Source organism: Pseudophryne corroboree, chromosome 3 (assembly GCF_028390025.1).
Source record: "Pseudophryne corroboree isolate aPseCor3 chromosome 3, aPseCor3.hap2, whole genome shotgun sequence".
Taxonomy (NCBI): Eukaryota; Metazoa; Chordata; class Amphibia; order Anura; family Myobatrachidae; genus Pseudophryne; species Pseudophryne corroboree.
In genome coordinates, this window is record NC_086446.1 from 141869535 (window position 1) to 141938852 (window position 69318).

A 69318-nucleotide genomic window follows, 5' to 3' on the forward strand; every position below is an offset into this window, starting at 1 on the left:
CTCTTCTACTTCTAACTACTGGTACATGGGCCCTCATTCCGAGTTGATCGCTCGGTAATTTTCATCGCATCGCAGTGAAATTCCGCTTAGTACGCATGCGCAATATTCGCACTGCGACTGCGCCAAGTAATTTAACAATGAAGATAGTATTTTTACTCACGGCTTTTTCTTCGCTCCGGCGATCGTAGTGTGATTGACAGGAAATGGGTGTTACTGGGCGGAAACACAGCGTTTTATGGGCGTGTGGATCAAAACGCTACCATTTCCGGAAAAAACGCAGGAGTGGCCGGAGAAACGGGGGAGTGTCTGGGCGAACGCTGGGTGTGTTTGTGACGTCAAACCAGGAACGACAAGCACTGAACTGATCGCAGATGCCGAGTAAGTCTGAAGCTACTCTGAAACTGCTAAGTAGTTTGTAATCGCAATATTGCGAATACATCGTTCGCAATTTTAAGAAGCTAAGATTCACTCCCAGTAGGCGGCGGCTTAGCGTGTGTAACTCTGCTAAAATCGCCTTGCGAGCGATCAACTCGGAATGAGGGCCATTAATGAATATGTATAAGGTTGTAGTTTATCCAATATGCCTTTACTACCTTACCTTACCTCCCCCCCCCTCCCCTCCCCTCCTTATTACTTCCTTTGTTCTCTCCTCCTCGTGTGTGCGTTATTTGTTTTCTCATACGTCCTAGAGGATGCTGGGATCACATTAAGAACCATGGGGTATAGACGGGATCCGCAGGAGACATGGGCACTTTAAGACTTTCAAAGGGTGTGAACTGTCTCCTCCCTCTATGCCCCTCCTCCAGACTCCAGTTTTAGAATTGTGCCCAGTGAGACTGGATGCACTACAGGGGAGCTCTACTGAGTTTCTCTGAAAAGACTTATGTTAGTTTTTCTTATTTTCAGGGAGGCTGCTGGCAACAGTCTCCCTGCTTCGTGGGACTTAGGGGAGAGAAGTATGACCAACTTCTAGTGAGTTCAATGGCTCTACTTCTGGCTGACAGGACACCATTAGCTCCTGAGGGTGCTGATCGCTGGGTACGCCTAGATGCCCACTCCCGTAGCCTGCCGTCACCCCCTTACAGAGCCAGAAGTCAGAAGACAGGCGAGTAGCAGAAGAACAGATGGCATTCTGAGGTACCACGCAGCGAGCGGAATGCTGTGCGCCATGCTCCCACACAAACACAGGCACTGCAGGGTGCAGGGCGTGGGGGGGGGCACCCTGGGCAGCATAAATTCCTCACAAAAGGCTGGCAAAAGTGGACATTAGTACCTGAGCACTGTCCTTACCCCACCAGCGTAATTAATTATTTGTTTCTGAGCGGGACAGAAGCGTGCCATTACAGCGGCGGGGCTTCTTCCTCACCTCACCAGCACATCTATAGAGCGTTACAAGTCTATCACTATAGAGTTTATTATTTCCCAGACTGTGTACTTTTGACGCTGGGTTGTGAGCTGAAAAATCCCATTTGTCCCTCTGACAGATTTACTGTAGGTCTATCCCCCATAAGCCTATGTGTCTGTGGGTACTTGGTACATGTGTGTCAACATGTCGGTGGCTGAATGTTTTTCCCAAGAGGAAACTATATTAGGAATGCAGACATATGATGGTGGCCCTGTTGGCACCACCAATAACTGACTGGGTGAAAGTTTCAGTAATATCAGAGTGAGGTTGGATAAATCTGTGTCCCAGACACAGACGTAGAGAAAAGATGTGATGTTCATGGCTATGCTTCTTTTCCCTCAGGCCCAGCAAAAATGTTATTTTGCCCAGTTACTACACACTGATACTGACTCGGATACTGATTCCTATGTCGACCATAATATTTCCTGATTAGATCCAATATTGGCAAGGAGCATTCAGTACATGATTGTGGATATTAAGGACATATTAACATCACCGAGGACCCTGCTGTTCCTGACAAAGGGGTCTATATGTATGTATATATAGATATATAATGAAAGCTGATGTAACGTTCCTCCATCTCTGTTTGAGAAAGTCTGGGCCAGCTCGACAAGATGGTTTCAAATCCCCAAAAGGTTTCCGGTTGTTTATTCATTTCCTGCCGCGGACAGAATAAAGTGGGAGTCACCCCCTGTTCTGCACGGGGCCCTGTCACAAATCCAGCGGATCGTATGCAGGAAGCTACATTATTTCTAGTTATGTAACCACGGGTACATTACTTAGACCTGCCATTACATGCGCATGGGTGAGTAGTAGTATTCAAGAATTGGTCGAATACCTTGTCATCCGATATAGATATCCTGGAGACATGGGATGCTCCTTACGTTGGATCATATCAAGGACACTGCAGCATACTTACGACTGCAAGGGATATAGGACTCTTGAGTTCACGGGCCAATTTCATGGCAGTCTCGGATAGGAGGGCATTGTGGATTCACCAAGGGAATGCTGATGCTGACTCCAAGAAGAAAGGGAGTCTCTTCCCTATGAAGGTGAAGCCTTGTTTGGCGACGGCCTAGTTAATTTGATCTCGGCAGCTCCCGCAGGTAAGTCAACCTTCTTGCCCTATGTTCCCTCTCAACGGATGAAGACGCATCATTATCTAACGCAGTCATTTTGGCCCAATAGATATGCAAGAAGTTAAGATTCTCCTTTCTTTGCAGGTAGAGGAAGGAGAAGAGGGAAGAGGTCTGTAGCCTCTTCAAGATCGCAGGAGCAGAGATCGTCCTCTGCTTCTGCCAAATCCACTGCATGACGCTGGGGCTCTCTTGCAGGAGCCCGCACCAGTGGGGGCACGTCTAAAACACTTCAGTCAGTTCTGGATTAATTTGGACCTGGACTCGTGGGTTTTACAAATAGTGTCCCAAGGGTACAAACTGGGGTTTCAAGACGTTCCCCCTCACCGATTGTTCAAATCGGCCTTAGTCAGCAGGGAGAAGGCTTTTATTCAAGCCTCTTCGCGGTCCCGAAGCCGGACGGCTCAGTCAGACCAATCTTAAATCTGAAATCCCTCAATTTCTACCTAAAGAAATTCAATTTCAAGATGGAATCTCTCAGGGTAGGGATCTCCAGTCCGGAGGAAGGAGATTTCATGGTTTTGGTAAACATAAGGATGCCTACTTACATGTTCCCGTTTAGCCACTGCATCAAGCTACCTGAGGATTGCAATTCAGGATTGTCATTACCAATTTCAGACGTTGCCGTTTGGTCTGTCCACGGCTCCGAGGATTTTCACCAGGGTGATGGCGGAAATGATGGTTCTCCTTCGCAAGCAAGGAGTCACATTTATCCCGTACTTGGATGATCTCTTGATAAAGGCGAGATCCAGGGACCAGTTGTTGCAAAACATTGCACTCTCCCTGACAGTTCTTCAACAACATGGTTGGCTCCTAAACTTGCCAAAATCGCAGTTGGTCCCAATGACGCGGTTGTTGTTTTTGGGAGTGATACTGGACACAGAAGAGGTTTTCTTCCAGTGGAAAGGCTATGGAGATCCAGAGTCTGGTCAAACAAATTCTGAAACCAGCAAGAGTGTTAATCCATCAATGCATTCGGTTGCTGGGGAAGATGGTTGCGGCCTACGAGGCCATTCAGTTTGGCAGGTTCCATGCTAGAGTGTTCCAGTGGGACCTGTTGGACAAGTGGTCCGGATCCCACCTACACATGCACCGGAGGATAATCCTGTCTTCCAAGACCAGAATATCACTCCATTGGCGGCTGCACAGTTCTCACCTCCTAGAGGGGCGATGGTTCGGGATCCAGGACTGGATCCTAGGGACCACGGATGCAACCCTCCGAGGCTGGGGAGCAGTCACAAAGGGGGAAAACATCCAAGGAAGAATGTCAAGTCGGGAAAGTTGTCTTCACATAAATGTTCTGGAGTTAAGGGCCATTTAACAACTGCAGACACAGTACGCACTGGGACGGGTGCCCAGCATCTTCTACGGACTAAGAGAAAAGGATTTACCGGTAGGTATTAAAATCCTATTTTCTCTAACGTCCTAGAGGATGCTGGGGACTCCGTAAGGACCATGGGGATAGACGGGCTCCGCAGGAGACATGGGCACTTTAAGAAAGACTTTAGTTCTGGGTGTGCAGTGGCTCCTCCCTCTATGCCCCTTCTCCATACCTCAGTTTGATACTGTGCCCAGTGGAAACTGGGTGCTTTTCAGGAGCTCTCCTGAGCTTTCTGACAGAAAGTATTTTGTTAGGTTTTTAATTTACAGGGAGCACTGCTGGCAACAGACACCCTGCATCAAGGGACTGAGGGGAGAGAAGCAGCCCTACTCTCTGAGTTGCAAGGTCCTGCTTCTTAGGCTACTGGACACCATTAGCTCCAGAGGGATTGGTACGCAGGATCTCACCCTCGCCGTCCGTCCCAGAGCCGCGCCGCCGTCCCCCTCGCAGAGCCGGAAGATAGAAGCCGGGTGAGTATGAGAAGAAAAGAAAGACTTCAGCGGCGGCAGAAGATTTCATGATCTTCACTGAAGTAACGCACAGCACTGCAGCTGTGCGCCATTGCTCCCATACACCTCATATACTCTGGTCACTGTAAGGGTGCAGGGCGCAGGGGGGGCGCCCTGGGCAGCAATATAAACCTCTTTTTGCCAAAAATATAACAAATATACAGCTGGGCACTGTATATATGTATGAGCCCCCGCCAATTTTACAGTTTAAGCGGGACAGAAGCCCGCCGCCGAGGGGGCGGGGCTTCTCCCTCAGTACTCACCAGCGCCATTTTTTCTCCACAGTACCGCTGAGGAAGCTCCCCAGACTCTCCCCTGCTGAAACCACGGTAGACAAGAGGGTTGAAAAGAGGGGGGGGGGGCACATAATTCGGCGCAAATTACATACAGCAGCACCACTGAGCAAACATTAAGTTACTGTGTTATTCCTGGGTTATATAGCGCTGGGGTGTGTGCTCATGTGCTGGCATACTCTCTCTCTCTGTCTCTCCAAAGGGCCTTGTGGGGAAACTGTCTTCAGAAAAAGCATTCCCTGTGTGTGTGGTGTGTCGGTACACGTGTGTCGACATGTCTGAGGAAGAAGGCTATATTAGATAGGAGCGGGAGCAAATTAATGTGGTGTCTCCGCCGACAGCTGATTGGATGGATATGTGGAATGTTTTAAATGCTAGTGTAAACTAGTGATGAGCGGGTTCGGTTTCTCGGAATCCGAACCCGCCGAACTTCAGCTTTTTTTACACGGGGCCGAGCAGGCTCGGATCCTCCCGCCTTGCTCGGTTAACCCGAGCGCGCCCGAACGTCATCATCCCGCTGTCGGATTCTCGCGAGCCTCGGATTCTATCGCGAGACTCGGATTCTATATAAGGAGCCGCACGTCGCCGCCATTTTCACACGTGCATTGAGATTGATAGGGAGAGGACGTGGCTGGCGTCCTCTCCGTTTATAGAGAAGAGAGTAGAGAGTTAGAGACACTATTTAGTATTTACTAATTTTGGGGAGCATATTAGGACTGGAGTACTACTACTTGCTGATAGTGTGACCAGTGACCATTGACCACCAGTTTAATTAATCCGTTCTCTGCCTGAAAAAAAACGATACACAGTGTGACACAGTCACATACCATATCTGTGCTCAGCCTCAGTGTGCTGCATCATCATATGTAATACAGGTTGAGTATCCCTTATCCAAAATGCTTGGGACCAGAGGTATTTTGGATATCGGATTTTTCCGTATTTTGGAATAATTAGATACCATAATGAGATATCATGGTGATGGGACCTAAATCTAAGCACAGAATGCATTTATGTATCATATACACCTTATACAAACAGCCTGAAGGTAATTTTAGCCAATATTTTTTATAACTTTGTGCATTAAACAAAGTGTGTGTACATACACACAATTCATTTATGTTTCATATACACCTTATATACACAGCCTGAAGGTCATTTAATACAATATTATTAATAACTTTGTGTATTAAACAAAGTTTGTGTACATTGAGCCATCAAAAAACAAAGATTTCACTATCTCAGTCTCACTCAAAAAAGTCCGTATTTCGGAATATTCCGTATTTCGGAATATATGGATATGGGATACTCAACCTGTACTGTATATCTGACTGTGCTGAGTGCTCACTGCTCACACAGCTTAATTGTGGGGGAGACTGGGGAGCAGTTAGAGCAGGAGTACATAAATAATATATTTTAAGTACAGTGCACACTTTTGCTGCCAGAGTGCCACACTGCCAGTGTGACTGACCAGTGACCACACTGACCACCAGTATATTGTGATTGCCTGCTTAGGACGGAGTACTACTTGCTGATAGTGTGACCAGTGACCAGTGACCACCACCAGTTTAATTAATCCGTTCTCTGCCTGAAAAAAAACGATACACAGTGTGACACAGTCACATACCATATCTGTGCTCAGCCCAGTGTGCTGCATCATATGTAATACTGTATATCATTATCTGACTGTGCTGAGTGCTCACTGCTCACACAGCTTAATTGTGGGGGAGACTGGCGAGAAGTTATAGCAGGAGTACATATTTTAAGTACAGTGCACACTTTTGCTGCCAGAGTGCCACTGCCAGTCTGACTGACCAGTGACCACTGACCACCAGTATATTGTGATTGTCTGCTGACCACCAGTATATTGTGATTGTCTGCCTGAAAAAGTTAAACACTCGTCGTGTGGTGTTTTTATAAACGCATTCTGCAGACAGTGTCCAGCAGGTCCGTCATTACATAATATATACCTGTCCGGCTGCAGTACTAGTGTGATATATATATATATATATATTAATTTTATCTCATTATCATCCAGTCTATATTAGCAGCAGACACAGTACGGTAGTCCACGGCTGTAGCTACCTCTGTGTCGGCAGTCGCTCGTCCATCCATAATTGTATACCACCTACCCGTGGGTTTTTTTTTTTCTATCTTCTTGATACTAGTAGCTTACTTTAGGAGTCTGCAGTGCTGACAGACAGTGTCCAGCAGGTCCGTCATTACATAATATATACCTGTCCGGCTGCAGTACTAGTGTGATATATATATATATATATTTTAATTTTATCTCATTATCATCCAGTCTATATTAGCAGCAGACACAGTACGGTAGTCCACGGCTGTAGCTACCTCTGTGTCGGCAGTCGCTCATCCATCCATAATTGTATACCACCTACCCGTGGTTTTTTTTTTTCCTATCTTCTTGATACTAGTAGCTTACTTTAGGAGTCTGCAGTGCTGACAGACAGTGTCCAGCAGGTCCGTCATTACATAATATATACCTGTCCGGCTGCAGTACTAGTCTGATATATATATATATATTTTAATTTTATCTCATTTTCATCCAGTCTATATTAGCAGCAGACACAGTACGGTAGTCCACGGCTGTAGCTACCTCTGTGTCGGCAGTCGCTCGTCATCCATAAGTATACTAGTATCCATCCATCTCCATTGTTTACCTGAGGTGCCTTTTAGTTGTGCCTATTAAAATATGGAGAACAAAAATGTTGAGGTTCCAAAAATAGGGAAAGATCAAGATCGACTTCCACCTCGTGCTGAAGCTGCTGCCACTAGTCATGGCCGAGACGATGAAATTCCATCGACGTCGTCTGCCAAGGCCGATGCCCAATGTCATAGTACAGAGCATGTAAAATCCAAAACACCAAATATCAGTAAAAAAAGGACTCAAAAATCTAAAATAAAATTGTCGGAGGAGAAGCGTAAACTTGCCAATATGCCATTTACCACATGGAGTGGCAAGGAACGGCTGAGGCCCTGGCCTATGTTCATGGCTAGTGGTTCAGCTTCACATGAGGATGGAAGCACTCAGCCTCTCGCTAGAAAAATTAAAAGACTCAAGCTGGCAAAAGCACAGCAAAGAACTGTGCGTTCTTCGAAATCCCAAATCCACAAGGAGAGTCCAATTGTGTCGGTTGCGATGCCTGACCTTCCCAACACTGGACGTGAAGAGCATGTGCCTTCCACCATTTGCACGCCCCCTGCAAGTGCTGGAAGGAGCACCCGCAGTCCAGTTCCTGATAGTCAGATTGAAGATGTCAGTGTTGAAGTACACCAGGATGAGGAGGATATGGGTGTTGCTGGCGCTGGGGAGGAAATTGACAAGGAGGATTCTGATGGTGAGGTGGTTTGTTTAAGTCAGGCACCAGGGGAGACACCTGTTGTCCGTGGGAGGAATATGGCCATTGACATGCCTGGTGAAAATACCCAAAAAATCAGCTCTTCGGTGTGGAAGTATTTCAACAGAAATGCGGACAACATTTGTCAAGCCGTGTGTTGCCTTTGTCAAGCTGTAATAAGTAGGGGTAAGGACGTTAACCACCTCGGAACATCCTCCCTTATACGTCACCTGCAGCGCATTCATAATAAGTCAGTGACAAGTTCAAAAACTTTGGGCGACAGCGGAAGCAGTCCACTGACCAGTAAATCCCTTCCTCTTGTAACCAAGCTCACGCAAACCACCCCACCAACTCCCTCAGTGTCAATTTCCTCCTTCCCCAGGAATGCCAATAGTCCTGCAGGCCATGTCACTGGCAATTCTGACGAGTCCTCTCCTGCCTGGGATTCCTCCGATGCATCCTTGCGTGTAACGCCTACTGCTGCTGGCGCTGCTGTTGTTGCTGATGGGAGTCGATGGTCATCCCAGAGGGGAAGTCGTAAGACCACTTTTACTACTTCCACCAAGCAATTGACTGTCCAACAGTCCTTTGCGAGGAAGATGAAATATCACAGCAGTCATCCTGCTGCAAAGCGGATAACTGAGGCCTTGGCATCCTGGGTGGTGAGAAACGTGGTTCCGGTATCCATCATTACTGCAGAGCCAACTAGAGACTTGTTGGAGGTACTGTGTCCCCGGTACCAAATACCATCTAGGTTCCATTTCTCTAGGCAGGCGATACCGAAAATGTACACAGACCTCAGAAAAAGAGTCACCAGTGTCCTAAAAAATGCAGCTGTACCCAATGTCCACTTAACCACGGACATGTGGACAAGTGGAGCAGGGCAGGGTCAGGACTATATGACTGTGACAGCCCACTGGGTAGATGTATGGACTCCCGCCGCAAGAACAGCAGCGGCGGCACCAGTAGCAGCATCTCGCAAACGCCAACTCTTTCCTAGGCAGGCTACGCTTTGTATCACCGGTTTCCAGAATACGCACACAGCTGAAAACCTCTTAAGGCAACTGAGGAAGATCATCGCGGAATGGCTTACCCCAATTGGACTCTCCTGTGGATTTTTGGCATCGGACAACGCCAGCAATATTGCGTGTGCATTAAATCTGGGCAAATTCCAGCACGTCCCATGTTTTGCACATACCTTGAATTTGGTGGTGCAGAATTATTTAAAAAACGACAGGGGCGTGCAAGAGATGCTGTCGGTGGCCAGAAGAATTGCGGGACACTTTCGGCGTACAGGCACCACGTACAGAAGACTGGAGCACCACCAAAAACGCCTGAACCTGCCCTGCCATCATCTGAAGCAAGAAGTGGTAACGAGGTGGAATTCAACCCTCTATATGCTTCAGAGGTTGGAGGAGCAGCAAAAGGCCATTCAAGCCTATACAATTGAGCACGATATAGGAGGTGGAATGCACCTGTCTCAAGCGCAGTGGAGAATGATTTCAACGTTGTGCAAGGTTCTGCTGCCCTTTGAACTTGCCACACGTGAAGTCAGTTCAGACACTGCCAGCCTGAGTCAGGTCATTCCCCTCATCAGGCTTTTGCAGAAGAAGCTGGAGACATTGAAGGAGGAGCTAAGACAGAGCGATTCCACTAGGCATGTGGGACTTGTGGATGGAGCCCTTAATTCGCTTAACAAGGATTCACGGGTGGTCAATCTGTTGAAATCAGAGCACTACATTTTGGCCACCATGCTCGATCCTAGATTTAAAACCTACCTTGGATCTCTCTTTCCGGCAGACACAAGTCTGCTGGGGTTCAAAGACCTGCTGGTGAGAAAATTGTCAAGTCAAGCGGAACGCGACCTGTCAACATCTCCTCCTTCACATTCTCCCGCAACTGGGGGTGCGAGGAAAAGGCTCAGAATTCCGAGCCCACCTGCTGGCGGTGATGCAGGGCAGTCTGGAGCGACTGCTGATGCTGACATCTGGTCCGGACTGAAGGACCTGCCAACGATTACGGACATGTCGTCTACTGGCACTGCATATGATTCTCTCCCCATTGAAAGAATGGTGGAGGATTATATGAGTGACCGCATCCAAGTAGGCACGTCAGACGGTCCGTACTTATACTGGCAGGAAAAAGAGGCAATTTGGAGGCCCTTGCACAAACTGGCTTTATTCTACCTAAGTTGCCCTCCCACAAGTGTGTACTCCGAAAGAGTGTTTAGTGCCGCCGCTCACCTTGTCAGCAATCGGCGTACGAGGTTACATCCAGAAAATGTGGAGAAGATGATGTTCATTAAAATGAATTATAATCAATTCCTCCGTGGAGACATTGACCAGCAGCAATTGCCTCCACAAAGTACACAGGGAGCTGAGATGGTGGATTCCAGTGGGGACGAATTGATAATCTGTGAGGAGGGGGATGTACACGGTGATATATCGGAGGATGATGATGAGGTGGACATCTTGCCTCTGTAGAGCCAGTTTGTGCAAGGAGAGATTAATTGCTTCTTTTTTGGTGGGGGTCCAAACCAACCCGTCATTTCAGTCACAGTCGTGTGGCAGACCCTGTCACTGAAATGATGGGTTGGTTAAAGTGTGCATGTCCTGTTTATACAACATAAGGGTGGGTGGGAGGGCCCCAAGGACAATTCCATCTTGCACCTCTTTTTTCTTTAATTTTTCTTTGCGTCATGTGCTGTTTGGGGAGTATTGTTTTGAAGGGCCATCCTGCGTGACACTGCAGTGCCACTCCTAGATGGGCCAGGTTTTTGTGTCGGCCACTAGGGTCGCTTAGCTTACTCACACAGCTACCTCATTGCGCCTCTTTTTTTTCTTCTTTGCGTCATGTGCTGTTTGGGGAGTGTTTTTTGAAGGGCCATCCTGCGTGACACTGCAGTGCCACTCCTAGATGGGCCAGGTGTTTTTGTCGGCCACTAGGGTCGCTTAGCTTACTCACGCAGCTACCTCATTGCGCCTCTTTTTTTCTTTGCGTCATGTGCTGTTTGGGGAGTAGTTTTTTGAAGGGCCAGCCTGCGTGACACTGCAGTGCCACTCCTAGATGGGCCAGGTGTTTGTGTCGGCCACTAGGGTCGCTTAGCTTACTCACACAGCTACCTCATTGCGCCTCCTTTTTTCTTTGCGTCATGTGATGTTTGGGGGGTGTTTTTTGGAAGGGCCATCCTGCGTGACACTGCAGTGCCACTCCTAGATGGGCCAGGTGTTTGTGTCGGCCACTTGGGTCATTGAGCTTAGTCACACAGCTACCTCATTGCGCCTCTTTTTTTCTTTGCGTCATGTGCTGTTTGGGGAGTGTTTTTTGGAAGGGCCATCCTGCGTGACACTGCAGTGCCACTCCTAGATGGGCCAGGTGTTTGTGTCGGCCACTTGGGTCGCTTAGCTTTGTCATCCAGCGACCTCGGTGCAAATTTTAGGACTAAAAATAATATTGTGAGGTGTGAGGTGTTCAGAATAGACTGAAAATGAGTGGAAATTATGGTTTTTGAGGTTAATAATACTTTGGGATCAAAATGACCCCCAAATTCTATGATTTAAGCTGTTTTTTAGGGTTTTTTGAAAAAAACACCCGAATCCAAAACACACCCGAATCCGACAAAAAAAATTCGGTGAGGTTTTGCCAAAACGTGTTCGAACCCAAAACACGGCCGCGGAACCGAACCCAAAACCAAAACACAAAATCTGAAAAATTTCAAGTGCACATCCCTAGTGTAAACTCATTGCACAAAAGATTAGACAAGGCTGAAGCTTCGGGACAGTCAGGGTCTCAACCCATGCCTGATCCTATGTCGCAGGGACTGTCAGGGTCTCATAAGCGCCCACTATCCCAGATTGTTGACACAGATACTGACACGGATTCTGACTCCAGTGTCGATTACGATGATGCAAAGTTACAGCCAAAATTGGCAAAATCCATTCGATATATGATTATGGCAATAAAAGATGTTTTGCACATCACAGAGGAACCCCCTGTCCCTGACAAGAGGGTACATATGTACAAGGGAAAGAAGCCTGAGGTAACCATTCCCCCCTCACACGAGCTGAACGAGTTATGTGAAAAAGCTTGGGAATCTCCAGATAAAAGACTGCAGATTTCCAAAAGGATTCTTATGGCGTATCCTTTCCCATCAATGGATAGGTTAAGATGGGAATCCTCCCCTAGGGTGGACAAAGCATTAACACGCTTATCCAAGAAGGTAGCCCTCCCGTCCCAGGATACGGCTACCCTCAAAGAGTCTGCTGACCGCAAACAGGAGATAACCCTGAAGTCCATTTATACACATTCGGGTACCTTACTCAGACCGGCAATTGCGTCGGCCTGGGTGTGTAGTGTTGTAGCAGCATGGACGGATACCTTATCTGAGGGGATTGATACCCTAGATAAGGATACTATTTTATTGACCCTGGGGCATATAAGAGATGCTGTCCTATATATGTGTGTATGCAAAGTACAGGTGGTGCTGCAGGGCTCACACCCTTTTACTTGTCTTGTAGAGCAACTCTGGAGCTGTTACTGGATCCATCTGCTGCAGGCCTTCCCCCAGGAATGCTTGCACTAGTTGTTGCATTTGGTTTGTTGTTTGGGGGTGCTTCAGTATTAGGCAGCCTTCTGCCCTCCCACATTCATCTGAAAATGTGTTCTCCCTGCAGTTGTTGTCCCCAGATGAGAGTTCCCTTGTGCTTCCTCAGTTGAATCTCCTTAACTTGACGGGGGTGTGCCCGAGCAGCCGCCCTCCACAGCCCTATCCCAACACATACTTATCTTGCATATGAGATCTCTTGATCATGAAGATAGTTCTCACAGGGTGAGGTTCATCCATTACATTTTAAAGTAGGAAGGTACAAATTACATATTCGAATTACATATATGTGCTGGATTCAAATGTTTTCTCCCCTTCCTTTCTCAATTGTGCCCATCAGCAGCTATTCTAATGTTGCTGCCAATGGTTGTGACACATTTTTTTCTTCTGTGGGGTACACTGGACTCCACAAGGATTCACATTGGGGTGTAGAGTAGGATCTTGATCTGAGGCACCAACAAGCTCAAAGCTTTTGACTGTTCCCAAGATACTCAGCGCCCCCTCCTCTATAACCTCGCTTCCATGAACAGGGAGCTCAGTTTGTAGTTGGTGCCTTCAGTAGCAGGCCACTTAACAGGGGGCTGCCTCAGGCATCCTATTCTTAGCTATTAGTTTTGACAAGAAAATAAGAACTTTTTTAATAAGAATCTACAAGGGCTGCAGCAGGCTAGGTCTAATAGATATATTTACAGCAGCTCCATCACTCCCAGCGGCACAGTATACTCCCGTGCCCCGGTTGCTGGGTCACTGCAGCGGAGGCTCCGGTTTCTTCCTAAGGTCAGTCACACACACACCGCCCTCCGGGATCACGAGGCCGCTGATGAAAGGGTGGTAAGGGGCTTCTGTGCCCACACTATACCGTGATCCAGCGTGGCTGTAGGGGGCGGGCCGTGTGCGCACTGGCGTGGACACTGATTACTGGGCAGCTGCTCCACTAGCCACCAGGGACAGTTAAGGAGCACGGCTCTGGGGGTTTTTCTCCTATATTAACCCCATTTTGTACTACCCGCAGTGCGTTGTGATAGGTAATAGGGCATGATTCAGGTTGGATTGCAATCGCAATAAGCAATCCAACTGCAAAATTTGCTAAGAGCATACGCATCCGCCTGCAGATAATGCGATCGCCTCTGCCTGTCAATCGGTGCAGGGGGGGGGGGGGGCGAGGGGGGTCAACAACACTCCATTTCCAAGTCGGAGATGGAGAGGTGCGGGGGCAGGGTTTCAATATTGGGTCGGCAACGGAGAAACAGGAGGCGTGGTCAGAGCGGCTGCATGACATCACATGGGCCGGACTCCGCCAGTGGAGCCCCAGCAACATGCAGTAGATTTTGTAGAGGCCGGGGAGGACTTCTGTTCCTGGGAACTAGCTGTGTTGTGCAGCTTTTTTCCTCTGCCCCTACCTCTGGCAAGAAAGGACGCACCTCGCACTTTCTTGTTTCTTTGTGACCGAAAGGACTGCATTTGATAATGCGGAGCTTTCTTATGCTGTGAGGGAACATAAGGTAAAAAAATTGATTTTCCAGCTGTAGCTGTGCGTGTTAATGCTTTGTCCATCCTAGGGGAGGATTCCCATCGTAACCTATCCGTTGATGGGAAAGGATACGCCATAAGAATCTTTTTGGAAATCTGCAGTCTTTTATCTGGAGATTCCCAAGCTTTTTCACATAACTCGTTCAGCTCGTGTGAGGGGGGAAAGGTTACCTCAGGCTTCTTTCCCTTGTACATATGTACCCTCTTGTCAGGGACAGGGGGTTCCTCTGTGATGTGCAAAACATCTTTTATTGCCATAATCCTATATCGAATGGATTTTGCCAATTTTGGCTGTAACTTTGCATCAACGTAATCGACACTGGAGTCAGAATCCGTGTCGGTATCTGTGTCAACAATCTGGGATAGTGGGCGCTTATGAGACCCTGACAGTCCCTGCGACATAGGATCAGGCATGGGTTGAGACCCTGACTGTCCCAAAGCTTCAGCCTTGTCTAATCTTTTGTGCAATGAGTTTACACTAGCATTTAAAACATTCCACATATCCATCCAATCAGGTGTCGGCGGAGACACCACATTCATTTGCTCCTGCTCCTCTCTAATATAGCCTTCTTCCTCAGACATGTCGACACACGTGTACCGACACACCACACACACAGGGAATGCTTTTTCTGAAGACAGTTTCCCCACAAGGCCCATTGGAGAGACAGAGAGAGAGAGTATGCCAGCACACACCCCAGCGCTATATAACCCAGGAATAACACAGTAACTTAATGTTTGTCCAGTAGCGCTGCTGTATGTAATTTGCGCCTAATTATGTGCCCCCCCTCTCTTTTCAACCCTCTTGTCTACCGTGGTATAAGCAGGGGAGAGTCCGGGCAGCTTCCTCTCAGCGGTGCTGTGGAGAAAAAATGGCGCTGGTGAGTGCTGAGGGAGAAGCCCCGCCCCCTCGGTTGCGGGCTTCTGTCCCGCTTAAACTGTAAAATTGGCAGGGGCTCATACATATACAGTGCCCAGCTGTATATATGTTATATTTTTGCCAAAAAGAGGTTTATATTGCTGCCCAGGGTGCCCCCCCTGCGCCCTGCACCCTTACAGTGACCGGAGTATGTGAGGTGTATGGGATCAATGGTGCACAGCTGCAGTGCTGTGCATTACCTCAGTGAAGATCATGAACTCTTCTGCCGCCTCTGAAGTCTTCTTTTCTTCTCATACTCACCCGGCTTCTATCTTCTGAATCTGCGAGGGGGACGGCGGCGCGGCTCTGGGATGGACGGCGAGGGTGAGATCCTGCGTACCAATCCCTCTGGAGCTAATGGTGTCCAGTAGCCTAAGAAGCAGGACCTTGCAACTCAGAGAGTAGGGCTGCTTCTCTCCCCTCAGTCCCTCGATGCAGGGAGTCTGTTGCCAGCAGTGCTCCCTGAAAATTAAAAACTTAACAAAATACTTTCTGTCAGAAAGCTCAGGAGAGCTCCTGAAAAGCACCCAGTCTCCACTGGGCACAGTATCAAACTGAGGTATGGAGGAGGGGCATAGAGGGAGGAGCCAGTGTACACCCAGAACTTGAGTCTTTCTTAAAGTGCCCATGTCTCCTGCTATCCCCATGGTCCTTACGGAGTCCCCAGCATACTCTAGGACATTAGAGAAACTAGAATTTTAATACCTACCGGTAAATCCTTTTCTCTTAGTCCGTAGAGGATGCTGGGCACCCGTCCCAGTGTGTACTGTGTCTGCTGTTATTAAATGGCCCTTAACTCCAGAATATTTATGTGGAGACAACTTTCCTGACTTGACCATCTTCCTTGGACGTTTTCCCCCTGTGTGACTGCTCCCCACCTCGAAAGGGTTGCATCCGTGGTCCCTAGGATCCAGTCCTGGATCCCGAACCATCGCCCCTCTAGGAGGTGAGAACTGTGCAGCCACCAATGGAGTGAGATTCTGGTCTTGGAAGACAGGATTATCCTCCGGTGCATGTGTAGGTGGGATCCGGACCACTTGTCCAACAGGTCCCACTGGAACACTCTGGCATGGAACCTGCCAAACTGAATGGCCTCGTAGGCCGCAACCATCTTCCCCAGCAACCGAATGCATTGATGGATTAACACTCTTGCTGGTTTCAGAATTAGTTTGACCAGACTCTGGATCTCCATAGCCTTTCCACTGGAGGAAAACCTCTTCTGTGTCCAGTATCACTCCCAAAAACAACAACCGCGTCATTGGGACCAACTGCGATTTTGGCAAGTTTAGGAGCCAACCATGTTGTTGAAGAACTGTCAGGGAGAGTGCAATGTTTTGCACCAACTGGTCCCTGGATCTCGCCTTTATCAGGAGAACATCCAAGTACGGGATAATTGTGACTCCTTGTTTGCGAAGGAGAACCATCATTTCCGCCATCACCCTGGTGAAAATCCTCGGAGCCGTGGACAGACCAAATGGCAACGTCTGAAATTAGTAATGACAATCCTGAATTGCAAACCTCAGGTAGCTTGATGCAGTGGCTAAATGGGAACATGTAAGTAGGCATCCTTTAAGTTTACCAAAACCATGAAATCTCCTTCCTCCGGACTGGAGATCACTACCGTGAGAGATTCCATCTTGAAATTGAATTTCTTTAGGTAGAAATTGAGGGATTTCAGATTTCAGATTGGTCTGATTGAGCCGTCCGGCTTCGGGACCACGAAGAGGCTTGAATAAAAACCTTCTCCCTGCTGACTAAGGCTGATTTGAACAATCGGTGAGGGGGAACGTCTTGAAACCCCAGTTTGTACCCTTGGGACACTATTTGTAAAACCCATGAGTCCAGGTCCGAATGAATCCAGAACTGACTGAAGAGCTTTAGACGTGCCCCCACTGGTGCGGGCACCTGCAAGAAAGCCCTAGCGTCATGCAGTGGATTTGGCAGAAGCAGAGGACAATCTCTGCTCCTGCAATCTTGAAGAGGCTACAGACCTCTTCCCTCTTCTCCTTCCTCTACCTGCAAAGAAAGGGGAATCTTAACTTCTTGCATATCTATTGGGCCGAAATGACTGCATCAGATAATGATGCGTCTTTATCCGTTGAGAGGGAACATAGTGCAAGAAGGTTAACTTACCTGCGGGAGCTGCCGAGATCAAATTAACTAGGCCGGCGCCAAACAAGGCTTCACCTTCATAGGGAAGAGACTCCCTTTCTTCTTGGAGTCAGCATCAGCATTTCCTTGGTGAATCCAGATATACAGGTAATGGGGGGAAGGGGATGTGTTCTGCACCAGCTATTAAATTCTAAATATTTGTATGAAGAGGCCCCAATAAATGTCCATCAGTTATATTAAATATTAATTGTAGGACGTTCGGGGGTGCTACCAGAGACAAGTAATGTTATGCAGGAAAGGAGAAGAGAAAAGAATGTCTCTTTTGCTGGCGCACAAATGATGATTTAAAAATTAACTTTTAATAAATTTGTTAAAATTGTCTAAACACGAAATAAAGTACAATAAGTTTGTATAATGTAATTATCATATATAATAAATGGAAATACATTTATTAATATCAAGGTTCGCTACCTGTGTTGTGTCTTTATTATTGATCCAAATTGACTATATCAATTAGTCTGATACTGAATTACTGGACACTATGTAATATTAGTTGAATGTATATTAGTAATTCACTTGACAAATGTCAGAACTTGGCAATAGTTCTACATATCATACACTTACAGCACTCTTTCCACAATATTTTCCCTTTATTCCAGATCAAATGGTATAATCCCCCACAGTAATTATTCCTGTTATAGTATAGTACAGTATGGTTGCTGGGGACGTCTTTAATGAAAAGAGAGGGAACATCTAATGTGTCTCCTTATGGGTAAAATACTTGCAAGCTAAGTGCTATGAATAGCATCAGCATGTAGATAAATGCTGAGTGTTAGGTGAGTAATGCAGATAAATAGGGATATCTAATAATTCTATAGAATAGTGGGTGAATTATTAGATATCCCTATTTATCTGCACCTCTAAGCACACTATTTGACTGTCCACACCCTGCTGTGCCTATTACCCATCTCCTCCACCACCCTCAACACTGACCCACACATCATTCACCCACAAAGATACAATAAAGGTAGTTTGGATAAATTAGCTAAATGAAATGGATTTAACCAATTTATCTAAATGACCATTTTTGGATGTTTTCCAGTGTTTGGGAGCAAATGGTCAATTGTCATTTGCTGCCACATATTAGCATAATTTTGTTTCAACTAGAAAAAATAAATGGACAGATAATCTAAGTGTGGATCCAGTTTAATGCTGATTTCAGAGCCAACTATAGACTTGATTGAGGTACTGTGTCCTCGGTACCAAATACCAATTAAAATAATATTGTGAGGTGTGAGGTGTTCAAAAAAGACTGAAAATGAGTGGAAATTATGGTTATTGAGGTTAATAATACTATGGGATCAAAATGACCCCCAAATTCTATGATTTAAGCTGTTTTTTAGGGTTTTTTGAAAAAAACACCCGAATCCAAAACACACCCGAATCCGACAAAAAAATTTCGGTGAGGTTTTGCCAAAACGCGTCCGAACCCAAAACACGGCCGCGGAACCGAACCCAAAACCAAAACACAAAACCCGAAAAATTTCCGGTGCACATCACTACTTAATTAGAACTTCGGTCAATGTGAATTAACCATTGGACTCAACCATGGTTATCCTTAAAACCCAGGGGTCTATTTAAGATCGATCTTAATCGATGTTGGGCTTCCAGGTTGAAAAAAACACACATTTACTAACATTTTAAAATTTATATAAAAAATCATCTGTTCGTAAATGCAGTGCACATGGTTTTGCCCAACTGCTAACAAAAATCCTGCTGCGATCAACTCAGAATTACCCCCCATGTGCACTGCAGGGAAGGCAGATTTAACATGTGCAGAGAGAGGCCCTCATTCCGAGTTGATCGCTCGCAAGCTGCTTTTAGCATCATTGCACACGCTAAGCCGCCGCCTACTGGGAGTGAATCTTAGGATCTTAAAATTGCGAAAGAAAGATTCGCAATATTGCGAAAAGACATCTCTGTGCAGTTTCTGAATAGCTCGAGACTTACTCTGCCAGTGCGATCAGTTCAGTGCTTGTCGTTCCTGGTTTGACGTCACAAACACACCCAGCGTTCGCCCAGACACTCCTCCGTTTCTCCAGCCACTCCCGCGTTTTTCCCAGAAACGGTAGCGTTTTTTCCCACACGCCCATAAAATGACCAGTTTCCGCCCAGAAACACCCACTTCCTGTCAATCACACTCCGATCACCAGAACGAAGAAAAAACCTCGTAATGCCGTGAGTAAAATTCCTAACTGTATAGCAAATTTACTTGGCGCAGTCACAGTGCGAACATTGCGCATGCGCAATAATCGGAAAATCGCTGCGATGCGAAGAAAATTACCGAGCGAACAACTCGGAATGACCACCAGAGTTAGATTTGGGTGTGGTGTGTTCAATCTGCAATCTGATTTGCAGTGTAAAAATAAAGCAGTCAGTATTTACCATGCACAGAAACAAATTAACTCACCCAAATCTAACTCTTTCAGCACATGTTATATCTGCCTCCCCTGCAGTACACATGGTTTTGCCCAACTGCTAACAAAATTCCTGCTGCGATCAACTTGGAATTACCCCCATCGATTGATGTTTTCACACTGCTCGTTCCAACCGCAAAAACTATGAAGAGGATGGGGGCATATACGCAGGGTCCATCCTGTGCATGTGCCTACATTTTCTCCGGGTGCCCCGCAGAAAATGCGAATGCCTCTGCCTGTCAATCAGTAGAGGGCGTACCTTCGCAGGTATATCGCGATCATGAGCCATGTCTCCCATTTTTGTCATTATAGGTGCTCTGTGAGCTGCTGACCATGCCCCAGCCCCTCTGTCTCCCGTGAATAGACATTGTGGCTTATTCAGACCAGATCGCTTCAATTTATTTTCACCCAGCGGGCAATCAGGTCTGCACTGCACATGCGTATGCGCCACAATGCGTAGGTGCGACGGTCCGGAGATCACAAGAAGATTGAGAAGAAGAGGGTGTTTGTGTGGGTGGCAACTGAATGTTTCTAGGGAGTGTCCGGAAAAACACTGGAGGGACCCGGCGTTTTGTGGGAGGATTTGTGACGTCACCTCAATGGCTGAGTAAGTGCTGAGCTGTGCAGCTCTTGTGCACATGTGATCACACACCTGCACAGCAAATTTTCCCTTCCGCTGTAGGCGTCAACTACCTGAGCACAGGGATGCAAAAAACACACCCTAGCGATCAGGTCTGAATTACCCACAATGTGCATATTTGCAGAGCAACAAGCTACAGGGAGCCTTCCACCCCCCCCTTCCCCATGACTATGGGACACTGGGGGGGGGGGGGTTGTTTGGGTTAGCTGGACATTCCCAAAAAAGTGACTGTCCTGCAAAAATTGGGTTAGTTGGGAGGTATGTGCAAATACATTTATTGTTTTGCATGCAGGGTAAATACTGGCTTCTTTGACATTTAGCCACAAATGCTGCACAGTTGAATTACAGTATTACACTGCAATTAACAGTTATGCTAGGACATTCCTTCTCCCAAAATCTACCTCTCTCTGCATGTTACATCTGTCCCACAGTGGCGTGCGGTGAGGTCAGTGGCTAGTGAGGCACTACAGCCATAATGTCCGCTGAATTCTGCCGATGACCCTTAGCCAATGCCCGCTACTGCCTCTGAGCCGATACCCACTGCCACCGCCAATGGCTTACAAACTCTCCCACAATCAACTGACCCAGCCCTCCACCACTAATTTCTATCTCAGTCCGATGCCGCCAATGCCCTGCTCATTGTTCTTGTGATATATTGTAAATTTTTAAAGAAAAAAAAAATGAGTGTTTGGGACTGGGAAGGGTGAGGGAGGAGGACATGAATGCACTTTTGTTGTCCAGGGCTTCCATTAACTTAAAGGAGAAGGGTCTGAATGGGTTAAAAAAAAATGTGTGAGGTCCCCCCTCCTTAGTATAACCAGCCTCTTTGAGCCGGTCCTGGTTATTTAAATACTGGGGGGAAAAATGGACAGAGGTTCCCCGTATTTAGACAACCAGCACCGGGCTCTTAGACGGGTCCTGGTTCCAAAAATACGTGGGACAAAAGATGTAGGGGTCCCCCATATTTTTAAAACCAGCACCGGGCTCCACTAGCCAGAGAGATAATGCCACAGACGGGGGACACTTTTATGTAGGTCCCTGCGGCCCTGGCATTACCCCTCCAACTAGTCACCCCTGGCCGGGGTTCCCTGGAGGAGTGGGGACCCCTTAAATCAAGAGGTTCCTCCCCTCGAGGCACCCAAGGGCCAGGGGTGAAGCCCGAGGCTGTCCCCAGCACCCCTGGGTGGTGGGTGCCGGGCTGATAGCCATAAGTGTAAAAAAAGAACATTGTTTTTTTTGTTGTGGAAGTACAAGGCCCAGCAAGCCTCCCCCACTTGCTGGTACTTGGAGAACCTCAAGTACCAGCAGGCGGGGAAATAACGGGCTCGCTGGTACCTGTAGTTCTACAACAACAAAAAAATACCCAAATAAAAACACAAACACACACACCGTGACAGTAAAATTATTGAGACAGGCTGTAGCATGTGGATGCATGTAACCCTATAAAAGTGATGGATTGGGTGACTATTACAATACCCACTGTTGCTGTCTGAAAAATGATGGATTTATAGATTGCTCTGCCGAGATATGTTTTTTTTCTAAAATGCACCACAGGTATGGATGGATAGTATACTTGATGACACAGAGGTAGGTAGAGCAGTGGCCTACTGTACCGTACTGCTATATATTATATTATTTATTATTATTATTATCCTTTATTTATATGGCGCCACAAGGGTTCCGCAGCACCCAATTACAGAGTACATAAACAAATAATCAAACAGGAAAACAGCAACTTACAGTTGATGACAATATAGGACAAGTACAGGGTAAATAAACATAGCTACATCAGCAGATGACACTGGAATAAGTATCAGGTGGCAGAAGACTGCTGGATTTGGTGCAGCTGAAGATTATTAAAGTAAGAAAAGAGTAAGCACATGAGGGAAGAGGGCCCTGCTCGTGAGAGCTTACATTCTAAAGGGGAGGGGTAGACAGACAGGGGTGAGACAGATGGGGTACATAGAGAGCGTGGAACAGAGGTTTAGGATGAGATTTGGCTGGGTTTGGTGAAGAAGTGGGTCTTGAGAGCCCATTTGAAGTTTTGTAGAGAGGTGGAGAGTCTGAGGGGGAGAGGTAGGGAATTCCAGAGAAGTGGTGCAGCACGTGAAAAATCTTGGAGGTAGGAGTGGGAGGAAGTAATCCGTAGGCAGGAGAGTCGGCGTGCATTAGCAGAGCGAAGAGGACGGGTGGGAGTGTAAAGCGAGATAAGATCAGAGATGTAGATGGGAGAGGAGTGGTTAGGGGCTTTGTAAGCAAGTGTGAGAAGCTTGAAATGGATTCTGAAAGGGAAGGGGAGCCAGGGAAGGACTAGTAAGAGAGGAGAGGTGGACGTAGTGCATTTGGTGAGGAAAATGAGCCGGGCAGCAGCATTGACGATATATTGGAGTGGAGAGAGGTATTTGTCAGGAATGCCAGTCAGGAGGAGATTACAGTAGTCCAGTCTGGAGATGACCAGTGAGTGGATAAGAGTCTTAGTAGCATCCTTGGTCAGAAAGGGTCTGATCCTGGAAATATTTTTTAGATGAAAACGGCAGGTTTGTAAGAGGTGCTGAATGTGTGGTTTGAAGGAGAGGGAGGAGTCAAGGATTACTCCAAGACAGCGCACTTGGGGGGTAGAGGAGATAGTAGTGCCATCAATAGATAATGAGATTGTAGGAGGTGAGGTTATGCGGGAGGGAGGGAAGATGATCAGCTCGATCTTAGACATGTTAAGTTTAAGAAAGCGCTGGGACATCCAGGAAGAGATAGCAGAGAGACAGTTGGAGATACGAGTGAGGAGAGTAGGGGAGTGGTCTGGAGAGGAAAGATAGATTTGAGTGTCATCAGCATAGAGATGATATTGGAAACCAAAAGAACTAATGAGCTTACCTAGTGAGGACGTATAGAGAGAGAAGAGGACCAAGGACAGAACCTTGGGGTACCCCTACAGTTAGTGGAAGTGAGGGGGAGGTGGAGTCATGAGAGGAGACAGAGAATGAACGGTCAGAAAGGTAGGACGACAACCAAGAGAGGGCAGTGTTACGCAGACCAATGGAGTGAAGGATTTGCAGTAGGAGAGGATGGTCCACAGTGTCAAAAGCAGCAGAGAGATCAAGTAGAATAAGTAGAGAGTAGTGTCCCTTAGATTTAGCAGCATGGAGGTCATTGCATACTTTTGTAAGGGCAGTTTCAGTGGAGTGGAGAGGACGGAAGCCAGACTGGAATGGGTCAAGCAGTGAGTGTGAGGAAAGAAAGGAAGTAAGGCGGTTGTAGACAATACGCTCAAGGAGTTTGGAGGCAAAAGGGAGAAGAGAGATGGGTCGGTAGTTGGAGAGAGTGTTTGGATCAAGGGTAGGTTTTTTAAGAATAGGAGAGATGAGAGCGTGGTTGAAGGCAGAGGGGACAGTGCCTGATGAGAGGGAGAGATTGAGAAGGTGGGAAAGATGGGAACAAGCAGAAGAAGAGATGTGGCAGAGGAGGCGGGAGGGGATAGGGTCAAGTGGGGAGGTGGTGAGGGGACAGGAACGAATGAGGGCCATGACTTCCTCTCCAGATGCATGGGAGAAAGATGACAGAGTTGGTGCGAGGGATGGGGAGGGTTGGTAAGGGATGGGAGAAGGCTGGTTACTGATAGTCTGGTGTGATGTGATGTCAGCTCTGGTAAAAGTCAGATTTCTTTGTCTCAGATCTTCCTCTAGCCTTGTTCTTATTTCGAGAGTTCCCTTGTGCTGCCTCAGTTGGATCTCCTTCACTTGACAGGGGGGTGCCCGAGCAGCGACCCTCCCCAGCTCTAGCCCAACTCCTACTAACCTGCCAGGTGAGATACTATAATCACGAAGGTGCTTCTCCCAGGGCAAGGCTCACCCATTGCACTCTGGGTGTGCTGCTCCTGCGATTTCCCCAAATGTGGGAAACTTGACTGCATAATTTGTGTTTCCCCTGGTCGGCTCTCGTATAATTCAGATCTCTTTGTCTCAGGTCTCTCTCCAGCCTAGTTTGCTGTCTGTTTCCACTTCTCTTTTCTTGAGCTGCTCCCTTCTATGCCCTTGCGCACTATCCTGACTTCTCCCGTCTGCTTACTTTGTGCCTTCCAACGCACAATGCGAACTACAGGTAGTGCTGCAGGTCCCACACCCTTTTATTTGCCTTACAGAGCAGCTCTGGAGCTGTTACAGTGCCCAGCTGCTGCAAGAAATCAGCTTGAATGCTTCGGGGCTGGGGCATAGCCAACATGAGCCCCACACCGAAGGAGGGTGGAGGTGTTTAATGCGAACTAGGGGTCATCCAAGCGCCGAAAAATGCTGCCATGCCCTGCACGCCCCTTTTCTCTTTTCATATGCAGACGAGGGTTGAAGCCAACTTTGACCCACTGCTTGGATGACATCACCATATGCAAATCCATCTGCTGCAGGCCTTCCCCCAGGAATGCTTGCACTAGTTGTTGCATTTGGTTTGTTGTTTGGGGGTGCTTCAGTATTAGGTAGCCTTCTGCCCTCCCATGTTCATCTGAAAATATGTGTTCTCCCTGCAGTTGTTGTCCCCAGATGAGAGTTCCCTTGTGCTGCCTCAGTTGAATCTCCTTTACTTGACAGAGATGTGCCTGAGCAGCGGCCCTCCCAAGCCCTATCCCAAATCATACTTATTTTGCATAGGAGATACCATGGTCATGAAGATTGTTCTCCCAGGGTGAGGTTCATTCATTGTATTCTGGGTATGCTGACCCGTATGATTTCCCCAAATGTGGGAAACTCGACTGCATTATTTGTGGTAGTGGGGGACTGTGTTTGTTCTTTCCTCTGGTCAGCTCTGGTAAAAGTCAGATTTATTTGTCTCAGATCTTCCTCTAGCCTTGTTCTTCTTTCGAGAGATTCCTTGTGCTGCCTCAGTTGGATCTCCTTCACTTGACAGGGGGGTGCCCGAGCAGCGACCCTCCCCAGCTCTAGCCCAACTCCTACTTACCTGCCAGGTGATATACTATGATCATGAAGGTGCTTCTCCCAGGGCAAGGCTCACTCATTGCACTCTGGGTGTGCTGCTCCTGTGATTTTTCCAAATGTGGGAAACTTGACTGCATAATTTGTTTTTCCCCTGGTCGGCTCTCGTATAATTCAGATCTCTTTGTCTCAGGTCTCTCTCCAGCCTAGTTTGCTGTCTGTTTCCACTTCTCTTTTCTTGAGCCGCTCCCTTCTATGCCCTTGCGCACTATCCTGACTTCTCCCGTCTGCTTAATTTGACTACAACCACCAATATATTCTGCTGCACTATATATATGCAAAGCTAATTCTGCTGGGTAATTACAACTGACTAAAACCACCAATATATTCTGCTGCACTATATCTATATTTGCAAAGCTAATTCTGCTGGGTAATTACAATTGACTACAACCACCAATATATTCTGCTGCACTATATCTATATATGCAAAGCTAATTCTGCTGAGTAATTACAATTGACTACAACCACCAATATATTCTGCTGCACTATATGTATATATGCAAAGCTAATTCTGCTGGGTAATGCAAACTGAAACATTATTGCATAGTATGTGATTTTGAAGTACTTTTTTAAAGTTTTGAATGATATAGACCCAGTTTAATCTTTGTGGAATGCCTGGTTGTTGTTTTTAAGGTAATTTATTGCCTGGCATTTGAGGGGGTGGGGTGTGGTTACAGATTTCAATTATTGGTTTCACTTGTAATAGTCTTCTACTTAAGTCCAATGGTGTAGGCTGTGCAAAGCCGTTTGGCTGTGCATTTATTGATCTAAGCATGCATTTTTATCAAAGCGTGATAAAATTGACACATAACAGCAGTGTTCAATCAGCATTAATTTATCTTCAGCTGATATCGATTGTGAATTGACGTTTCTTCTCTTCTTGTCACCTACAGGTAATTACAATTGACTACAACCACCAATATATTCTGCTGCACTATATCTATATATGCAAAGCTAATTCTGCTGGGTAATGCAAATTGAAACATTATTGCATAGTATGTGATTTTGAAGTACTTTTTTAAAGTTTTGAATGATATAGACCCAGTTTAGTCTTTGTGGAATGCCTGGTTGTTGTTTTTAAGGTAATTTATTGCCTGGCATTTGAGGGGGTGGGGTGTGGTTACAGATTTCAATTATTGGTTTCACTTGTAATAGTCTTCTACTTAAGTCCAATGGTGTAGGCTGTGCAAAGCCATTTGGCTGTGCATTTATTGATCTAAGCGTGCATTTTTATCAAACCGTGATAAAATTGACACATAACAGCAGTGTTCAATCAGCGTTCAATCGAAGTGAAAAAGAAGGAAAACAGAAGCACACCAATCTAACAAAACAAAGAAAACTGAAGAACTAATAACAAATGTGAGTCACTTACTCCTCAGATCACTCACCTCCTGATTGTTGCATCTGATTACATAGCACAGAACTACCTTACTTGGACATTTCATAAACCATCCATTTCACCTACAAATGCCTGTATCTGTATTATTGTAATTTTGTTTTTTAAGCACAGCTGCACCAATGCAATTTTACCTGCAAACACTTAAAACATCTAACATAATTACCATTGCTTCTTAAACCTCTCACAATCCTTTCATTTCTTACACTCCAAATACTTTTCTGCACCCACTTTATCTACGCTTTTGACTCATTTCATACTAAATCTACACCCCTTGAGCCTACACAGCTTTTCTCACCTGCATTTCTGCAATTCTTCTGCTCGGATTGCCTTACAGTCTCCTCTCCTACTTCCACTTTCCCTCAACCTATTTACCTACTTAACACTATGTCAAGGTTTTCTTATACTCCCCACATCACTAAGTGTCTACCTAATAATGTATCTTTAGCCTTCCCCCCTAGTCTCCTCCACCTCCTCCTCTCTCCCCTCCTCTGTCTCCCCTCCATCCCTCTGTTTCCTTCCCCCACCTTTCCTGTTACCCCACTTTCATTCACCTCTGCCCCATGGTCCTGCTACCCCACAACTCAGCCCTGCTCCCTCTCTCCCTTCCCTGTCACCTCCCCACACCCCCATCCACATCACACTGACCTCCCTCCCTGCCCACCTCCTGCAGTTTCCCCTCCTAGCTCAGGCACCCGTACCATCACTACTCTCTCATCATCCCTGCCCTCAAAGTTAATCCCACCTCATCGCTACAGCAACCCTGAAAATCTAATTCACATCTCTCCCACAAACTCATACCCCCTATCCTGTGCCCTCTGGAATGCCAGATCTGTTTATAACAAACTGGTCCCCACTCATGACCTTTTCATTTCCAACTCCCTACACCTACTAGCCATTACTGAAACTTGGATTACGCCCTCTGACACTACTTCTGCTGCTGCTCTCTCTGCTGGGGGCCTTACATTCACACACACACCCCGACCTGGGGGTCGCCATGGGGGTGGTGTTGGGGTCCTTTTACCTTCTAGTTACTCCTACCAACTCATACCACCAGAACCATCCCTTATATTCTTTACATTTGAGGTCCACGCCATATGCCTCTTCCAACCAGTTTATCTTAGAGTAGCTGTCATTTACCGCCCCCCTGGCACTGCTTCCAAATTAATCGACAACTTTGCTTCCTGGCTTCCTCACTTCCTCTCTTCTGACATTCCCACCATTATCCTAGGCGATTTCAACATCCCTATTGACATCCCCACACAATCCCCTGCCTCTAAACTCCTTAACCTCACCTCTTCACTTGGTCTCTCCCAGTGGACCTCCTCACCCTCCCATGTGAATGGGAGCTCACTGGATCTGGTCTTCACTCACCGCTGTGATATTTCTGATTTTTCCAACTCCCCATTTCCCCTCTCTGACCACCACCTGCTCTCCTTCAACCTATCTCTCTCGACTTCCCCATCTCTACCTCCTAAGGCTACCATCACTAAGCGTAACATTGAAGCTATTGACACCACATTCCTTTCCTCCCTGTTTGACTCACTTCTCTCTCCTATTCTCTCTCTCTCATGCCCTGAACAAGCCACTTCCACATACAATGCTTCCCTTACTTCTGCTCTTGACTCTGTTGCTCCACCAACCACTATTCACCCTCACAAATTAACACCTCAACCCTGGCACACCAAATGCACCAGATATCTGCAAAAATGCTCACGTACGGCTGAGCGACACTGGAGGAAATCACGCTCTAAGGCAGACTTCCTCCATTTCAAACTTATGCTCTCATCCTTCAGTGCTGCCCTTTCTCTTGCTAAACAGTCATACTTCAAGAACCTCATCTCCTCCCAGTCTTCCAACCCCCGGCGCCTCTTTGCCACTCTCAACTCACTCCTCTGCCCACCTCCACCTCGTCTCCCTTCCTCACTCTCTGCTCTTGACTTTGCCACTTACTTCACATCCAAAATTGACTCCATACGTCAGGACATCACATCACACCAGACTATCAGTAACCAGCCTTCTCCCAACCCTTACCAACCCTCCCCATCCCTCGCACCAACTCTGTCATCTTTCTCCCATGCATCTGGAGAGGAAGTCATGGCCCTCATTCGTTCCTGTCCCCTCACCACCTCCCCACTTGACCCAATCCCCTCCCGCCTCCTTTGCCACCTCTCTTCTTCTGCTTTTTCCCATCTTTCCCACCTTCTCAATCTCTCCCTCTCATCAGGCACTGTCCCCTCTGCCTTCAAGCACGCTCTCATCTCTCCTATTCTTAAAAAACCTACCCTTGATCCAAACACTCTCTCCAACTACCGACCCATCTCTCTCCTCCCTTTTGCCTCCAAACTCCTTGAGCGTATTGTCTACAACCGCCTTACTTCCTTTCTTTCCTCACACTCACTGCTTGACCCATTCCAGTCTGGCTTCCGTCCTCTCCACTCCACTGAAACTGCCCTTACAAAAGTATGCAATGACCTCCATGCTGCTAAATCTAAGGGACACTACTCTCTACTTATTCTACTTGATCTCTCTGCTGCTTTTGACACTGTGGACCATCCTCTCCTACTGCAAATCCTTCACTCCATTGGTCTGCGTAACACAGCCCTCTCTTGGTTGTCGTCCTAACTTTCTGACCGTTCATTCTCTGTCTCCTCTCATGACTCCACCTCCCCCTCACTTCCACTAACTGTAGGGGTACCCCAAGGTTCTGTCCTTGGTCCTCTTCTCTTCTCTCTCTATACGTCCTCACTAGGTAAGCTCATTAGTTCTTTTGGTTTCCAATATCATCTCTATGCTGATGACACTCAAATCTATCTTTCCTCTCCAGACCTCTCCCCTACTCTCCTCACTCGTATCTCCAACTGTCTCTCTGCTATCTCTTCCTGGATGTCCCAGCGCTTTCTTAAACTTAACATGTCTAAGACCGAGCTGATCATCCTACCTCCCTCCCGCATAACCTCACCTCCTACAATCTCATTATCTATTGATGGCACTACTATCTCCTCTACCCCCCAAGTGCGCTGTCTTGGAGTAATCCTTGACTCCTCCCTCTCCTTCAAACCACACATTCAGCACCTCTCACAAACCTGCCGTTTTCATCTAAAAAATATTTCCAGGATCAGACCCTTTCTGACCCAGGATGCTACTAAGACTCTTATCCACTCACTGGTCATCTCCAGACTGGACTGCTGTAATCTCTTCCTGACTGGCATTCCTGACAAATACCTCTCTCCACTCCAATCTATCCTCAATGCTGCTTCCCGGCTCATTTTCCTCACCAAACGCACTACGTCCACCTCTCCTCTCTTACTAGTTCTTCACTGGCTCCCCTTCCCTTTCAGAATCCATTTCAAGCTTCTCACACTTGCTTACAAAGCCCTCACCCACTCCTCTCCAATCTACATCTCTGATCTTATCTCGCTTTACACTCCCACCCGCCCTCTTCGCTCTGCTAATGCACACCGACTCCTGCCTACGGATTACTTCCTCCCACTCCTACCTCCAAGATTTTTCACGTGCTGCACCACTTCTCTGGAATTCCCTATCTCTCCCCCTCAGACTCTCCACCTCTCTACAAAACTTCAAACGGGCTCTCAAGACCCACTTCTTCACCAAACCCAGCCAAATCTCATCCTAAACCTCTGTTCCACGCTCTCTATGTACCCCATCTGTCTCACCCCTGTCTGTCTACCCCTCCCTTTTAGAATGTAAGCTCTCACGAGCAGGGCCCTCTTCCCTCATGTGCTTACTCTTTTCTTACTTTAATAATCTTCAGCTGCACCAAATCCAGCAGTCTTCTGCCACCTGATACTTATTCCAGTGTCATCTGCTGATGTAGCTATGTTTATTTACCCTGTACTTGTCCTATATTGTTGTCAACTGTAAATTGCTGTTTTCCTGTTTGATTATTTGTTTATGTACTCTGTAATTGGGCACTGCGGAACCCTTGTGGCGCCATATAAATAAAGGATAATAATAATAATAATAATATAATATAATATATAGCAGTACGGTACAGTAGGCCACTGCTCTACCTACCTCTGTGTCGTCAAGTATACTATCCATCCATACCTGTGGTGCATTTTAGAAAAAAACATGTCTCGGCAGAGCAATCTATAAATCCATAATTTTTCAGACAGCAACAGTGGGTATTGTAATAGTCACCCAATCCATCACTTTTATAGGGTTACATGCACCCACATGCTACAGCCTGTCTCAATAATTTTACTGTCACGGTGTGTGTGTTTGTGTTTTTATTTGGGTATTTTTTGTTGTTGTAGAACTACAGGTACCAGCAAGCCCGTTATTTCCCCGCCTGCTGGTACTTGAGGTTCTCCAAGTACCAGCAAGCGGGGGAGGCTTGCTGGGCCTTGTAGTTCCACAACAACAAAAACAATATTCTTTTTTTACACACATGGCTATCAGCCCGGCACCCACCACCCAGGGGTGCTGGGGACAGCCTCGGGCTTCACCTCTGGCCCTTGGGTGCCTCGAGGGGAGGAACCTCTTGATTTAAGGGGTCCCCACTCCTCCAGGGAACCCCGGCCAGGGGTGACTAGTTGGAGGGGTAATGCCAGGGCCGCAGGGACCTACATAAAAGTGTCCCCCGTCTGTGGCATTATCTCTCTGGCTAGTGGAGCCCGGTGCTGGTTTTAAAAATATGGGGGACCCCTACATCTTTTGTCCCACGTATTTTTGGAACCTGGACCGTTCTAAGAGCCCGGTGCTGGTTGTCTAAATACGGGGAACCCCTGTCCAATTTTCCCCCCAGTATTTAAAAAACCAGGACCAGCTCAAAGAGCCCGAGGCTGGTTATACTAAGGAGGGGGGACCTCACGCATTTTTTTTAACCCATTCAGACCCTTCTCCTTTAAGTTAATGGAAGCCCTGGACAACAAAAGTGCATTCATGTCCTCCTCCCTCACCCTTCCCAGTCCCAAACACTCATTTTTTTTTCTTTAAAAATGTATAATATATAACAAGAACAATGAGCAGGCAGGCAGCGGGCATTGGCGGCATCGGACTGAGATAGAAATTAGTGGTGGAGGGCTGGGTCAGTTGATTGTGGGAGAGTTTGTAAGCCATTGACGGTGGCAGCGGGTATCGGCTCAGAGGCAGTAGCGGGCATTGGCTAAGGGTCATCGGCAGGATTCGGCGGAAATTATGGCTGTAGTGCCTCACTAGCCACTGACCTCACCGCACGCCACTGTGGGACAGATGTAACATGCAGAGAGAGGTAGATTTGGGAGGGGGAATGTCCTAGCATAACTGTTAATTGCAGTGTAATACTGTAATTCAGCTGTGCAGCATTTGTGGCTAAATGTCAAAGAAGCCAGTATTTACCCCGCATGCAAAACAATAAATGTATTTGAACATACCTCCCAACTATACCAATTTTTGCAGGACAGTCACTTTTTTTGGGAATGTCCAGCTAACAACCCCCCCCCCCTGTGGGGGCCGCAGTGTCCCATAGTCATGGGGAAGGGGGGGGGGGTGGAAGGCTCCCTGTAGCTTGTTGCTCTGCAAATATGCACATTGTGGGTAATTCAGACCTGATCGCTAGGGTGTGTTTTTTGCATCCCTGTAATCAGGTAGTTGCCGCCTACAGCGGAAGGGAAAATTTGCTGTGCAGGTGTGTGATCACATGTGCACAAGAGCTGCACAGCTCAGCACTTACTCAGCCATTGAGGTGACGTCACAAATCCTCCCACAAAACGCCGGGTCCCTCCAGTGTTTTTCCGGACACTCCCTAGAAACATTCAGTTGCAACCCACACAAACACCCTCTTCTTGTCAATCTTCTTGTGATCTCCGGACCGTCGCACTTACGCATTGTGGCGCATACGCTTGTGCAGTGCAGACCAGATTGCCCGTTGGGTGAAAATAAATTGAAGCGATCTGGTCTGAATAAGCCTCAATGTCTATTCACGGGAGACAGAGGGGCTGGGGCATGGCCAGCAGCTCACAGAGCACCTATAATGACAAAAATGGGAGACATGGCTCATGATCGCGATATACCTGCGAAGGTACGCCCTCTACTGATTGACAGGCAGAGGCATTCGCATTTTCTGCGGGGCACCCGGAGAAAATGTAGGCACGCGCACAGGATGGACCCTGCGTATATGCCCCAATCCTCTTCATAGTTTTTGCGGTTGGAACGCGTATTACGATCCAAACTGAATTAGGCCCTATGTCTTATATACACGAGCAGTGTGAAAATGGGGGTAATTCGATGGGGGTAATTCCAAGTTGATCGCAGCAGGAATTTTGTTAGCAGTTGGGCAAAACCATGTGTACTGCAGGGGAGGCAGATATAACATGTGCAGAAAGAGTTAGATTTGGGTGAGTTATTTTGTTTCTGTGCAGGGTAAATACTGACTGCTTTATTTTTACACTGCAAATTAGATTGCAGATTGAACACACCACACCCAAATCTAACTCTCTCTGCACATGTTAAATCTGCCTTCCCTGCAGTGCACATAGGTGGTCATTCCGAGTTGTTCGCTCTGTAATTTTCTTCGCATCGCAGCGATTTTCCGCTTAATGCGCATGCGCAATGTTCGCACTGCGACTGCGCCAAGTAAATTTGCTATGCAGTTAGGAATATTACTCACCGTTTTTTCATCGTTCTGGTGATCGTAATGTGATTGACAGGAAGTGGGTGTTTCTGGGCGGAAACAGACCGTTTTAGGGGCGTGTGGGAAAAAATGCTACCGTTTCTGGGAAAAACGCGGTAATGGCTGGAGAAACGGAGGAGTGTCTGGGCGAACGCTGGGTGTGTTTGTGACGTCAAACCAGGAACGACAAGCACTGAACTGATCGCACTGGCAGAGTAAGTCTCGAGCTACTCAGAAACTGCACAGAGATGTCTTATCGCAATAGTGCAAATCTTTCGTTCGCAATTTTAAGATGCTAAGATTCACTCCCAGTAGGCGGCGGCTTAGCGTGTGCAATGCTGCTAAAAGCAGCTTGCGAGCGAACAACTCGGAATGAGGGCCATGGGGGGTAATTCTGAGTTGATCGCAGCAGGATTTTTGTTAGCAGTTGGGCAAAACCATGTGCACTGCATTTACGAACAGATGATTTTTTATATAAATTTTAAAATGTTAGTAAATGTGTGTTTTTTTTTCAACCTGGAAGCCCAACATCGATTAAGATCGATCTTAAATAGACCCCTGGGTTTTAAGGATAACCATGGTTGAGTCCAATGGTTAATTCACATTGACCGAAGTTCTAATTAAGTCACCCGTGCTCAAGCATGATATCCTTAAAATCTGGATTGCAATGACAGCATTTGGGAACTATGCCTAAGGGTTTAATTTTTACATTTATCCACTGACAATAAATCTACCTACAATATCCCTGTAACTGTTATGATTACAGTATTTCACTAAATAATTTAATTTGCTGAACCCTCTGTAAAAAGAAATATTAAGATGCTGTAATTCCCAGATGCAGCAAATTTGTTAGCTAGTGGGCAAAACCATGTGCACTGCAGGGATGGGGGGGGGGGGGGCAGATATAACATTTGCAGAGAGATTTAGGTGGGTTATATTGTTTGTGTGCAGGGTAAATACTGGCTGTTTTGTTTTTACACTGCAATGTAGATTTCAGTTTGAACACACCGCACCAAAATCTAACTCTCTCTGCACATATTATACACCCCCCCCCCCCTGCAGTGTACATGGTTTTAGCTAATAAATTTGCTGCTGTGATCAGATCTGAGTTAAGCCCTATGTATTTGGCACTGGCAAAGGGTTAGAGCCTTGCTGTAGAACTCACACCTTTCTTATCATGCATTGTAATATTTCCTATGTCCTGATGTTGTGCTCTCTGCTCCATCCAAGTAAACAGCAATGTAGCGTGGCTATCAAAGAGCGTGAAGATTGCAGATTTCCTGGGATTAATGCTAAAGAATGCTATTATAGAGGCTGCTGCTTTAATTCAAGTGTCACTGGGGTTAAATGGTGTTTTTACCTTAAAAACACAGGTAGAGTATACAGTACAGTGGTAGAGTGGGAGCATGTAGTGCTATTGATTACAGATTTGATGGAGCTTAAACATGGATAAGGTCAATAGCTATAAGAGTTTATCTTGTGTATCCTTTATTCTTAGTCATGGTCAGATAAGATTAGAAAATACCATTTAAGTGGAAATTTCCTGTTAGCTGTTTTTCAGTTTGCTCAACTGTCTGATTAACTGGTCCTAAAAAAGGACCAAAGGAGCTAAATTGCCCTGTGATCTAGCTAAATTGCACCAGTTAAAAAAAAAAAAAAACTAAGCTGCTGTAATTCCTGGATGTTTCCTTACTGCATCAACAGGAAGTGACAAGAAACAATGTAATGTGGAACCGTACAGCAGAAGGGATTGCGGCTACCCCACAATAAGTGCAGCGGAATGTAAGAAGAGGAATTGTTGCTTTGACTGCAGCATTCCCGGGGTTAACTGGTGTTTCTTCAAGTCACAAGGTATGGAGCTGCTGTATAGTTACTCGCAAGTCAGTAGTTGTATGATGCTCACACCTGTTAAGCTGGATACACACAGAATGCCCTACACAGGGGGTGAAATGAGCGCCCCCCCACCCCCCGTACGCTCAGCACACATCACGCTGTGCTGAGCGGGGGGAGAGATGTGTGCTGAGCAGTTCGCTCAGCACACATCTCTCCCCAAAATCGGTCCGTGAATACGGACCTTTAAACTGGATCCACACTTAGATTATCTGTCCATTTTTTTTTTCTAGTTGAAACAAAATTATGCTAATATGTGGCAGCAAATGACAATTGACCATTTGCTCACAAACACTGGAAAACATCCAAAAATGGTCATTTAGATAAATTGGTTAAATCCATTTCATTTAGCTAATTTATCCAAACTACCTTTATTGTATCTTTGTGGGTGAATGATGTGTGGGTCAGTGTTGAGGGTGGTGGAGGAGATGGGTAATAGGCACAGCAGGGTGTGGACAGTCAAATAGTGTGCTTAGAGGTTCAGAGTCATTGTATGAGACTCTGGCAACAGTGAATTGATGAGTCTGGTGTCCATAGGGTGGGACGCACTAACCTTTTTATGCTATTGAAATAGTTCTCCTCCTGACCGACGCAGTTCCTTGCTCCGAGGTTGGTGTATTGTCCTGTTGCAGCGCCTCTCCACTGTGGTCACAGTGAGCTGTGTGGTGTTGCTGGCGCATGTCAATCTCCCCCCAACCTCCCTCTGGCATTTCAGACCTACGTACGCATGATGGGATCTTGTATGATATGCGCGTGTGCTGTAGAGATGAAAGTGGCGGTGAGGAGGCAGATCGTGAGATGGGGAAACTTTGTGGACTGTTAGCGAAGGGGAGCACTGGGCAATCTGAGTTGCAAAGAGGGCAGCAGAAGAGGTTATTGCATGTGCACTGGTGACAGGTCCATCCTTGGTGGCTAGCCTCAGTGGTAAAGGGGTACATGAGCTAGTGTCCCTTGGTCAGCCATGTACCATGGCCACCTCCCTACCTCCTATATATTCTCCCAAATCTGTCACTTTGTTACGGTCTGCTGCTGGCACTGGTGTATCGTCCTGCAGATGCCGTCTCCGCCCATTGCTGTGACTTCCCCCAGAGTTAGCCACACAGAGTGACAGATCTGGGAAAATATATAGGAGATCATTACTTTCACTTGCAGCCTACCTTATTTTTTGCAGCCTAGCATGCTCCTGACCCCTTCTCTCACTAATACTTATACAACATTCATGAACTCATCTTAAGGTTTCTTTATTATTCAGTCACACTGTCTTGGATCCAAACCATTTCCTGTGGCATTGCAGTCAAACAATTGAGCTATTTACCCTTGCATAGAAAGGTATAATCTAAGCTAGAGAATTCTATTTGGAGCTCACCTTGTACTTTGTGAAGAAATAATCAGCATTGTGGCTGAGCAGATATATGGAGTGTGTGGCTGCACACTGCATTGATCTGCTGAGTTGCAATGCTAATAATTTTTTTTTGCAAAGTACCAATAGCTTCATATAATGTTCACAATTTTTATGCAGGATCAAGTAGCTCAATGGGTAGGGTGTTTGATTAGAATTCAACAGGTTATAGGTTTGAATCCTGGGTATGGTAGTTTGAGGTGTTATTTAATAAAGTGTGTTTATATATTAGTCACACATGGCTTACTTGTACAAATGGCATGTCACCAGTTAGTGCTGACTGCTGATATGCCATTTGCACAAGCAAGCCATGTGTGACTGTATATGCATTTAAGGAGGGCCCCCCGGCAATACCACAAACCATTGAGTGTCAAGTATACTAGATATATCTTCATATCTCATGTGCTTTCTCTGAGACCAATCTTGTTATGCCCCTTCCCCACGAGGCATGCGCCTTTTGTCCATATTGCAAAAATAGTGGGGGGGGGGGGGGGCATATAATTCTCTGTCACAGGGCACTAAAAAGTCTAGTTATGGCTCTGGTATGCATTATGTAATCTGGCAGACCATCTCTCCAACACTGGCTGATTGGAATAGAAATCCGGTTATCTATGTGAGCAAATGACCATCAACGATTTACTCTCAAACACTAGAAAATGGACAAAAATGGTCCCCTAAACAAATTGGTTAAATTTTGGGTTTAACCAATTTGTGTAATGACCATTTTTGACCACTTTTCTAGTGTTTGGGAGCAAATGGTTAATTGACATTTGCTCCTATACATTACCAGATTTTTATTCCATCCATCCAGACTGGATAGATAGCCTGACAGATAATTGTGTAGTGTACGCCCAGGATAACTGTCAGTTATGCTTTCTTTTATGATGGCACACAAATGGGTGGGCAGATCCAGGGCAAGCACTGCCCACTCATGCATAGTTGTCAACTGATGTGAAGTTCCAGGGGGCAATCTCAGTTATAAATAAAAGTATCTGGAAATTGTCCCTAGTTTAATAAAAAAAAAAAAAATTGATCAACTCCATTTATTTAGTATGATATCCCAGGTGATAGGATGCCGACATCTCAAACTACAATACCAAGGATTCAAACCTATAACCTGTTGAATTCTAATCAAACACCCTACCCATTGAGCTATTTGATCCTGCATAAAAATTGTGAACATTATATGAAGCTATTGGTACTTTGAAAAAAAAAGTATCAGCATTGCAACGCAGCAGATCCATGCAGTTTGCAGCCACACACTACATGTATCTGCTCAGCCACAATGCTGATTATTTCTTCACAAAGTACAAGGTGAGCTCCAAATAGAATTCTCTATCTTAGAATTATACCTTTCTATGCCAAACTTAGAAGTCGGGCCCCCCACCCTGGGATCCCCCAGAGGGAGGCCCGCCCCGTCATGCGGCAGGCTTGTCCGTTTTGGAAGCAGGCTGACGGGCAGCCCAGGCTTGCTTCAGTCTGGGCTTGGCAGGTCTGGAAGCATGAGCTTGCTTTGGGTATGCCTGACCATGGGTACGCTTTACCTGGAGGATGAAAGGGCCAAGGAAAAGTACTTTTAGCCTTCTACGTGGTAGGAGTCATACTAGGTAGGCAAGTTGTTTTAGCAGTAGCCAGATCAGCTACAATCTTATTGAGGTCTTCTCCAAAGAGAGTGTCTCCCTTGATAGGAAGCACCTCCAGGGTTTTCTTGGAATCCATATCCACCGACCAGGATCTCAACCAGCTGTATAAAGTATTACCTTGGAACTGGCTCTCCACTCCCCATTATCTGGTTATCATGACTTCCTCCGCCAGTTTCCAGACTCGCTTGCTGAAGCTCGGCCACTTCTTCCTAGCAGCAGGCTCCTGGATCACTGGGCAGCAGAGGTGCTTGGGAGCCGGATGGGGGAGGAGCAATAAGGCAGGCAGCCTTTGGCACACACACACACACACACACACACACACACACACACACACACACACCAAAAAAGAACATATCCCAGTTTAACATAACGCTATGTGGTGCAAGGTATGGAGCTGGTCACTTGTATCAGACCTCTGACATTTGCCTTTTCACCCATATTGCATACTTTTTCTTGCAGGTTGTGTCTTAATTCAAGAAGTGTTCTAAGTACTTCAGCTTAGTATCTTTACTGACCCCTCTTTACCCCACACTACATAACTGACCCCTCTATACCCTACACTACATCACTGACCTTTCTATAACCATCACTGCATTACTGACCCCTCTTTACAGTACACTGACCTCTATATACCTGCTAGTACATCCCTGATGCCTATATTCCCTACGCTACATCCCTGACACCTCTATTCCCTACGCCACATCCCTGATGCCTCTATTCCCTACGCCACATCCCTGACGCCTCTATTCCCTACGCCACATCCCTGACGCCTCTATTCCCTACGCCACATCCCTGACGCCTCTATTTCCTACGCTACATCCCTGACGCCTCTATTCCCTACGCCACATCCATGACGCCTCTATTCCCTACGCCACATCCCTGACGCCTCTATTCCCTACGCCACATCCCTGACGCCTCTATTCCCTACGCTACATCCCTGACGCCTCTATTCCCTACGCTACATCCCTGACGCCTCTATACAGTACAATGCATTACTGATCCCTCTAGACCATACATCCTCATTACATCAGAGAGTTAGTGAAACACTGGAAAAAATAAGGGTATAAGTGGACTACAGAAACTGATGCTCTAAACAAAGGAGAGAGAGAGAGAGAGAGAGAGTAAAGCACAAGGGAAAGTGGGCAATTGGAACACCATAGAGAGAGGAGAGATAGAAATGCCTGAAAAAGTAAAGGGGGTTGGGTATGGCATCCGGCGCTCGGGATTCCAGAGGTCACATGATCCCCAATCCTAATACTAACCCTCTGGGGGGGTGGCGGATAGGGCTAACCCTCAGGGGGTGGCAGCTAGGGCTACCCCCCCCCTCCTAGTGCCTTCCCTTACACCACCTCCCCTGGTCCGACTCCTAACCCTCCCTCCAATACTCACCTTCGGGATGTTGGCTGTCTGTGTGCCGGCACCAGTCTCCCAAGTGGTGTCAGGATTCCAACATCGGTCAAATGACCGCCGGTATACCATCTGCCGGGATGGTAAATGTATCCTGAGGACAGGTAGTGAGTGTGGAGGGATAGGTGGTTCAGTAAAATGTAACGGCTCAAACTGCGATCATTCACTGATAAATTGATTTATAGCTCTCCCTTTTTAACCATTGCAATTATAAAAGCAATGTTTTTTTAAACTTTTAAATAAAGCTTGTTAGCATCCCCAGCACACTGTATATGCTGGGAGATGTAGTTCTCAATATGAAAACATTTAATTACTGTATGAACTCTAATCCCACAACTGAAACCTGGATGGTGCTCCTGGCAAGTGACATCCTGGCCAAGGGGTAGATACGCCCCTGAGGGTCAGGGCCAGCAACAGAAATCTTGGGCCCCAGTACACTGATATCTCTGGGGCCCCCTTAAGCCCCCCTTAACTTGGCAGAGGGATCTTTAAAAAAAAAATGGAGCCTTTGACTCGGACCGTCAGTGAGGCCGGCAGGTGGTTTTCATACTGGGCTATCCAGCTCTTCGGTGGCGGTGGCAGGGACATTCAGAAAAGGGCCAGCACAGCAACATGCATAATAATGGCAATACAGTATGGACAACTGGGACTGGACAAAGTGATGGGGTAAAAGGAGGGGGGAGGGTTTAGTTGGCCTGTTGACACTGCAGCATACTTACGACTGCAAGGGATATAGGACTCTTGAGTTCACGGGCCAATTTCATGGCAGTCTCGGATAGGAGGGCATTGTGGATTCACCAAGGGAATGCTGATGCTGACTCCAAGAAGAAAGGGAGTCTCTTCCCTATGAAGGTGAAGCCTTGTTTGGCGACGGCCTAGTTAATTTGATCTCGGCAGCTCCCGCAGGTAAGCCAACCTTCTTGCCCTATGTTCCCTCTCAACGGATGAAGACGCATCATTATCTACCGCAGTCATTTTGGCCCAATAGATATGCAAGAAGTTAAGATTCCCCTTTCTTTGCAGGTAGAGGAAGGAGATGGAAGAGGTCTGTAGCCTCTTCAAGATCGCAGGAGCAGAGATTGTCCTCTGCTTCTGCCAAATCCACTGCGTGACGCTGGGGCTTTCTTGCAGGAGCCCACACCAGTGGGGGCACGTCTAAAACTCTTCAGTCAGTTCTGGATTCATTCGGACCTGGACTCGTGGGTTTTACAAATAGTGTCCCAAGGGTACAAACTGGGGTTTCAAGACGTTCCCCCTCACCGATTGTTCAAATCGGCCTTAGTCAGCAGGGAGAAGGTTTTTATTCAAGCCTCTTCGTGGTCCCGAAGCCGGACGGCTCAGTCAGACCAATCTAAATTCTGAAATCCCTCAATTTCTTCCTAAAGAAATTCAATTTCAAGATGGAATCTCTCAGGGTAGTGATCTCCAGTCCGGAGGAAAGAGATTTCATGGTTTTGGTAGACATAAAGGATGCCTACTTACATGTTCCCATTTAGCCACTGCATCAAGCTACCTAAGGTTTGCAATTCAGGATTGTCATTACCAATTTCAGACATTGCCGTTTGGTCTGTCCACGGCTCCGAGGATTTTCACCAGGGTGATGGCGGAAATGATGGTTCTCCTTCGCAAGCAAGGAGTCACAATTATCCCGTACTTGGATGATCTCCTGATAAAGGTGAGATCCAGGGACCAGTTGGTGCAAAACATTGCACTCTCCCTGACAGTTCTTCAACAACATGGTTGGCTCCTACACTTGCCAAAATCGCAGTTGGTCCCAATGACGCGGTAGTTGTTTTTGGGAGTCATACTGGACACAGAAGAGGTTTTCTTCCAGGGGAAAGGCTATGGAGATCCAGAGTCTGGTCAAACAAATTCTGAAACCAGCAAGAGTGTTAATCCATCAATGCATTCGGTTGCTGGGGAAGATGGTTGTGGCCTACGAGGCCATTCAGTTTGGCAGGTTCCATGCTAGAGTGTTCCAGTGGGACCTGTTGGACAAGTGGTCCGGATCCCACCTACACATGCACCGGAGGATAATCCTGTCTTCCAAGACCAGAATCTCACTCCATTGGTGGCTGCACAGTTCTCACCTCCTAGAGGGGCGATGGTTCGGGATCCAGCACTGGATCCTACGGACCACAGATGCAACCCTCCGAGGCTGGGGAGCAGTCACACAGGGGGAAAACGTCCAAGGAAGATGGTCAAGTCAGGAAAGTTGTCTCCACATAAATGTTCTGGAGTTAAGGGCCATTTAATAACTGCAGACACAGTACGCACTGGGACGGGTGCCCAGCATCCTCTACAGACTAAGAGAAAAGGATTTACCGGTAGGTATTAAAATTCTAGTTTCTCTAACGTCCTAGAGGATGCTGGGGACTCCGTAAGGACCATGGGGATAGACGGGCTCCGCAGAGTTCATGATCTTCACTGAGCACTGCAGCTGTGCGCCATTGCTCCCATACACCTCACATACTCCGGTCACTGTAAGGGTGCAGGGCGCAGGGGGGGCACCCTGGGCAGCAATATAAACCTCTTTTTGGCAAAAATATAACATATATACAGCTGGGCACTGTATATATGTATGAGCCCCCGCCAATTTTACAGTTTAAGCGGGACAGAAGCCCGCCGCCGAGGGGGCGGGGCTTCTCCCTCAGCACTCACCAGAGCCATTTTTTCTCCAGAGCACCGCTGAGAGGAAGCTCCCCGGACTCTCCCCTGCTTATACCACGGTAGAGAAGAGGGTTGAAAAGAGGGGGGGGCACAAAATTCGGCGCAAATTACATACAGCAGCGCTACTGGACAAACATTAAGTTATTGTGTTATTCCTGGGTTATATAGCGCTGGGGTGTGTGCTGGCATACTCTCTCTCTGTCTCTCCAAAGGGCCTTGTGGGGAAACTGTCTTCAGAAAAAGCATTCCCTGTGTGTGTGGTGTGTCGGTACACGTGTATCGACATGTCTGAGGAAGAAGGCTATATTAGAGAGGAGCGGGAGCAAATGAATGTGGTGTCTCCGCTGACACCTGATTGGATGGATATGTGGAATGCTTTAAATGCTAGTGTAAACTCATTGTACAAAAGATTAGACAAGGCTGAAGCTTTGGGACAGTCAGGGTCTCAACCCATGCCTGATCCTATGTTGCAGGGACTGTCAGGGTCTCATAAGCGCCCACTATCCCAGATTGTTGACACAGATACCGACATGGATTCTGACTCCAGTGTCGATTACGATGATGCAAAGTTACAGCCAAAATTGGCAAAATCCATTCGATATATGATTATGGCAATAAAAGATGTTTTGCACATCACAGAGGAACCCCCTGTCCCTGACAAGAGGGTACATATGTACAAGGGAAAGAAGCCTGAGGTAACCTTTGAGGGGGTCACACGAGCTGAACGAGTTATGTGAAAAAGCTTGGGAATCTCCAGATAAAAGACTGCAGATTTCCAAAAGGATTCTTATGGCGTATCCTTTTCCATCAACGGATAGGTTACGATGGAAATCCTCCCCTAGGATGGACAAAGCATTAACACGCACAGCTACAGTTGGAAAATCAAATTTTTTACCTTATGTTCCCTCAAAGCATAAGAAAGCTCCGCATTATCAAATGCAGTCCTTTCGGTCACAAAGAAACAAGAAAGTGCGAGGTGCGTCCTTTCTTGCCAGAGGTAGGGGCAGAGGAATAAAGCTGCACAACACAGCTAGTTTCCAGGAACAGAAGTCCTCCCCGGCCTCTACAAAATCTACCTCATGACGCTGGGGCTCCACTGGCAGAGTCCGGCCCATGTGATGTCATGCAGCTGCTCTGACCACACCTCCTGTTTCTCCGTTGCCGACCCCATTTTGAAACCATGCCCCCGCACCGCTCCATCTCCGACTTGGAAATGGAGTGTTGTTGACCCCCCTCCCACCCCCCCCTTCACCGATTCACAGACAGAGGCGATCGCATTATCTGCGGGGTGTCGCAGAAAATGCAGGCGGATGCGTATGCTCTTAGCAGTTTTTGCAGTTGGATTGCGATCCAACCTGAATCAGGCCCCATTACCTATCACAATGCACTGCGGGTAGTACAAAATGGGGTTAATATAGGAGAAAAAAACCCAACCTTAACTGTCCCTGGTGGCTAGTGGAGCGGCTGCCCAGTAATCAGTGTCCACGCCAGTGCGCACACGGCCCGCCCCCATCAGCGGCCTCGTGATCCCGGAGGGCGGTGTGTGTGTGTGACTGACCTTAGGAAGAAACCGGAGCCTCCGCTGCAGTGACCCAGCAACCGGGGCACAGGAGTATACTGCGCCATTGGGAGTGATGGAGCTGCAGTAAAGAAGTCTATTAGACCTAGCCTGCTGCAGCCCTTGTAGATTCTTATAAAAAAAGTTCTTCTTTTCTTGCCAAAATTAATAGCTAAGAATAGGCTGCCTGAGGCATCCCCCTGTTAAGTGGCCTGCTACTGAAGGCACCAACTACAAACTGAGCTCCCTGTTCATGGAAGCGAGGTTATAGAGGAGGGGGCGCTGAGCATCTTGGGAACAGTCAAAAGCTTTGAGCCTGTTGGTGCCTCAGATCAAGATCCTACTCTACACCCCAATGTGAATCCTTGTGGAGTCCAGTGTACCCCACAGAAGAAATTAATGTGTCACACCCATTGGCAGCAACATTAGAATAGCTGCTGATGGGCACAATTGAGAAAGGAAGGGGGGAAAACATTTGAATCCAGCACATATATGTAATTTGAATATGTAATTTGTACCTTCCTACTTTAAAATGTAATGGATGAACCTCACCCTGTGAGAACTATCTTCATGATCAAGAGACCTCATATGCAAGATAAGTATGTGTTGGGATAGGGCTGTGGAGGGCGGCTGCTCGGGCACACCCCTGTCAAGTTAAGGAGATTCAACAGAGGCAGCACAAGGGAACTCTCATCTGGGGACAACAACTGCAGGGAGAACACATTTTCAGACGAATGTGGGAGGGCAGAAGGCTGCCTAATACTGAAGCACCCCCAAACAACAAACCAAATGCAGCAACTAGTGCAAGCATTCCTGGGGGAAGGCCTGCAGCAGATGGATTTGAATATGGTGATGTCATCCAAGCAGTGGGCATAGTTGGCTGCAACCCTCGTCTGCATATGAAAAGAGAAAAGGGTCACGCAGGGCATGGCGGCCTTTGTGGGGTTGCGCTTGGATGACGCCTAAATCGCTTTATACACCCCCACCCCCCATCAGTGTGGGCTCATGTTGGCCATGCCCCAGCCCCTGAAGCATTCAAGCTGATTTCTTGCAGCAGCTGGACCCAGTAACAGCTCCAGAGTTGTTCTACAAGACAAGTAAAAGGGTGTGAGCCCTGCAGCACCACCTGTAGTTTGCATACACACATATATAGGACAGCATCTCTTATATGCCCCAGGGTCAATAAAATAGTATCCTTATCTAGGGTATCCATCCCCTCAGATAAGGTATCCGTCCATGCCGCTACAGCACTACACACCCAGGCCGACGCAATTGCCGGTCTGAGTAAGGTACCTGAATGTGTATAAATGGACTTCAGGGTAATCTCCTGTTTGCGGTCAGCAGACTCTTTGAGGGTAGCCGTATACTGGGACGGGAGGGCTACCTTCTTGGATAAGCGTGTTAATGCTTTGTCCACCCTAGGGGAGGATTCCCATCGTAACCTATCCATTGATAGGAAAGGATACGCCATAAGAATCCTTTTGGAAATCTGCAGTCCTTTATCTGGAGATTCCCAAGCTTTTTCACATAACTCGTTCAGCTCGTGTGACCCCCTCAAAGGTTACCTCAGGCTTTTTTCCCTTGTACATATGTACCCTCTTGTCAGGGACAGGGGATTCCTCTCTGATGTGCAAAACATCTTTTATTGCCATAATCATATATCGAATGGATTTTGCCAATTTTGGCTGTAACTTTGCATCATCGTAATCGACACTGGAGTCAGAATCCGTGTCGGTATCTGTGTCAACAATCTGGGATAGTGGGCGCTTATGAGACCCTGACAGTCCCTGCAACATAGGATCAGGCATGGGTTGAGACCCTGACTGTCCCAAAGCTTCAGCCTTGTCTAATCTTTTGTGCAATGAGTTTACACTAGCATTTAAAACACTCCACATATCCATCCAATCAGCTGTCGGTGGAGACACCACATTCATTTGCTCCTGCTCCTCTCTAATATAGCCTTCTTCCTCAGACATGTCGACACACGTGTACCGACACACCACACACACAGGGAATGCTTTTTCTGAAGACAGTTTCCCCACAAGGCCCTTTGGAGAGACAGAGAGAGAGTATGCCAGAACACACCCCAGCGCTATATAACCCAGGAATACACAGTAACTTAATGTTTGCCCAGTAGTACTGCTGTATGTAATTTGCGCCGAATTATGTGCCCCCCCCCCCTCTTTTCAACTCTCTTGTCTACTATGGTATAAGCAGGGGAGAGTCCGGGGAGCTTCCTCTCAGCGGTGCTGTGAAGAAAAAATGGCGCTGGTGAGTGCTGAGGGAGAAGCCCCGCACCCTCGGCGGCGGGCTTCTGTCCCGCTTAAACTGTAAAATTGGTGGGGGCTCATACATATATATAGTGCCCAGCTGTATATGTGTTATATTTTTGCCAAAAAGAGGTTATATTGCTGCCCAGGTGCCCCCCCCCCCCCCCTGCGCCCTGCACCCTGCAGTGACTGGAGTGTGTGAGCTGTATGGGAGCAATGGCGCACAGCTGCAGTGCTGTGCGTTACTTCAGTGAAGATCATGAAGTCTTCTGCCACCTCTGAAGTCTTCTTTTCTTCTCATACTCACCCGGCTTCTATCCTCCGGCTCTGCAAGGGGGACGGAGGCGCGGCTCTGGGACGGACGGCGATGGTGAGATCCTGCGTACCAATCCCTCTGGAGCTAATGGTGTCCAGTAGCCTAAGAAGCAGGACCTTGCAACTCAGAGTAGGGCTGCTTCTCTCCCCTCAGTCCCTCGATGAGGGAATCTGTTGCCAGCAGTGCTCCCTGAAAATTAAAAACCTAACAAAATACTTTCTGTCAGAAAGCTCAGGAGAGCTCCTGAAAGCATCCAGTCTCCACTGGGCACAGTATCAAACTGAGGTCTGGAGGAGGGGCATAGAGGGAGGAGCCAGTGTACACCAAGAACTAAAGTCTTTCTTAAAGTACCCATGTCTCCTGCGGAGCCTGTCTATCCCCATGGTCCTTACGGAGTCCCCAGCATCCTCTAGGACGTTAGAGAAAATAGGATTTTAATACCTACCGGTAAATCCTTTTCTCTTAGTCCGTAGAGGATGCTGGGCACCCGTCCCAGTGCGTACTGTGTCTGCAGTTATTAAATGGCCCTTAACTCCAGAATATTTATGTGGAGACAACTTTCCTGACTTGACCATCTTCCTTGGATGTTTTCCCCTGTGTGACTGCTCCCCAGCCTCGGAGGGTTGCATCCGTGGTCCCTAGGATCCAGTCCTGGATCCCGAACCATCGCCCCTCTAGGAGGTGAGAACTGTGCAGCCACCAATGGAGTGAGATTCTGGTCTTGGAAGACAGGATTATCCTCCGGTGCATGTGTAGGTGGGATCCGGACCACTTGTCCAACAGGTCCCACTGGAACACTCTGGCATGGAACCTGCCAAACTGAATGGCCTCGTAGGCCGCAACCATCTTTCCAAGCAACAGAATGCATTGATGGATTAACACTCTTGCTGGTTTTAGAATTTGTTTGACCAGACTCTGGATCTCCATAGCCTTTCCACTGGAAGAAAGCCTCTTCTGTGTCCAGTATGACTCCCAAAAACAACAACCGCGTCATTGGGACCAACTGCGATTTTGAATAGAACCTCACCCTGGGAGAACAATCTTCATGACCATGGTATCTCCTATGCAAAATAAGTATGATTTGGGATAGGGCTGGGGAGGGCCGCTGCTCAGGCACATCTCTGTCAAGTAAAGGAGATTCAACTGAGGCAGCACAAGGGAACTCACATCTGGGGACAACAACTGCAGGGAGAACACATATTTTCAGATGAACATGGGAGGGCAGAAGGCTGCCTAATACTGAAGCACCCCCAAACAACAAACCAAATGCAACAACTAGTGCAAGCATTCCTGGGGGAAGGCCTGCAGCAGATGGATTTGCATATGGTTGTGTCATCCAAGTAGTGGGTCAAAGTTGGCTTCAACCCTCGTCTGCATATGAAAAGAGAAAAGGGGCGTGCAGGGCATGGCGGCCTTTTGCGGCGCTTGGATGACCCCTAGTTCACATTAAACACCCCCACCCTCCTTCGGTGTGGGGCTCATGTTGGCAATGCCCCAGCCCCTGAAGCATTCAAGCTGATTTCTTGCAGCAGCTTGGCACTGTAACAGCTCCAGAGCTGCTCTGTAAGGCAAGTAAAAGGGTGTGGGCCCTGCAGCACTACCTGTAGTTCGCATTGTGCGTTGGAAGGCACAAAGTAAGCAGACAGGAGGAGAAGTCAGGATAGTGCACAAGGGTATAGAAGGGAGGGGCTCAAAAAAAAAGAAGTGGAAACAGACAGCAAACTAGGCTGGAGAGAGACCTGAGACAAAGAGATCTGAATTATATGAAAGCCGACCAGTGGAAACACAAATTATGCAGTCAAGTGTCCCACATTTGGGGAAATCGCAGTAGCAGCACACCCAGAGTGCAATGGGTGAGCCTTGCCCTGGGAGAAGCACCTTCCTGATCATAGTATCTCACCTGGCAGGTAAGTAGGAGTTGGGCTAGAGCTGGGGAGGGTCGCTGCTCGGGCACCCCCCTGTCAAGTGAAGGAGATCCAACTGAGGCAGCACAAGGGAACTCTCGAAAGAAGAACAAGGCTAGAGGAAGATCTGAGACAAAGAAATCTGACTTTTACCAGAGCTGACCAGAGGAAAGCACAAACACAGTCCCCCACTACCACAAATAATGCAGTCGAGTTTCCCACATTTGGGGAAATCACAGGGGTCAGCATACCCAGAATGCAATGAATGAACCTCACCCTGGGAGAAGAATCTTCATGACCATGGTATCTCCTATGCAAAATAAGTATGATTTGGGATAGGGCTGGGGAGGGCCGCTGCTCAGGCATATCTCTGTCAAGTAAAGGAGATTCAACTGAGGCAGCACAAGGGAACTCTCATCTGGGGACAACAACTGCTGGGAGAACACATATTTTCAGATGAACATGGGAGGGCAGAAGGCTGCCTAATACTAAAGCACCCCCAAACAACAAACCAAATGCAACAACTAGTACAAGCATTCCTGGGGGAAGGTTTGCAGAAGACGCATTTGCATACAGTGATGTCATCCAAGCAGTGGGACAAAGTTGGCTGGAACCCTCATCTGCATATGAAAAGAGAAAAGGGGTATGCAGGGCATGGCGGCCTTTTGCGGCGCTTGGATGACCCTTAGTTCGCATTAAATACCCCCACCCTCCTTTGGTGTGGGGCTCATGTTGGCAATGCCCCTGCCCCTGAAGCATTCAAGCTGATTTCTTGCAGCAGATTGGCACTGTAACAGCTCCAGAGCTGCTCTGTAAGGCAAGTAAAAGGGTGTGGGCCCTGCAGCACTACCTGTAGTTCGCATTGTGTGTTGGAAGGCACAAAGTAAGCAGACGGGAGAAGTCAGGATAGTGCGCAAGGGCATAGAAGGGAGCGGCTCAAGAAAAGAGAAGTGGAAACAGACAGCAAACTAGGCTGGAGAGAAACCTGAGAAAAAGAGATCTGAATTATACGAGAGCCGACCAGGGGAAACACAAATTATGCAGTCAAGTGTCCCACATTTGGGGAAATCGCAGGAGCAGCACACCCAGAGTGCAATGGGTGAGCCTTGCCCTGGGAGAAGCACCTTCCTGATCATAGTATCTCACCTGGCAGGTAAGTAGGAGTTGGGCTAGAGCTGGGGAGGGTCGCTGCTCAAGCACCCCCCTGTCAAGTGAAGGAGATCCAACTGAGGCAGCACAAAGGAACTCTCGAAAGAAGAACAAGGCTAGAGGAAGATCTGAGACAAAGAAATCTGACTTTTACCAGAGCTGACCAGAGGAAAGCACAAACACAGTCCCCCACTACCACAAATAATGCAGTCGAGTTTCCCACATTTGGGGAAATCACAGGGGTCAGCATACCCAGAATGCAATGAATGAACCTCACCCTGGGAGAAGAATCTTCATGACCATGGTATCTCGTATGCAAAATAAGTATGATTTGGGATAGGGCTGGGGAGGGCCGCTGCTCAGGCATATCTCTGTCAAGTAAAGGAGATTCAACTGAGGCAGCACAAGGGAACTCTCATCTGGGGACAACAACTGCTGGGAGAACACATATTTTCAGATGAACATGGGAGGGCAGAAGGCTGCCTAATACTAAAGCACCCCCAAACAACAAACCAAATGCAACAACTAGTACAAGCATTCCTGGGGGAAGGTTTGCAGAAGACGCATTTGCATACAGTGATGTCATCCAAGAAGTGGGACAAAGTTGGCTGGAACCCTCATCTGCATATGAAAAGAGAAAAGGGGTATGCAGGGCATGGCGGCCTTTTGCGGCGCTTGGATGACCCTTAGTTCGCATTAAATACCCCCACCCTCCTTTGGTGTGGGGCTCATGTTGGCAATGCCCCTGCCCCTGAAGCATTCAAGCTGATTTCTTGCAGCAGATTGGCACTGTAACAGCTCCAGAGCTGCTCTGTAAGGCAAGTAAAAGGGTGTGGGCCCTGCAGCACTACCTGTAGTTCGCATTGTGTGTTGGAAGGCACAAAGTAAGCAGACGGGAGAAGTCAGGATAGTGCGCAAGGGCATAGAAGGGAGCGGCTCAAGAAAAGAGAAGTGGAAACAGACAGCAAACTAGGCTGGAGAGAAACCTGAGAAAAAGAGATCTGAATTATACGAGAGCCGACCAGGGGAAACACAAATTATGCAGTCAAGTGTCCCACATTTGGGGAAATCGCAGGAGCAGCACACCCAGAGTGCAATGGGTGAGCCTTGCCCTGGGAGAAGCACATTCATGATCATAGTATCTCACCTGGCAGGTAAGTAGGAGTTGGGCTAGAGCTGGGGAGGGTCGCTGCTCAAGCACCCCCCTGTCAAGTGAAGGAGATCCAACTGAGGCAGCACAAAGGAACTCTCGAAAGAAGAATAAGGCTAGAGGAAGAAATGAGACAAAGAAATCTGACTTTTACCAGAGCTGACCAGAGGAAAGCACAAACACAGTTCCCCACTACCACAAATAATGCAGTCAAGTTTCCCACATTTGGGGAAATCACAGGGGTCAGCATACCTAGAATGCAATGAATGAACCTCACCCTGGGAGAACAATCTTCATGACCATGGTATCTCCTATGCAAAATAAGTATGATTTGGGATAGGGCTGGGGAGGGCCGCTGCTCAGGCACATCTCTGTCAAGTAAAGGAGATTCAACTGAGGCAGCACAAGGGAACTCTCATCTGGGGACAACAACTGCAGGGAGAACACATATTTTCAGATGAACATGGGAGGGCAGAAGGCTGCCTAATACTGAAGCACCCCCAAACAACAAACCAAATGCAACAACTAGTGCAAGCATTCCTGGGGGAAGGCCTGCAGCAGATTGATTTGCATATGGTTATGTCATCCAAGCAGTGGGTCAAAGTTGGCTTCAACCCTCGTCTGCATATGAAAAGAGAAAAGGGGCGTGCAGGGCATGGCGGCCTTTTGCGGCGCTTGGATGACCCCTAGTTCGTATTAAACACCTCCACCCTCCTTCGGTGTGGGGCTCATGTTGGCTATGCCCCAGCCCCTTAAGCATTCAAGCTGATTTCTTGCAGCAGCTGGGCACTGTAACAGCTCCAGAGCTGCTTTGTAAGGCAAGTAAAAGGGTGTGGGCCCTGCAGGACTACCTGTAGTTTGCATTGTGCATTGGAAGGCACAAAGTAAGCAGACGGGAGAAGTCAGGATAGTGCGCAAGGGCATAGAAGGGAGCGGCTCAAGAAAAGAGAAGTGGAAACAGACAGCAAACTAGGCTGGTGAGAGACCTGAGACAAAGAGATCTGAATTATACGAGAGCCGACCAAGGGAAACAAAAATTATGCAGTCAAGTTTCCCACATTTGGGTAAATCGCAGGAGCAGCACACCCAGAGTGCAATGGGTGAGCCTTGCCCTGGGAGAAGCACCTTCATGATCATAGTATCTCACCTGGCAGGTAAGTAGGAGTTGGGCTAGTGCTGGGGAGGGTCGCTGCTCGGGCACCCCCCTGTCAAGTGAAGGAGATCCAACTGAGGCAGCGCAAGGGAACGCTCGAAAGAAGAACAAGGCTAGAGGAAGATCTGAGACAAAGAAATCTGACTTTTACCAGAGCTGACCAGAGGAAAGCACAAACACAGTCCCCCACTACCACAAATAATGCAGTCGAGTTTCCCACATTTGGGGAAATCACAGGGGTCAGCATACATAGAATGCAATGAATGAACCTCACCCTGGGAGAACAATCTTCATGACCATGGTATCTCCTATGCAAAATAAGTATGATTTGGGATAGGGCTGGGGAGGGCCGCTGCTCAGGCACATCTCTGTCAAGTAAAGGAGATTCAACTGAGGCAGCACAAGGGAACTCTCATCTGGGGACAACAACTGCAGGGAGAACACATATTTTCAGATGAACATGGGAGGGCAGAAGGCTGCCTAATACTGAAGCACCCCCAAACAACAAACCAAATGCAACAACTAGTACAAGCATTCCTGGGGGAAGGCCTGCAGCAGATGGATTTGCATATGGTGATGTCATCCAAGCAGTGGGTCAAAGTTGGCTTCAACCCTCGTCTGCATATGAAAAGAGAAAAGGGGTGTGCAGGGCATGGCGGCCTTTTGCGGCGCTTGGATGACCCCTAGTTCGCATTAAACACCTCCACCCTCCTTCGGTGTGGGGCTCATGAGTGCTATGCCCCAGCCCCTTAAGCATTCAAGCTGATTTCTTGCAGCAGCTGGGCACTGTAACAGCTCCAGAGCTCCTCTGTAAGGCAAGTAAAAGGGTGTGGGCCCTGCAGCACTACCTGTAGTTCGCATTGTGCGTTGGAATGCACAAAGTAAGCAGACGGGAAAAGTCAGGATAGTGCGCAAGGGCATAGAAGGGAGCGGCTCAAGAAAAGAGAAGTGGAAACAGACAGCAAACTAGGCTGGAGAGAGACCTGAGACAAAGAGATCTGAATTATACGAGAGCCGACCAGGGGAAACACAAATTATGCAGTCAAGTGTCCCACATTTGGGGAAATCGCAGGAGCAACACACCCAGAGTGCAATGGGTAAGCCTTGCCCTGGGAGAAGCACCTTCATGATCATAGTATCTCACTTGGCAGGTAAGTAGGAGTTGGGCTAGAGCTGGGGAGGGTCGCTGCTCGGGCACCCCCCTGTCAAGTGAAGGAGATCCAACTGAGACAGCACAAGAGAACTCTCAAAAGAAGAACAAGGCTAGAGGAAGATCTGAGGCAAAGAAATCTGACTTTTACCAGAGCTGACCAGAGAAAAGCACAAACACAGTCCCCCACTACCACAAATAATGCAGTCGAGTTTCCCACATTTGGGGAAATCACAGGGGTCAGCATACCCAGAATGCAATGAATGAACCTCACCCTGGGAGAACAATCTTCATGACCATGGTATCTATTATGCAAAATAAGTATGATTTGGGATAGGGCTGGGGAGGGCCGCTGCTCAGGCATATCTCTGTCAAGTAAAGGAGATTCAACTGAGGCAGCACAAGGGAACTCTCATCTGGGGACAACAACTGCAGGGAGAACACATATTTTCAGATGAACATGGGAGGGCAGAAGGCTGCGTAATACTGAAGCACCCCCAAACAACAAACCAAATGCAACAACTAGTGCAAGCATTCCTGGGGGAGGGCCTGCAGCAGATGGATTTGCATATGGTGATGTCATCCAAGCAGTGGGTCAAAGTTGGCTTCAACCCTCGTCTGCATATGAAAAGAGAAAAGGGGCGTGCAGGGCATGGCGGCCTTTTGCGGCGCTTGGATGACCCCTAGTTCGCATTAAACACCTCCACTCTCCTTCGGTGTGGGGCTCATGTTGGCTATGCCCCAGCCCCTTAAGCATTCAAGCTGATTTCTTGCAGCAGCTGGGCACTGTAACAGCTCCAGAGCTGCTTTGTAAGGCAAGTAAAAGGGTGTGGGCCCTGCAGCACTACCTGTAGTTTGCATTGTGCATTGGAAGGCACAAAGTAAGCAGACGGGAGACGTCAGGATAGTGCGCAAGGGCATAGAAGGGAGCGGCTCAAGAAAAGAGAAGTGGAAACAGACAGCAAACTAGGCTGGAGAGAGACCTGAGACAAAGAGATCTGAATTATACGAGAGCCGACCAAGGGAAACAAAAATTATGCAGTCAAGTTTCCCACATTTGGGGAAATCGCAGTAGCAGCACACCCAGAGTGCAATGGGTGAGCTTTGCCCTGGGAGAAGCACCTTCATGATCATAGTATCTCACCTGGCAGGTAAGTAGGAGTTGGGCTAGAGCTGGGGAGGGTCACTGCTCGGGCACCCCCCTGTCAAGTGAAGGAGATTCAACTGAGGCAGCGCAAGGGAACTCTCGAAAGAAGAACAAGGCTAGAGGAAGATCTGAGACAAAGAAATCTGACTTTTACCAGAGCTGACCAGAGGAAAGCACAAACACAGTCCCCCACTACCACAAATAATGCAGTCGAGTTTCCCACATTTGGGGAAATCACAGGGGTCAGCATACCCAGAATGCAATGAATGAACCTCACCCTGGGAGAACAATCTTCATGATCATGGTATCTCCTATGCAAAATAAGTATGATTTGGGATAGGGCTGGGGAGGGCCGCTGCTCAGGCACATCTCTGTCAAGTAAAGGAGATTCAACTGAGGCAGCACAAGGGAACTCTCATCTGGGGACAACAACTGCAGGGAGAACACATATTTTCAGATGAACATGGGAGGGCAGAAGGCTGCCTAATACTGAAGCACCCCCAAACAACAAACCAAATGCAACAACTAGTGCAAGCATTCCTGGGGGAAGGCCTGCAGCAGATGGATTTGCATATGGTTCTGTCATCCAAGCAGTGGGTCAAAGTTGGCTTCAACCCTCGTCTGCATATGAAAAGAGAAAAGGGGCGTGCAGGGCATGGCGGCCTTTTGCGGCGCTTGGATGACCCCTAGTTCGCATTAAACACCTCCACCCTCCTTCGGTGTGGGGCTCATGTTGGCTATGCCCCAGCCCCTTAAGCATTCAAGCTGATTTCTTGCAGCAGCTGGGCACTGTAACAGCTCCAGAGCTGCTCTGTAAGGCAAGTAAAAGGGTGTGGGCCCTGCAGCACTACCTGTAGTTCGCATTGTGCGTTGGAATGCACAAAGTAAGCAGACGGGAGAAGTCAGGATAGTGCGCAAGGGCATAGAAGGGAGCGGCTCAAGAAAAGAGAAGTGGAAACAGACAGCAAACTAGGCTGGAGAGAGACCTGAGACAAAGAGATCTGAATTATACGAGAGCCGACCAGGGGAAACACAAATTATGCAGTCAAGTGTCCCACATTTGGGGAAATCGCAGGAGCAACACACCCAGAGTGCAATGGGTAAGCCTTGCCCTGGGAGAAGCACCTTCATGATCATAGTATCTCACTTGGCAGGTAAGTAGGAGTTGGGCTAGAGCTGGGGAGGGTCGCTGCTCGGGCACCCCCCTGTCAAGTGAAGGAGATCCAACTGAGACAGCACAAGAGAACTCTCAAAAGAAGAACAAGGCTAGAGGAAGATCTGAGGCAAAGAAATCTGACTTTTACCAGAGCTGACCAGAGAAAAGCACAAACACAGTCCCCCACTACCACAAATAATGCAGTCGAGTTTCCCACATTTGGGGAAATCACAGGGGTCAGCATACCCAGAATGCAATGAATGAACCTCACCCTGGGAGAACAATCTTCATGACCATGGTATCTATTATGCAAAATAAGTATGATTTGGGATAGGGCTGGGGAGGGCCGCTGCTCAGGCACATCTCTGTCAAGTAAAGGAGATTCAACTGAGGCAGCACAAGGGAACTCTCATCTGGGGACAACAACTGCAGGGAGAACACATATTTTCAGATGAACATGGGAGGGCAGAAGGCTGCGTAATACTGAAGCACCCCCAAACAACAAACCAAATGCAACAACTAGTGCAAGCATTCCTGGGGGAGGGCCTGCAGCAGATGGATTTGCATATGGTGATGTCATCCAAGCAGTGGGTCAAAGTTGGCTTCAACCCTCGTCTGCATATGAAAAGAGAAAAGGGGCGTGCAGGGCATGGCGGCCTTTTGCGGCGCTTGGATGACCCCTAGTTCGCATTAAACACCTCCACCCTCCTTCGGTGTGGGGCTCATGTTGGCTATGCCCCAGCCCCTTAAGCATTCAAGCTGATTTCTTGCAGCAGCTGGGCACTGTAACAGCTCCAGAGCTGCTTTGTAAGGCAAGTAAAAGGGTGTGGGCCCTGCAGCACTACCTGTAGTTTGCATTGTGCATTGGAAGGCACAAAGTAAGCAGACGGGAGACGTCAAGATAGTGCGCAAGGGCATAGAAGGGAGCGGCTCAAGAAAAGAGAAATGGAAACAGACAGCAAACTAGGCTGGAGAGAGACCTGAGACAAAGAGATCTGAATTATACGAGAGCCGACCAAGGGAAACAAAAATTATGCAGTCAAGTTTCCCACATTTGGGGAAATCGCAGGAGCAGCACACCCAGAGTGCAATGGGTGAGCTTTGCCCTGGGAGAAGCACCTTCATGATCATAGTATCTCACCTGGCAGGTAAGTAGGAGTTGGGCTAGAGCTGGGGAGGGTCACTGCTCGGGCACCCCCCTGTCAAGTGAAGGAGATTCAACTGAGGCAGCGCAAGGGAACTCTCGAAAGAAGAACAAGGCTAGAGGAAGATCTGAGACAAAGAAATCTGACTTTTACCAGAGCTGACCAGAGGAAAGCACAAACACAGTCCCCCACTACCACAAATAATGCAGTCGAGTTTCCCACATTTGGGGAAATCACAGGGGTCAGCATACCCAGAATGCAATGAATGAACCTCACCCTGGGAGAACAATCTTCATGACCATGGTATCTCCTATGCAAAATAAGTATGATTTGGGATAGGGCTGGGGAGGGCCGCTGCTCAGGCACATCTCTGTCAAGTAAAGGAGATTCAACTGAGGCAGCACAAGGGAACTCTCATCTGGGGACAACAACTGCAGGGAGAACACATATTTTCAGATGAACATGGGAGGGCAGAAGGCTGCCTAATACTGAAGCACCCCCAAACAACAAACCAAATGCAACAACTAGTGCAAGCATTCCTGGGGGAAGGCCTGCAGCAGATGGATTTGCATATGGTTCTGTCATCCAAGCAGTGGGTCAAAGTTGGCTTCAACCCTCGTCTGCATATGAAAAGAGAAAAGGGGCGTGCAGGGCATGGCGGCCTTTTGCGGCGCTTGGATGACCCCTAGTTCGCATTAAACACCTCCACCCTCCTTCGGTGTGGGGCTCATGTTGGCTATGCCCCAGCCCCTTAAGCATTCAAGCTGATTTCTTGCAGCAGCTGGGCACTGTAACAGCTCCAGAGCTGCTCTGTAAGGCAAGTAAAAGGGTGTGGGCCCTGCAGCACTACCTGTAGTTCGCATTGTGCGTTGGAATGCACAAAGTAAGCAGACGGGAGAAGTCAGGATAGTGCGCAAGGGCATAGAAGGGAGCGGCTCAAGAAAAGAGAAGTGGAAACAGACAGCAAACTAGGCTGGAGAGAGACCTGAGACAAAGAGATCTGAATTATACGAGAGCCGACCAGGGGAAACACAAATTATGCAGTCAAGTGTCCCACATTTGGGGAAATCGCAGGAGCAACACACCCAGAGTGCAATGGGTAAGCCTTGCCCTGGGAGAAGCACCTTCATGATCATAGTATCTCACTTGGCAGGTAAGTAGGAGTTGGGCTAGAGCTGGGGAGGGTCGCTGCTCGGGCACCCCCCTGTCAAGTGAAGGAGATCCAACTGAGACAGCACAAGAGAACTCTCAAAAGAAGAACAAGGCTAGAGGAAGATCTGAGGCAAAGAAATCTGACTTTTACCAGAGCTGACCAGAGAAAAGCACAAACACAGTCCCCCACTACCACAAATAATGCAGTCGAGTTTCCCACATTTGGGGAAATCACAGGGGTCAGCATACCCAGAATGCAATGAATGAACCTCACCCTGGGAGAACAATCTTCATGACCATGGTATCTATTATGCAAAATAAGTATGATTTGGGATAGGGCTGGGGAGGGCCGCTGCTCAGGCACATCTCTGTCAAGTAAAGGAGATTCAACTGAGGCAGCACAAGGGAACTCTCATCTGGGGACAACAACTGCAGGGAGAACACATATTTTCAGATGAACATGGGAGGGCAGAAGGCTGCGTAATACTGAAGCACCCCCAAACAACAAACCAAATGCAACAACTAGTGCAAGCATTCCTGGGGGAGGGCCTGCAGCAGATGGATTTGCATATGGTGATGTCATCCAAGCAGTGGGTCAAAGTTGGCTTCAACCCTCGTCTGCATATGAAAAGAGAAAAGGGGCGTGCAGGGCATGGCGGCCTTTTGCGGCGCTTGGATGACCCCTAGTTCGCATTAAACACCTCCACCCTCCTTCGGTGTGGGGCTCATGTTGGCTATGCCCCAGCCCCTTAAGCATTCAAGCTGATTTCTTGCAGCAGCTGGGCACTGTAACAGCTCCAGAGCTGCTTTGTAAGGCAAGTAAAAGGGTGTGGGCCCTGCAGCACTACCTGTAGTTTGCATTGTGCATTGGAAGGCACAAAGTAAGCAGACGGGAGACGTCAAGATAGTGCGCAAGGGCATAGAAGGGAGCGGCTCAAGAAAAGAGAAGTGGAAACAGACAGCAAACTAGGCTGGAGAGAGACCTGAGACAAAGAGATCTGAATTATACGAGAGCCGACCAAGGGAAACAAAAATTATGCAGTCAAGTTTCCCACATTTGGGGAAATCGCAGGAGCAGCACACCCAGAGTGCAATGGGTGAGCTTTGCCCTGGGAGAAGCACCTTCATGATCATAGTATCTCACCTGGCAGGTAAGTAGGAGTTGGGCTAGAGCTGGGGAGGGTCACTGCTCGGGCACCCCCTGTCAAGTGAAGGAGATCCAACTGAGGCAGCGCAAGGGAACTCTCGAAAGAAGAACAAGGCTAGAGGAAGATCTGAGACAAAGAAATCTGACTTTTACCAGAGCTGACCAGAGGAAAGCACAAACACAGTCCCCCACTACCACAAATAATGCAGTCGAGTTTCCCACATTTGGGGAAATCACAGGGGTCAGCATACCCAGAATGCAATGAATGAACCTCACCCTGGGAGAACAATCTTCATGACCATGGTATCTCCTATGCAAAATAAGTATGATTTGGGATAGGGCTGGGGAGGGCCGCTGCTCAGGCACATCTCTGTCAAGTAAAGGAGATTCAACTGAGGCAGCACAAGGGAACTCTCATCTGGGGACAACAACTGCAGGGAGAACACATATTTTCAGATGAACATGGGAGGGCAGAAGGCTGCCTAATACTGAAGCACCCCCAAACAACAAACCAAATGCAACAACTAGTGCAAGCATTCCTGGGGGAAGGCCTGCAGCAGATGGATTTGCATATGGTTCTGTCATCCAAGCAGTGGGTCAAAGTTGGCTACAACCCTCGTCTGCATATGAAAAGAGAAAAGGGGCGTGCAGGGCATGGCGGCCTTTTGCGGCGCTTGGATGACCCCTAGTTCGCATTAAACACCTCCACCCTCCTTCGGTGTGGGGCTCATGTTGGCTATGCCCCAGCCCCTTAAGCATTCAAGCTGATTTCTTGCAGCAGCTGGGCACTGTAACAGCTCCAGAGCTGCTCTGTAAGGCAAGTAAAAGGGTGTGGGCCCTGCAGCACTACCTGTAGTTCGCATTGTGCGTTGGAATGCACAAAGTAAGCAGACGGGAGAAGTCAGGATAGTGCGCAAGGGCATAGAAGGGAGCGGCTCAAGAAAAGAGAAGTGGAAACAGACAGCAAACTAGGCTGGAGAGAGACCTGAGACAAAGAGATCTGAATTATACGAGAGCCGACCAGGGGAAACACAAATTATGCAGTCAAGTGTCCCACATTTGGGGAAATCGCAGGAGCAACACACCCAGAGAGCAATGGGTGAGCCTTGCCCTGGGAGAAGCACCTTCATGATCATAGTATTTAACCTGGCAGGTAAGTAGGAGTTGGGCTAGAACTGGGGAGGGTCGCTGCTCGGGCACCCCCCTGTCAAGTGAAGGAGATCCAACTGAGACAGCACAAGAGAACTCTCAAAAGAAGAACAAGGCTAGAGGAATATCTGAGACAAAGAAATCTGACTTTTACCAGAGCTGACCAGAGGAAAGCACAAACACAGTCCCCCACTACCACAAATAATGCAGTCGAGTTTCCCACATTTGGGGAAATCACAGGGGTCAGCATACCCAGAATGCAATGAATGAACCTCACCCTGGGAGAACAATCTTCATGACCATGGTATCTCCTATGCAAAATAAGTATGATTTGGGATAGGGCTGGGGAGGGCCGCTGCTCAGGCACATCTCTGTCAAGTAAAGGAGATTCAACTGAGGCAGCACAAGGGAACTCTCATCTGGGGACAACAACTGCAGGGAGAACACATATTTTCAGATGAACATGGGAGGGCAGAAGGCTGCCTAATACTGAAGCACCCCCAAACAACAAACCAAATGCAACAACTAGTACAAGCATTCCTGGGGGAAGGCCTGCAGCAGATGGATTTGCATATGGTGATGTCATCCAAGCAGTGGGTCAAAGTTGGCTTCAACCCTCGTCTGCATATGAAAAGAGAAAAGGGGTGTGCAGGGCATGGCGGCCTTTTGCGGCGCTTGGATGACCCCTAGTTCGCATTAAACACCTCCACCCTCCTTCGGTGTGGGGCTCATGAGTGCTATGCCCCAGCCCCTTAAGCATTCAAGCTGATTTCTTGCAGCAGCTTGGGCACTGTAACAGCTCCAGAGCTCCTCTGTAAGGCAAGTAAAAGGGTGTGGGCCCTGCAGCACTACCTGTAGTTCGCATTGTGCGTTGGAATGCACAAAGTAAGCAGACGGGAAAAGTCAGGATAGTGCGCAAGGGCATAGAAGGGAGCGGCTCAAGAAAAGAGAAGTGGAAACAGAGAGCAAACTAGGCTGGAGAGAGACCTGAGACAAAGAGATCTGAATTATCTCAGAGCCGACCAGGGGAAACACAAATTATGCAGTCAAGTGTCCCACATTTGGGGAAATCGCAGGAGCAACACACCCAGAGTGCAATGGGTAAGCCTTGCCCTGGGAGAAGCACCTTCATGATCATAGTATCTCACTTGGCAGGTAAGTAGGAGTTGGGCTAGAGCTGGGGAGGGTCGCTGCTCGGGCACCCCCCTGTCAAGTGAAGGAGATCCAACTGAGACAGCACAAGAGAACTCTCAAAAGAAGAACAAGGCTAGAGGAAGATCTGAGGCAAAGAAATCTGACTTTTACCAGAGCTGACCAGAGAAAAGCACAAACACAGTCCCCCACTACCACAAATAATGCAGTCGAGTTTCCCACATTTGGGGAAATCACAGGGGTCAGCATACCCAGAATGCAATGAATGAACCTCACCCTGGGAGAACAATCTTCATGACCATGGTATCTCCTATGCAAAATAAGTATGATTTGGGATAGGGCTGGGGAGGGCCGCTGCTCAGGCACATCTCTGTCAAGTAAAGGAGATTCAACTGAGGCAGCACAAGGGAACTCTCATCTGGGGACAACAACTGCAGGGAGAACACATATTTTCAGATGAACATGGGAGGGCAGAAGGCTGCCTAATACTGAAGCACCCCCAAACAACAAACCAAATGCAACAACTAGTACAAGCATTCCTGGGGGAAGGCCTGCAGCAGATGGATTTGCATATGGTGATGTCATCCAAGCAGTGGGCCAAAGTTGGCTGGAACCCTCATCTGCACATGAAAAGAGAAAAGGGGTATGCAGGGCATGGCGGCCTTTTGCATTGTGCGTTGGAATGCACAAAGTAAGCAGACGAGAGAAGTCAGGATAGTGCGCAAGGGCATAGAAGGGAGCGGCTCAAGAAAAGAGAAGTGGAAACAGACAGCAAACTAGGCTGGAGAGAGACCTGAGACAAAGAGATCTGAATTATACGAGAGCCGACCAAGTTCAATACCACCCAGGAACGTAATTGACCTTGTTATCAGATTTTGGTGATCTTTAAGTAGACAAGTCAAAATTTCAAACCCCCTCTTATGGTGTAGGGTACCTGGCCTTCTCTGATGTAATCAGAGTTAGATTTGATTCAGTGATTTTATAAAAACAGCTAGGAAGCACAATTTAGCAGTGGGTTGCAGAGAAAAAGAAATATGCTGGCAAAAAAATCCAATTGAGTGATTAAACAGCTCTTCATTTTCTGGCTTTATTTTTATGCTAACAAATTTGTTCTCCTGAAAAGTGTCCACAAAGCCAAGTCTCTGATTAACACCTTTGTAAGGATGGTTTTTCACCTATTACTAAATTAAACTTGCTTCATTGGAAAGGCAGCAAGATGCATCCTCATTTCAATGTCTACTGAAATAATACGGGTTGACACCAGGAAACATTAACGCCACTGCATCCTTGCTGCTTTCTCATGTGGAAGTCTGTTTAATGTGAAAACAAGGTGATATCTAATTAGCACACAGGTAAGGAATTAAGAAAATCTTTATTTAAGGGTGAAGATGTTGCTAACAAAATCGTTGCCCCAATGCATCATTGAAATTCAAGCTGAAAAGATGATTTTAATATATCACTTGTACATTTTGTATTGCTCTTCTGGTGACAATGTAGTTTGTTTTTGTCAATTACCATTTTAATAATAGGGTAAAGAAAATTAAGTGGATTTTTGAAAGAAAACAATACTGTCAATATACTATTAAAACAAATTAAAATGGTAAAAGTTATTGTACTTTAAGTAAAAATAAAAGAACCAAAATATCAATCCCAGTTTTGGATTACTTTAATTAACAAAAAAAAAATGCATATAGCAAAGGATAGTTTCAATCTGCCTACCTCTGGGTTATGGGCCCAGCATGCTTCCATTGCAGTACTCTGCTGCACATGTAAGTGCAAGAGAACCTGAAGCACTCACTCATCATGGAAAAGTACCAATGTGTTTCTTCGTTGGTTGGTGGAAGAAACATCTTACAAAAACTCTCCAGATTATTGACTTTTTAAAGTTTTTCTAGGAAACGTTCTAGATAAATGCTTATTAGCCTTTGTCAGTATGTACTTTTTGCAAAGTGTCTCTGTGGCGCAATCGGTTAGTGTGTTCGGCTATTAACCAAAAGGTTGGTGGTTCAATCCCACCCAGGGACGTAATTGACCTTTTGATCAGATTTTGGTGATCTTTAAGTAGACAAGTCAAAATTTCAAACCCCCTGTTATGGTGTAGGGTACCTGGCCTTCTCTGATGTAATCAGAGTTAGATTTGATTCAGTGATTTTATAAAAACAGCTAGGAAGCACAATTTAGCAGTGGGTTGCAGAGAAAAAGAAATATGCTGGCAAAAAAATCCAATTGAGTGATTAATAGAGATGAGCGGGTTCGGTTCCTCGGAATCCGAACCCGCCCGAACTTCAGCTTTTTTTACACGGATCCGAGCGACTCGGATCTTCCCGCCTTGCTCGGTTAACCCGAGCGCGCCCGAACGTCATCATGACGCTGTCGGATTCTCGCGAGGCTCGGATTCTATCGCGAGACTCGGATTCTATATAAGGAGCCGCGCGTCGCCGCCATTTTCACACGTGCATTTAGATTGATAGGGAGAGGACGTGGCTGGCGTCCTCTCCATTTAGATTAGAAGAGAGAGAGTGAGATTGAGACAGAGACACTTGATTTACTGGAGCTTAGGAGTACTAGAGAGTGCAGAGTTTACTAGTGACTGACCACTGACCAGTGACCACCAGTGCAGTTTTATTTAATATAATCCGTTCTCTGCCTGAAAAAAAACGATACACAGTGACTCAGTCACATACCATATCTGTGCTCAGCCCAGTGTGCTGCATCATCTATGTATAATATCTGACTGTGCTCACACAGCTTAATTGTGGGGGAGACTGGGGAGCAGTTATAGGTTATAGCAGGAGCCAGGAGTACATACATATTATTAAAATTAAACAGTGCACACTTTTGCTGCAGGCAGGAGTGCCACTGCCAGTGTGACTGACCAGTGACCTGACCACACTGACCACCAGTATAGTATACTATATTGTGATTGCCTGAAAAAGTTAAACACTCGTCGTGTGACTTGTGTGGTGTTTTTTTATTCTATAAAAAACTCATTCTGCTGACAGACAGTGTCCAGCAGGTCCGTCATTATATAATATATACCTGTCCGGCTGCAGTAGTGATATATATATATTTTTTATATCATTATTTATCATCCAGTCGCAGCAGACACAGTACGGTAGTTCACGGCTGTAGCTACCTCTGTGTCGGCACTCGGCAGTCCATCCATAATTGTATACCACCTACCCGTGGTTTTTTTTTTCTTCTTTATACATACTACATCTCATTATCATCCAGTCTATATTAGCAGCAGACACAGTACAGTACGGTAGTCCACGGCTGTAGCTACCTCTGTGTCGGCACTCGGCAGTCCATCCATAATTGTATACCACCTACCCGTGGTTTTTTTTTCTTTCTTCTTTATACATACTACATCTCATTATCAACCAGTCTATATTAGCAGCAGACACAGTACAGTACGGTAGTCCACGGCTGTAGCTACCTCTGTGTCGGCACTCGGCAGTCCGTCCATAATTGTATACCACCTACCCGTGGTTTTTTTTTCTTTCTTCTTTATACATACTACATCTCATTATCATCCAGTCTATATTAGCAGCAGACACAGTACAGTACGGTAGTCCACGGCTGTAGCTACCTCTGTGTCGGCACTCGGCAGTCCGTCCATAATTGTATACCACCTACCCGTGGTTTTTTTTTCTTTCTTCTTTATACATACTACATCTCATTATCAACCAGTCTATATTAGCAGCAGACACAGTACAGTACGGTAGTCCACGGCTGTAGCTACCTCTGTGTCGGCACTCGGCAGTCCATCCATAATTGTATACCACCTACCCGTGGTTTTTTTTTCTTTCTTCTTTATACATACTACATCTCATTATCAACCAGTCTATATTAGCAGCAGACACAGTACAGTACGGTAGTCCACGGCTGTAGCTACCTCTGTGTCGGCACTCGGCAGTCCATCCATAATTGTATACCACCTACCCATGGTTTTTTTTTCTTTCTTCTTTATACATACTACATCTCATTATCATCCAGTCTATATTAGCAGCAGACACAGTACAGTACGGTATTCCACGGCTGTAGCTACCTCTGTGTCGGCACTCGGCAGTCCATCCATAATTGTATACCACCTACCCGTGGTTTTTTTTTCTTTCTTCTTTATACATACTACATCTCATTATCAACCAGTCTATATTAGCAGCAGACACAGTACAGTACGGTAGTCCACGGCTGTAGCTACCTCTGTGTCGGCACTCGGCAGTCCGTCCATAATTGTATACCACCTACCCGTGGTTTTTTTTTCTTTCTTCTTTATACATACTACATCTCATTATCATCCAGTCTATATTAGCAGCAGACACAGTACAGTACGGTAGTCCACGGCTGTAGCTACCTCTGTGTCGGAACTCGGCAGTCCGTCCATAATTGTATACCACCTACCCGTGGTTTTTTTTTCTTTCTTCTTTATACATACTACATCTCATTATCAACCAGTCTATATTAGCAGCAGACACAGTACAGTACGGTAGTCCACGGCTGTAGCTACCTCTGTGTCGGCACTCGGCAGTCCATCCATAATTGTATACCACCTACCCGTGGTTTTTTTTTCTTTCTTCTTTATACATACTACATCTCATTATCAACCAGTCTATATTAGCAGCAGACACAGTACAGTACGGTAGTCCACGGCTGTAGCTACCTCTGTGTCGGCACTCGGCAGTCCATCCATAATTGTATACCACCTACCCGTGGTTTTTTTTTCTTTCTTCTTTATACATACTACATCTCATTATCAACCAGTCTATATTAGCAGCAGACACAGTACAGTACGGTAGTCCACGGCTGTAGCTACCTCTGTGTCGGCACTCGGCAGTCCATCCATAATTGTATACTAGTATCCATCCATCTCCATTGTTTACCTGAGGTGCCTTTTAGTTGTGCCTATTAAAATATGGAGAACAAAAATGTTGAGGTTCCAAAATTAGGGAAAGATCAAGATCCACTTCCACCTCGTGCTGAAGCTGCTGCCACTAGTCATGGCCGAGACGATGAAATGCCAGCAACATCGTCTGCCAAGGCCGATGCCCAATGTCATAGTACAGAGCATGTCAAATCCAAAACACCAAATATCAGTAAAAAAAGGACTCCAAAACCTAAAATAAAATTGTCGGAGGAGAAGCGTAAACTTGCCAATATGCCATTTACCACACGGAGTGGCAAGGAACGGCTGAGGCCCTGGCCTATGTTCATGGCTAGTGGTTCAGCTTCACATGAGGATGGAAGCACTCAGCCTCTCGCTAGAAAACTGAAAAGACTCAAGCTGGCAAAAGCACCGCAAAGAACTGTGCGTTCTTCGAAATCCCAAATCCACAAGGAGAGTCCAATTGTGTCGGTTGCGATGCCTGACCTTCCCAACACTGGACGTGAAGATCATGCGCCTTCCACCATTTGCACGCCCCCTGCAAGTGCTGGAAGGAGCACCCGCAGTCCAGTTCCTGATAGTCAGATTGAAGATGTCAGTGTTGAAGTACACCAGGATGAGGAGGATATGGGTGTTGCTGGCGCTGGGGAGGAAATTGACAAGGAGGATTCTGATGGTGAGGTGGTTTGTTTAAGTCAGGCACCCGGGGAGACACCTGTTGTCCGTGGGAGGAATATGGCCGTTGACATGCCTGGTGAAAATACCCAAAAAATCAGCTCTTCGGTGTGGAAGTATTTCACCAGAAATGCGGACAACATTTGTCAAGCCGTGTGTTCCCTTTGTCAAGCTGTAATAAGTAGGGGTAAGGACGTTAACCACCTCGGAACATCCTCCCTTATACGTCACCTGCAGCACATTCATAATAAGTCAGTGACAAGTTCAAAAACTTTGGCCGACAGCGGAAGCAGTCCACTGACCAGTAAATCCCTTCCTCTTGTAACCAAGCTCACGCAAACCACCCCACCAACTCCCTCAGTGTCAATTTCCTCCTTCCCCAGGAATGCCAATAGTCCTGCAGGCCATGTCACTGGCAATTCTGACGAGTCCTCTCCTGCCTGGGATTCCTCCGATGCATCCTTGCGTGTAACGCCTACTGCTGCTGGCGCTGCTGTTGTTGCTGCTGGGAGTCGATGGTCATCCCAGAGGGGAAGTCGTAAGCCCACTTGTACTACTTCCAGTAAGCAATTGACTGTCCAACAGTTCTTTGCGAGGAAGATGAAATATCACAGCAGTCATCCTGCTGCAAAGCGGATAACTGAGGCCTTGACAACTATGTTGGTGTTAGACGTGCGTCCGGTATCCGCCGTTAGTTCACAGGGAACTAGACAATTTATTGAGGCAGTGTGCCCCCGTTACCAAATACCATCTAGGTTCCACTTCTCTAGGCAGGCGATACCGAGAATGTACACGGACGTCAGAAAAAGACTCACCAGTGTCCTAAAAAATGCAGTTGTACCCAATGTCCACTTAACCACGGACATGTGGACAAGTGGAGCAGGGCAGGGTCAGGACTATATGACTGTGACAGCCCACTGGGTAGATGTATGGACTCCCGCCGCAAGAACAGCAGCGGCGGCACCAGTAGCAGCATCTCGCAAACGCCAACTCTTTCCTAGGCAGGCTACGCTTTGTATCACCGCTTTCCAGAATACGCACACAGCTGAAAACCTCTTACGGCAACTGAGGAAGATCATCGCGGAATGGCTTACCCCAATTGGACTCTCCTGTGGATTTGTGGCATCGGACAACGCCAGCAATATTGTGTGTGCATTAAATATGGGCAAATTCCAGCACGTCCCATGTTTTGCACATACCTTGAATTTGGTGGTGCAGAATTTTTTAAAAAACGACAGGGGCGTGCAAGAGATGCTGTCGGTGGCCAGAAGAATTGCGGGACACTTTCGGCGTACAGGCACCACGTACAGAAGACTGGAGCACCACCAAAAACTACTGAACCTGCCCTGCCATCATCTGAAGCAAGAAGTGGTAACGAGGTGGAATTCAACCCTCTATATGCTTCAGAGGTTGGAGGAGCAGCAAAAGGCCATTCAAGCCTATACAATTGAGCACGATATAGGAGGTGGAATGCACCTGTCTCAAGTGCAGTGGAGAATGATTTCAACGTTGTGCAAGGTTCTGATGCCCTTTGAACTTGCCACACGTGAAGTCAGTTCAGACACTGCCAGCCTGAGTCAGGTCATTCCCCTCATCAGGCTTTTGCAGAAGAAGCTGGAGACATTGAAGGAGGAGCTAACACGGAGCGATTCCGCTAGGCATGTGGGACTTGTGGATGGAGCCCTTAATTCGCTTAACAAGGATTCACGGGTGGTCAATCTGTTGAAATCAGAGCACTACATTTTGGCCACCGTGCTCGATCCTAGATTTAAAACCTACCTTGGATCTCTCTTTCCGGCAGACACAAGTCTGCTGGGGTTGAAAGACCTGCTGGTGAGAAAATTGTCAAGTCAAGCGGAACGCGACCTGTCAACATCTCCTCCTTCACATTCTCCCGCAACTGGGGGTGCGAGGAAAAGGCTCAGAATTCCGAGCCCACCCGCTGGCGGTGATGCAGGGCAGTCTGGAGCGACTGCTGATGCTGACATCTGGTCCGGACTGAAGGACCTGACAACGATTACGGACATGTTGTCTACTGTCACTGCATATGATTCTCTCAACATTGAAAGAATGGTGGAGGATTATATGAGTGACCGCATCCAAGTAGGCACGTCACACAGTCCGTACTTATACTGGCAGGAAAAAGAGGCAATTTGGAGGCCCTTGCACAAACTGGCTTTATTCTACCTAAGTTGCCCTCCCACAAGTGTGTACTCCGAAAGAGTGTTTAGTGCCGCCGCTCACCTTGTCAGCAATCGGCGTACGAGGTTACATCCAGAAAATGTGGAGAAGATGATGTTCATTAAAATGAATTATAATCAACTCCTCCGGGGAGACATTGACCAGCAGCAATTGCCTCCACAAAGTACACAGGGAGCTGAGATGGTGGATTCCAGTGGGGACGAATTGATAATCTGTGAGGAGGGGGATGTACACGGTGATATATCGGAGGATGATGATGAGGTGGACATCTTGCCTCTGTAGAGCCAGTTTGTGCAAGGAGAGATTAATTGCTTCTTTTTTGGGGGGGGTCCAAACCAACCCGTCATATCAGTCACAGTCGTGTGGCAGACCCTGTCACTGAAATGATGGGTTGGTTAAAGTGTGCATGTCCTGTTTTGTTTATACAACATAAGGGTGGGTGGGAGGGCCCAAGGACAATTCCATCTTGCACCTCTTTTTTCTTTTATTTTTCTTTGCGTCAT

The 69318-nt window shown here is 47.5% G+C and overlaps 26 non-coding genes and 1 pseudogene across 26 annotated transcripts; 3 read left to right on the forward strand and 24 right to left on the reverse strand.

Moving 5' to 3' along the window:
* The first annotated feature begins 24142 nt into the window (after nucleotides 1-24142).
* LOC134899403 (U1 spliceosomal RNA) lies at nucleotides 24143-24305 on the forward strand. Its single transcript, XR_010173079.1, has one exon. It is a non-coding gene; the product is annotated as a U1 spliceosomal RNA (small nuclear RNA).
* A 670-nt stretch (nucleotides 24306-24975) lies between these two features.
* On the forward strand, nucleotides 24976-25139 carry LOC134899023 (U1 spliceosomal RNA). Its single transcript, XR_010172709.1, has one exon. It is a non-coding gene; the product is annotated as a U1 spliceosomal RNA (small nuclear RNA).
* A 152-nt stretch (nucleotides 25140-25291) lies between these two features.
* On the forward strand, nucleotides 25292-25454 carry LOC134899624 (U1 spliceosomal RNA). The gene has a single exon (XR_010173277.1). It is a non-coding gene; the product is annotated as a U1 spliceosomal RNA (small nuclear RNA).
* Nucleotides 25455-48251: 22797 nt separating this feature from the next.
* On the reverse strand, nucleotides 48252-48414 carry LOC134899445 (U1 spliceosomal RNA). Its single transcript, XR_010173123.1, has one exon. It is a non-coding gene; the product is annotated as a U1 spliceosomal RNA (small nuclear RNA).
* Nucleotides 48415-48566: 152 nt separating this feature from the next.
* On the reverse strand, nucleotides 48567-48730 carry LOC134898832 (U1 spliceosomal RNA). Its single transcript, XR_010172522.1, has one exon. It is a non-coding gene; the product is annotated as a U1 spliceosomal RNA (small nuclear RNA).
* Nucleotides 48731-49401: 671 nt separating this feature from the next.
* Nucleotides 49402-49564, reverse strand: LOC134899325 (U1 spliceosomal RNA). The gene has a single exon (XR_010173005.1). It is a non-coding gene; the product is annotated as a U1 spliceosomal RNA (small nuclear RNA).
* A 152-nt stretch (nucleotides 49565-49716) lies between these two features.
* On the reverse strand, nucleotides 49717-49880 carry LOC134899011 (U1 spliceosomal RNA). Its single transcript, XR_010172698.1, has one exon. It is a non-coding gene; the product is annotated as a U1 spliceosomal RNA (small nuclear RNA).
* A 671-nt stretch (nucleotides 49881-50551) lies between these two features.
* On the reverse strand, nucleotides 50552-50714 carry LOC134899361 (U1 spliceosomal RNA). The gene has a single exon (XR_010173040.1). It is a non-coding gene; the product is annotated as a U1 spliceosomal RNA (small nuclear RNA).
* Nucleotides 50715-50866: 152 nt separating this feature from the next.
* LOC134898999 (U1 spliceosomal RNA) lies at nucleotides 50867-51030 on the reverse strand. Its single transcript, XR_010172687.1, has one exon. It is a non-coding gene; the product is annotated as a U1 spliceosomal RNA (small nuclear RNA).
* A 671-nt stretch (nucleotides 51031-51701) lies between these two features.
* On the reverse strand, nucleotides 51702-51864 carry LOC134899216 (U1 spliceosomal RNA). Its single transcript, XR_010172897.1, has one exon. It is a non-coding gene; the product is annotated as a U1 spliceosomal RNA (small nuclear RNA).
* A 152-nt stretch (nucleotides 51865-52016) lies between these two features.
* On the reverse strand, nucleotides 52017-52180 carry LOC134898877 (U1 spliceosomal RNA). Its single transcript, XR_010172565.1, has one exon. It is a non-coding gene; the product is annotated as a U1 spliceosomal RNA (small nuclear RNA).
* Nucleotides 52181-52851: 671 nt separating this feature from the next.
* Nucleotides 52852-53014, reverse strand: LOC134899497 (U1 spliceosomal RNA). The gene has a single exon (XR_010173169.1). It is a non-coding gene; the product is annotated as a U1 spliceosomal RNA (small nuclear RNA).
* A 152-nt stretch (nucleotides 53015-53166) lies between these two features.
* On the reverse strand, nucleotides 53167-53330 carry LOC134899063 (U1 spliceosomal RNA). Its single transcript, XR_010172749.1, has one exon. It is a non-coding gene; the product is annotated as a U1 spliceosomal RNA (small nuclear RNA).
* Nucleotides 53331-54001: 671 nt separating this feature from the next.
* LOC134899426 (U1 spliceosomal RNA) lies at nucleotides 54002-54164 on the reverse strand. The gene has a single exon (XR_010173102.1). It is a non-coding gene; the product is annotated as a U1 spliceosomal RNA (small nuclear RNA).
* A 152-nt stretch (nucleotides 54165-54316) lies between these two features.
* Nucleotides 54317-54480, reverse strand: LOC134898704 (U1 spliceosomal RNA). Its single transcript, XR_010172396.1, has one exon. It is a non-coding gene; the product is annotated as a U1 spliceosomal RNA (small nuclear RNA).
* A 671-nt stretch (nucleotides 54481-55151) lies between these two features.
* Nucleotides 55152-55314, reverse strand: LOC134899498 (U1 spliceosomal RNA). The gene has a single exon (XR_010173170.1). It is a non-coding gene; the product is annotated as a U1 spliceosomal RNA (small nuclear RNA).
* A 152-nt stretch (nucleotides 55315-55466) lies between these two features.
* LOC134899065 (U1 spliceosomal RNA) lies at nucleotides 55467-55630 on the reverse strand. Its single transcript, XR_010172751.1, has one exon. It is a non-coding gene; the product is annotated as a U1 spliceosomal RNA (small nuclear RNA).
* A 671-nt stretch (nucleotides 55631-56301) lies between these two features.
* On the reverse strand, nucleotides 56302-56464 carry LOC134899234 (U1 spliceosomal RNA). The gene has a single exon (XR_010172915.1). It is a non-coding gene; the product is annotated as a U1 spliceosomal RNA (small nuclear RNA).
* Nucleotides 56465-56616: 152 nt separating this feature from the next.
* Nucleotides 56617-56780, reverse strand: LOC134898731 (U1 spliceosomal RNA). Its single transcript, XR_010172422.1, has one exon. It is a non-coding gene; the product is annotated as a U1 spliceosomal RNA (small nuclear RNA).
* A 671-nt stretch (nucleotides 56781-57451) lies between these two features.
* Nucleotides 57452-57614, reverse strand: LOC134899499 (U1 spliceosomal RNA). The gene has a single exon (XR_010173171.1). It is a non-coding gene; the product is annotated as a U1 spliceosomal RNA (small nuclear RNA).
* A 152-nt stretch (nucleotides 57615-57766) lies between these two features.
* Nucleotides 57767-57930, reverse strand: LOC134899066 (U1 spliceosomal RNA). The gene has a single exon (XR_010172752.1). It is a non-coding gene; the product is annotated as a U1 spliceosomal RNA (small nuclear RNA).
* Nucleotides 57931-58601: 671 nt separating this feature from the next.
* On the reverse strand, nucleotides 58602-58764 carry LOC134899235 (U1 spliceosomal RNA). The gene has a single exon (XR_010172916.1). It is a non-coding gene; the product is annotated as a U1 spliceosomal RNA (small nuclear RNA).
* A 151-nt stretch (nucleotides 58765-58915) lies between these two features.
* On the reverse strand, nucleotides 58916-59079 carry LOC134898732 (U1 spliceosomal RNA). The gene has a single exon (XR_010172423.1). It is a non-coding gene; the product is annotated as a U1 spliceosomal RNA (small nuclear RNA).
* Nucleotides 59080-59750: 671 nt separating this feature from the next.
* On the reverse strand, nucleotides 59751-59913 carry LOC134899644 (U1 spliceosomal RNA). The gene has a single exon (XR_010173295.1). It is a non-coding gene; the product is annotated as a U1 spliceosomal RNA (small nuclear RNA).
* Nucleotides 59914-60065: 152 nt separating this feature from the next.
* On the reverse strand, nucleotides 60066-60229 carry LOC134898733 (U1 spliceosomal RNA). The gene has a single exon (XR_010172424.1). It is a non-coding gene; the product is annotated as a U1 spliceosomal RNA (small nuclear RNA).
* Nucleotides 60230-60922: 693 nt separating this feature from the next.
* On the reverse strand, nucleotides 60923-61064 carry LOC134899558 (U1 spliceosomal RNA; annotated as a pseudogene).
* A 152-nt stretch (nucleotides 61065-61216) lies between these two features.
* Nucleotides 61217-61380, reverse strand: LOC134898788 (U1 spliceosomal RNA). The gene has a single exon (XR_010172478.1). It is a non-coding gene; the product is annotated as a U1 spliceosomal RNA (small nuclear RNA).
* Between the last annotated feature and the right edge of the window lie 7938 nt (nucleotides 61381-69318).